Below are 72089 nucleotides of genomic sequence, written 5' to 3' on the forward strand. Positions count from 1 at the left end.
GGCTCCTGCCGGTTGTTGTACCATCGACGTGCAAGTCGATATTAACTATTACAACATGATCATCTCATACATCCAATATATCACATCACATTGTTTGCCATATCAGATCACAAGGATACCCTGCAAAAACAAATTGTTGTTGCATGTTTTACGTGGTGACCATGGGTATCTAGTAGGATCGCATCTTACTTACGCAAACACCACAACGGAGATATATGAATTGCTATTTAACCTCATCCAAGGACCTCCTCGGTCAAATCCGATTCAACTAAAGTTGGAGAAACCGACACTCGCCGGTCATCTTTGAGCAACGGAGTTACTCGTAGCGATGAAACCAGTCTCTCGTAAGCGTACGAGTAATGTCGGTCCGAGCCGCTTCGATCCAACAATACTGCGGAATCAAGAAAGACTAAGGAGGGCAGCAAAACGCACATCACCGCCCACAAAAACTTTTGTGTTCTACTCGAGATTACATCTACGCATGCAACTAGCTCATGATGCCATTGTTGGGGAACGTCCCATGGGAAACAAAATTTTCCTACGCGCACGAAGACCTATCATGGTGATGTCCATCTACGAGAGGGGATTTCAGATCTACTGTAATGCCCCAAGTGTGGAACCTTCCCTATTTGGAACCGGTTGCATGTGGGTCCACCCTGTCAGATATATGTTGATGTCACTTGTGTCCCTTGCATATCTTCCTTGCATGCATGCATGCTTAGCATAACATAACATGTCATCTCCTTGATCTTGTGATTTCATGTGACTCTTATTTTTAGTTTTCTTTGCACGAATGTATCCATGCCATACCATCTTTGCCATACCTTGATTCTATGACATACCTTATGATTGCATCTCATGATCATGGTGGCACATGTTCTTACTAGGAGTTAGTATTGTGGTGAGTTAATGCATGTGATCTTGATAGGTGTGAGGGTGTGGTTAGTAATATTTTGTGTTGATGCTCATGTGCTAATGGTGTGTGTAATGTAGGAGTGAGTGCTTGTCATTTTAAGCTTTTGCTATTTAAAATCCTTTTCCCTCCTATTATTCCATGTCAAAATTCCTTCTTCCCAAAAGTGATTCTAAAATGACTAGTGGTTAGAGTAAATTGTGATTATGAGGAGGTGCAATTTTGCTGATTTGTTCTTTGGTTTTTAGAGGTGCTAATAAACCCAAAACAGTAAATTAATTACTATTTTGCATTTATTTCAAATGGCTCCAAATATTGTTTTCCTATTTTATTCTATTAGGTCATATTTTTCCAAGACCAGGGGGAATTTTCTTTTATTTTTATCCCTACTAGGTGGCTGTGTATATTTCTTTTCTTTCAGGCCCTATTTTTATTAGAAACCAATCCCAGGGATTCTTTCTCTCTACCTAGAGCCAACTTGGGCCATAACCCTCTTCCCAGGCCCATACCCCTTCGCTGTGCAGCCCACTCGCCGTCCCTCTTCTTCCTCCCGACGTCGCTCTCGTACGACCAAGGCTCCACCTCCCGATCGCCCCCCCCCCCTCAATCCAGCGGCTCAAGCTCGCCTCCTGAGACCATAAAAGGAGCCCAGGTCCTCCTCCTCCACCCTAGGGTTCCCTCTCCTTCTCCCCAGCGCAGCCACCTTCCCCCTTCTCTCTTTCTTCCCCTGGTAAGTTCTGTAGAAGTAGCAGAGAGAGAGAGTGCAGCGCCGCCGCCGTCAACCCCGCGTTCCGTCGTCTCCGGCACCGGTGGCCATGTCCAGGGGCTCGGGGTGGTTCCCCGTGCTCCATTCCCGCCATCGCTGAGGTCGAGGAGCGACCTCAACGACGGCCAGGACCCCGTCATCGCCTCGGTCCAGGGGCCTTCTTCCTCTTCTTCTGTAGCAGCAGTTGTTCGCCCCTCCCTCTACGTCGTCTCGTCGCCGTGGGTTCCCTCCTTCCTTCCCCAAGGTGAGACGCCTTCCCCTTCCTTCGTCCTCCCTTCTCCCTCGTCGGCTCCAGCTAGACGAAGTCCTGTGCCGAGCTCGTGCATGCTTGTTGAGTGGAGAGGCGAGGCGTAGTGGTGTAGCAGGGCGTTTCTAGCAAGCCGCAACAGCAGGGTAGCGTCGGGTAGCCTAGCGGCGCAGTAGCCGCAGCAGCTCGACGTGCAGCCGACGCTCTGTGTCGCCGTGCTCCCAGGCGGGCGGTGCTGCCGTAGCAGAGAACACCGGTGCAGTTCCAGGCAGCCAAGGGGGAGCCTTTTCCCGTGCTCAGGGCGGGAATGGAACCCCTGAGGTTCCCGCGTCCCCCGCCGATAGCTCCCCCTGCCGGTGGTAGCCGGGAGTGGCGCCGCGAGCTCTCTCTGGTCCAGCCGCCGGCGGAGCTCTCCTCTGCAATGGAGAGTGCTTTTCTACTTTTCCTTCCTATCATAGCCAGTCATCGATCCGTAGTCTGATGGTAGTGTTGCACTGACATATGCTTGCGCATGTAGGAGGGCGTGGGTTCGAGTCCCCCCCTCTGCGCCTTTTGTTGTTTTGTTTTGATTTATTCGTATCAGTGGCCTGCAAGCAACTTACCTTGCCATTTTCTCTTCTCCTGTTAACAACAGTAGCAGCAGCACAGTGGATGTGTTGTGGGGTGTTGTATCAGGGGATTTGGGGTTCAAATCCCAGAGAAACCCCATATTTTTTCCCTTTTATGTCTTGCTGTTTTTTTTGTTTTTTTTCCTTGCTTTGTTTGCTACTCTAAGCCTAGATCAATGGGTTGCAGATGCTCTTATATATCTTTACTTCCCTGTTGTTTGATGGAGGGTGAGAGAGAGCATGTATGTAGGGCATTAATGTGTATGTGGTCTTGTAGTTCATGTTGTTGGTGTGTTTGCAAATAGGCATTTGTGCATAGAGGTTGTAAGTGGAGTTGATGGTGTAGGTATGCAGATGATGTTGTTGTGAGTGCACACCACTTGTGCTACCTACTAGAAGTGTTTGAGAGGTGATGCTACCAAGTTACTTGCTTAGTTTTTTTCCCCTCTTGTTGTTCTTAGGTTTAAGAGCGTGATGTTGTTGTGAATGAAGTGTAATATATGTGAGAGTGTGCACCATCACATGCCCATATGTGGGGGTGTGCATACTCTCTTGTTAGCTTAGAGTCCCATTGTGATGTGCTTGATACTAGTAATATTGTGATATGGGTGTGGGTGTTGTTGATGTGCATGACACAAACATGGGGTTCAAACCCCCATGTCACTTTGTCATTGTGCACATAAGATTCACCTATGTATTTGTCATCTTAAAAGCATACCTTATGGAGTTGCATTTACATTTTGTTGAAAGTTTGGGCTTTGTTTCCATGGTATAGATGGAGCCCAAGGGCATGGATCTTTGTGTTTTAGTAGTAGGGGTTTGTGCTCAACACCATAGTGGTGTCAATCACCTCTTGGTGACATGTGTGTGCAAACTATGCCTAGACAAAGTGGGCATGTGGCTGGAAAATTCCAGATTTTTGAACTCTGAAAATTTCACTAAGTCTGGAATGCTGGAAACATTTTCTTCCCCTGTAGATGAGGATGTGCTGGTCATTCTGTTGGGAACTGGACTTAGTTCAGTGCTAGTATTTTGATTCTGGTATGTTTGTGAAACTTCCTGTCAATTTTCATGTCAGTTGGAGTCCAGTAGCTTGTGTTTTGATTGCTGTCAAAAAGCTTCAGAACAGAAACAGAAACTCACGTTCAGGAATTTTCACTAAGTCCCTGAGATCTGATGGTTTTGGCAAAGTTTGTGGCCTTGTATCTTCTAGAGTTTAATTCCTTTGGCTGTGATTCTTGCTGGGACTTTTAGTGTTCTTGGTTGGCAACAGCCACATATATTATTTGTCATATTTGAAGACCTGTAGCTATGTTGCATGTTGCTCACAAACAGCTAAGATGCAAAAACTGGCAGATTGCGTAGTTTTGCCATTTTGTTCAAAGTTTGTGCTTAATTGTTGTTGTGGTGTTCTACCTTGCTCCATTTCATTCATGTTGGGTTAATATATGTCTTGGCAACCTGGGAATACCAGATTTGTGCCAAATGTGTGTGAGGTGTTGAATCTTTCACGTAGAGCTTCATATCTTGTATCGTTGATTCCCGTTGATCCGTAGCTCCGTTCGCAAAGTTCTTTATATGGTTTTGCACCGTTTTTACGAGCTGCATCTGTTCATATCATTCCCATGCATGTCCAAATAGTTAGTGCAAAGTTCTGTCCAGAAAACTTGTTGTAGTTTATTTTGCTTGTGCTAGTGATAGAAATAGTGGTGCATGCTCAACTTTCATCTCATGCATCATGTGTTTGTTGCATTTTGTGGTGCTGCTGTTCATTGGCTGTTATTCTTATGTTGGGTAGCACCGGGAGCGGAGAACGAATACGTGGAGTCAGGAGAGTACGTGCAGGACGATCCAGAACCATTCCAAGCTGAGGATATCACAGGCAAGATGATATGACCTTGATCCCATCTCTAGACTTGTTATGTTAGTTTCGATTCCATGTCAAATTGCTCGCTGCCTACCACTGAAAATACATTGCCTCTTCATATGCCATGAGCCTAAACACCTTACTCTTTCCTAGCAAACTTGCATGGCTAGGTAGGCTTGCTCAGCTACTAATGTTAGCATTGTTAGTTGCAGGTGTTTTAAACTCATGTGATGACATGCGCTTGATATCATTATATTAATTTATGTTATTTAATTAATGTATCTATATACTTGGTAAATGACGGGAGGCCTAGCCTTTTGCCGGGTGTCTTGTTCCGTTATTGCCGCCTTAGTTACCGGTTACCGGTGTTTGATTCCATAATGATCGCTCCTAACACGTTCGGGGTTGTTATGGGGACCCCCTTGATAAATCGCGTAGTGTTAAGGCTTGTCCGGCAGGACCCAACATTGGTACTATTTGTTAATCACCTAATAATAAACTGCATAGGGAATAGCTACCCCGAGGAATTTAATCAACAACCCGGGCCAGTGCTCCTCATGAGTGTTGGTCCAAACGAGAGCAGCTTATTACGCTCCCCGGGGCAACTCGGTGTTTTGGCGTGGTAACCATCGCTCATCCGGCGTGTCCTGAGACTGAGATACGCGGCTCTTATCAGGGTCGTCGACACGTCGGGAGGTCCTGCTAGCCCTGTCTTACCTTAGCGGTATATCTTGCGTATAGGAATCCCGGTGAAGCTTTGGTTTTCCCCAGAGTCGAGGTTTTCCTTTAAGGAATCCGATGAGATCACGAGATTCGTGATAGAGGATGCCTTTGCGGCCTGTGTTCGTTTGTGATGGACTAGTTGGAGCACCCCTGCAGGGTTTAATCTTTCGGAAAGCCGTGCCCGCGGTTATGTGGCAACTTGGAATAATTTGTTAACATCCGGTATTAGAGAACTTAAACATAAACTAATAAAAATGCCAACTGTGTGCGTAACCGTGACTGTCCCTTCGAAGATCTCTCTTCGATCGGGAACACGGTGGGGTTATGAATGCCGTAGGTAGGTGTTCAGGATCACTTTCTGATCAAGTATTCTCGATCGTTAGCGTAGACCACTTTCACTTCCTTCTCGCGCAAGTTAGCCACTTATTCAATCATAGGTTGCAGCAGCCTGAAACACTTCACCCCTTCCTTACCCAATAACGTGACTAGATTTGGCACCAAGGTCTTAGATTGCTGAGTCCTCGTGGCTCACGGATTCCTCCGAAACTCCCAGCAGGTACAGGTACCCCAGAGACTGATGATCCCGACGGCACCCAGCTGGTGTGGCAGTACAACGAGGAGACAGATCGCCTTTACGTGAACTATCCAGAGGACCGAGTCGTGGTCGTGATCGTGGGCCTGCAGCGGGTAGCATAGCATTTTCCTTGTTTTGTAGTCCGTACCGGAACTACCTTGTTTGTATCTTCTTTGTACTCTGTATTATTAATAAGAAGACAGTTGAATCCCAGATTGTCTACTGTAATTATTATTATGTGCTATGTTTACTTGCTTGCGAAACACTTAGATGCACTTCTTTCCTATTCGGGGGCCTCGACACCCAGATCGGAAAGGACCGCATCTTGGTCGTTACATCTACGTACCCTTGTAGATCGCACAGCAGAAGCGTTAAGAAACGCGGTTGATGTAGTGGAACATCCTCACATCCCTCGATCCGCCCCGCGAACCGTCCCATGAACCGTCCCGCGATTCGTCCCACGATCCGCTCCGATCTAGTGCCGAACGGACGGCACCTCCGCGTTCTTGATCCAGCACACGTACAGCTCGACGATGATCTCGGCCTTCTTGATCCAGCAAGAGAGACGGAGAGGTAGATGAGTTCTCCGGCAGCGTGACGGCGCTCCGGAGGTTGGTGGTGATCTAATCTCAGCAGGGCTCTGCCCGAGCTCCGCAGAAACGCGATCTAGAGGAAAAACAGTGGAGGTATGTGGTCAGGCTGTCGTGGCAAAAGTTATCTCAAATCAGCCCTAAAACCCCACTATATATAGGAGGGAGGGAGGGGAGGAGGCAGCCTCAAAACCTAAAGGTTTGGCCGAAATTGGAGGTGGAGGAGTCCTACTCCAATCCTACTTGGAGTAGGATTCCACCTTCCCACTTGGAAACTCTTTCCACCTTGTGTTTTTTTCTTCTCAAACCTTATGGGCCTTAGTGGGAACTTATTCCAGCCCACTAGGGGCTGGTTTATCTATTCCCATAGCCCATGAGACCCCTTGGGGCGTGATACCCCTCCTGATGATCCCCGGCACCCCTCCCGGCACTCCCAATACACTACCGATGAGCCCGAAACTTTTCCGGTAATGCACGAAAACCTTCCGGTAACCAAATGAGGTCATCCTATATATCAATCTTCATTTCCGGACCATTCCGGAAACCCTCTGACGTCTGTGATCTCATCCGGGACTCCGAACAACATTAGGTAACCAACCATATAACTCTAATATGCATAAAACAACGTCGAACCTTAAGTGTGCAGACCCTGCGGGTTAGAAACCTATGTAGACATGACCCGAGACACTCCTCGGTCAATATCCAATAGCGGGACCTGGATGCCCATATTGGATCCTACATATTCTACGAAGATCTTATCGTTTGAACCTCAGTGCCAAGGATTCATATAATCCCATATGTCATTCCCTTTGTCCTTCGGTATGTTACTTGCCTGAGATTCGATCGTCAGTATCCGCATACCTATTTCAATCTCGTTTACCGGCAAGTCTCTTTACTCGTTCCGTAATACAAGATCCCGCAACTTACACTAAGTCACATTGCTTGCAAGGCTTGAGTGTGATGTTGTATTACCGAGTGGGCCCCGAGATACCTCTCCGTCATACGGAGTGACAAATCCCAGTCTTGATCCATACTAACTCAACAAACACCTTCGGAGATACCTGTAGAGCATCTTTATAGTCACCCAGTTACGTTGCGACGTTTGATACACACAAAGCATTCCTCCGGTGTCTGTGAGTTATATGATCTCATGGTCATAGGAACAAATACTTGACACGCAGAAAACAGTAGCAACAAAATGACACGATCAACATGCTACGTCTATTAGTTTGGGTCTAGTCCATCACATGATTCTCCTAATGATGTGATCCCGTTATCAAGTGACAACACTTTCCTATGGTCAGGAAACCTTGACCATCTTTGATCAACGAGCTAGTCAACTAGAGGCTTACTAGGGACAGTGTTTTGTCTATGTATCCACACATGCACTGTGTTTCCAATCAATACAATTATAGCATGGATAATAAACGATTATCATGAACAAAGAAATATAATAATAACTAATTTATCATTGCCTCTAGGGCATATTTCCAACATAATGATACATCAACAAATTTGTATAGTAATAACAAAGGTGGGACAAACTTTGTTATGCACTTAAATTTGTATAAGCTTGAGCAATGAAAGAAATATAAATTCACGAGATTATGTAAAGTAAACTTTCTAAAGATAGAGATGCAAAAAGGCGTTGATCTACAAGAGCAAGATGTGACGAAGGCATCTAAGATTCTATCTTCTAACCTTTACCTTCAGAGGGGACAAAAAAATTCTCCCAGAGTGAACTGAGATTTGTTCCAACAAATGTCCTGTTGTTTGTAAGTTAACACTGATGTTAGATAGAGGTGTTGTACTGAAAACATCACATACTGGAAACTATAGGGTAGTTATACGGATAGGATAAGAAAGACCAAGCAAACCTATAATCTGTGTGTCTCAAATGAAGTGAGATACAATACTCCTGATTTGATTCATCACTGCGGTGCAAGGCATGCCCTCCATACTGAAAAAATTTCAGGGTGACCAAGAGTATGAATGCTAGTACATGGATATGCAATTAAGGGGATAAAGGAATTAAGGGGATAAAGGAAGACCGATAAAAACAACATAGTAGAAGTCTTAACGACATGTTTTATCTGTAAATGGAACACTAAAAAGAAATATATTGCAATCACACAAGTTCAGATGTAAAAGGAACACTAAGCAAGTTCATAAATAAAACATGTGGCTAACTCAGGTTGACCATTGGGGAAGGAAAATAAAAGTAAAGATCCAAATTTATGCCATCTGAATGACCTGCAACTTCCTTTTCAAAACAGTCAACGGCGTGGCATCATCCCATCTGATTGGAGTTTAGATTAAACACTAGGTACCTTGGATTGGACAGCGGTCGGTATGTCGTCGACGATCCTGTCCCTCTTGTAGCTGCTCTCGTACTGGAGCAGCGGGTGCGCCTTCACCTGGGAGCTGATGTCGCTGCCCAGCCGGTTCCTGTTCATGTACCTAACGAGCTCCGTCATCTTGTCGCGGAAGCGCTTGATCCTGGACCCCTTGATGATGAGCGCCGTCATGTTCCCGATGAGGTAGGCGCCGAGCAGCATGCTGAAGGAGACGTACACCATGATGAACACCATCTCCCTCGCGCTGTCGCGTGCTGCCGCCGCTGCACTTTGTCGCCCCGCGCGCCACCGACTCCAGCCTCGCCGCCCCGCCGCATGGTGCGCTGCGCCCCGCCGCCAGATCCGGCTCGGCTCGCCATGGATCCGGCCGCCCCACGCGCCCCTCGGTATCGCCTCCACCTTTGACCACCGCCGCGACGCTCGCCGACGACGGAGCCGCCGTCGACGGACCGACCTCCTCATTAGCCAGATCGGGACCGGACCGTGAGCCGCCGTCGACGGACCGACCTCGTCCTCAGCCAGATCGGGACCAGACCGTGAGCCGCCGTCGACGGACCGGCCTCCTCCTCAGCCAGATCGGGACCGGACCATCCAGATCCACCCTCATCCCTGGACCGGTGGAGGACAGGGGATTTTTTGAAAAACGAAACGTTTTTTTCACTTAATCAGGAACTGTGGGTTGATTCCTAAAAAACGGAGGGACTTTTTTTACAAAAACGGCACGACGGACGACGGAAGCAGTAGCTGCCTTATTATTAAGGAGAGATGAACTCACGTACATCAAACTTGGCATGGTCAAACTGCCCCTCACCTCTCCTTTAGTCCATCTCGCTTCATCCAACAGAAGAGGGAAAGTAACAACAAGCGAGCTAGCACCTGTTCTGAAGGATGAAGTGATGTTGATTAGTTGATTTGATTAAGTGGATTTAGTGCATCGCTCAAATACACCCATGTGCCATGCACTATTTATGTGCTCGTTGTTGCTTCCATCGTTGCGGCCGCTCCTGATGCCGGCGGTCGCCGTTCATTAGCTGCGTCATCAGGTTGCATCCGTCGACCGACTGCTACGTCGTTAGGGTTAGTGGGAACGATCGGTATTCTCCTCCTAGGCCATGGATTAGCGACCTACGCGTGCGACACTATCCTGGCCTTCCAGCCTGCTGGCTCGGCAAGGCCTCGTTGCTGATGTGCTATTGATTTGGGCCCCGTGCCACCTGAAGGCCCTATGCGGACGCACCGGCTGCACACCCGTGTGCCCGGGCCTAGGACTCCTATGTTGGAAATATGCCCTAGAGGCAATAATAAATTACTTATTATTATATTTCTTTGTTCATGATAAATCGTTTATTATCCATGCTATAACTGTATTGATTGGAAACACAATACATGTGTGGATACATAGACAAAACAATATCCCTAGTAAGCCTCTAAATGACTAGCTCGTTGATCAAAGATGGTCAAGGTTTCCTGACCATAGGCAAGTGTTGTCACTTGATAACGGGATCACATCATTAGGAGAATCATGTGATGGACTAGACCCAAACTAATGAACGTAGCATGTTGATCGTGTCATTTTGTTGCTACTGTTTTTGTGCGTGTCAAGTATTTATTCATGTGGCCATGAGATCATATAACTCACTGGCACCGGAGGAATGCCTTGTGTGTATCAAATGTCACAACGTAACTGGGTGACTATAAAGATGCTCTACAGATATCTCCGAAGGTGTCCGTTGAGTTAGTGTGGATCAAGACTAGGATTTGTTACTCCGTGTGACGGAGAGGTATCTCGGGGCCCACTCGGTAATACAACATCACACACAAGCCTTGCAAGCAATGTGACTTAGTGTATGTCACGGGATCTTGTATTACGGAACGAGTAAAGAGACTTGTCGGTAAACGAGATTGAAATAGGTATGCGGATACCGACGATCGAATCTCGGGCAAGTAACATACCGAAGGACAAAGGGAATGACATACGAGATTATATGAATCCTTGACACTGAGGTTCAACCGATAAGATCTTCGGAGAATATGTAGGATCCAATATGGGGATCCAGGTCCCGCTATTAGATATTGGTCGAGGAGTCCCTCGGGTCATGTCTACATAGTTCTCGAACCCGCAGGGTCTGCACACTTAAGGTTCGGCGATGTTTTATGCGTATTTAAGTTATATGGTTGGTTACCGAATGTTGTTCGGAGTCCCGGACGAGATCACGGACGTCAAGAGGGTTTCCGAAATGGTCCGGAGACGAAGATTGATATATAGGTTTGTCTCATTTGGTTACCGGAAGGTTTTAGGGCATTACCGGGAATGTACCAGGAATGACGAATGGGTTCCGGAGTTCTACCGGGAGGGGCCAGCCCACCCGGAAAGAAGCCCAAAGGCTTTGTGGGGGCACACCAGCCCTTAGTGGGCTGGTGGGCAAGCCCAAGAGGGCCCTTGCACAGGAGACAAGGAAAAACCAAAGAGAAAAAAAAGGAAGTGGGAAAGTGGAGAAGGACTCCACCTTCCAATCCTAGTTGGACTAGGATTGGAAGGGGAGGAATTCCCCCCTTGCTTCGGACGACCCCTTGGGGCTCTCTTGAGCCTCAAGGCAAGGTCCCTCCCCTCCCTCCTATATATACTGAGGTATTGGGCCTGATTTGAGACAACTTTGCCACGGCAGCCCGACCACATACCTCCACGTTTTTTTCCTCTAGATCGTATTTCTGCGGAGCTCGGGCGGAGCCCTGCTGAGATAGATAACCACCAACATCCGGAGCGCCGTCACGCTGCCGGAGAACTCATCTACCTCTCCGTCTCTCTTCCTGGATCAAGAAGGCCGAGATCATCGTCGAGATGTACGTGTGTTGAACGCGGAGGTGCCGTCCGTTTGGCACTAGATCGGAGCGAATCGTGGGACGGATCGCGGGACGGTTCGCGGGGCAGATCGAGGGACGTGAGGACGTTCCACTACATCAACCGCGTTTCTTAATGCTTCCTGCTATGCGATCTACAAGGGTACGTAGATCGGAAATCCCCTCTCGTAGATGGACATCACCATGATAGGTCTTCGTGCGCGTATGAAATTTTTTGTTTCCCATGCGACGTTCCCCAACAGTGGCATCATGAGCTAGGTTCATGCGTAGATGTCATCTCGAGTAGAACACAAAAGTTTTTTGTGGGCGGTGATGTGCAATTTGCTGCCCTCCTTAGTCTTTTCTTGATTCCGCGGTATTGTTGGATCGAAGCGGCTCGGACCGACATTACTCGTACGCTTACGAGAGACTGGTTTCATCGCTATGAGCAACCCCGTTGCTCAAAGATGACTGGCGAGTGTTGGTTTCTCCAACTTTAGTTGAATCGGATTTGACCGAGGAGGTCCTTGGAGAGAGGTTAAATAGCAATTCATACATCTTCGTTGTGGTGTTTGCGTAAGTAAGATGCGATCCTACTAGATACCCATGACAACCACGTAAAACATGCAACAACAATTAGAGGACGTCTACCTTGTTTTTGCAGGGTATGCTTGTGATGTGATATGGCCAACGACGTGATGTGATATATTCGATGTATGGGATGATCATGTTGTAATAGTTAATATCGACTTGCACGTCGATGCTACGGCAACCGGCATGAGCCATAGGGTTGTCTTTAAACTAACGTTTGTGTTTGAAGATGCGTTTACTATATTGCTAGGACGTAGCTTTAGTAGTAATAGCATAGCATACACGACAACCTCGATGGCGTCACGATGATGGAGATCATGATGATGGGGATCATGGTATGGCGCCGGTGACAAGAAGATCATGTCGGTGCTTTGGTGATGGAGATCAAAGGAGCACTTGATGATGGCCATATCATATCACTTATGAATTGCATGTGATGTTAATCCTTTATGCACCTTATCTTGCTTAGAATGACGGTAGAATTATGAGGTGATATCTCACTAAAATTTCAAGACGAAATTGTGTTCTCCCCGACTGTGCACCGTTGCGACAGTTCGTCGTTTCGAGACACCACGTGATGATCGGGTGTGATAGACTCAACGTTCACATACAACGGGTGCAAAACAGTTGCACACGCGGAACACTCGGGTCAAACTTGACGAGCCTAGCATGTGTAGACATGGCCTCGGAACACAAGAGACCGAAAGGTCGAGCATGAATCGTATAGTTGATATGATTAGCATAGAGATGCTTACCGCTGAAACTATTCTCGACTCACGTGATGATCGGACTTGAGATAGTGGATTTGGATCATGTACCACTCAAATGACTAGAGAGATGTACTTTTTGAGTGGGAGTTCTTAAGTAATACGATTAATTGAACTGATTATCATGAACATAGTCTAATGGTCTTCGCGAATTACGATGTAGGTTGCGCTATAGCTCTACTGTTTTTTCCTAGAGAAAATTTAGTTGAAAGTTGATAGTAGCAACTTTGCGGACTGAGTCCGCAAAACTGAGGATTGTCCTCATTGCTGCGCAGAAGGCTTATGTCCTTAATGCACTGCTCAGTGTACTGCACCTCAAGCGTCGTCTGTGGATGTTGCGAACATCTGCCATACACGTTTTTTGATGACTACATGATAGTTCAGTGCATAATACTTAATAGCTTAGAAGCAAGGCGCCGAAGACGTTTTTGAAACGTCGCGGAACATATGAGATGTTCTAAGAGATGAAACTGAGATTTCATGCTCGTGCCCTTGTTGAGAGGTATGAGACCTCCGACAAGATCCTTTGTCTACAAAGTAAAAGAGAAAAGCTCAAATCGTTGAGCATGTTCTCAGATTGTCTGAGTACAACAATCGCTTGAATCAAGTTGGAGTTAATCTTCCAGATAAGATAGTGATGGTTCTCCAAAGTCACTGCCACTAAGCTGCTAGAGCTTCGTGATGAACTATAACATATCAAGGATAGATATGATGATCCTTGAGCGATTCGCAATGCTTGACACTGCAAAAGTAGAAATCAAGAAGGAGCATCAATTGTTGATGGTTAGTAAAACCACTAGTTTCAAGAACGACAAGGGCTAGAAGGGATACTTCATGAAACGACAAACCAGTTGCTGCTCTAATGAAGAAACCCAAGATTGAACCCAAACCCGAGACTAAGTGCTTCTGTTCTGAAGGGAACGGTCACTGAGGTGAAGCTACCCTAGATACTTGGTAGATAAGAAGGTTGGCAAAGTCGACAGAAGTATATTTGATATACATGATATTGATGTGTACTTTACTAGTACTCCTAGTAGCACGAGGGTATTGAATACCGGTTCGGTTACTAAGTGATTAGTAACTCGAAATGAAAGCTACGGAATAAACGGAGACTAGCTAAAGGCGAGGTGACGATACATGTTGGAAGTGCTTCCAAGGTTGATGTGATCAAACGCCGCACGCTCCCTCTACCATCGGGATTGGTGTTAAACCTAAATAATTGTTATTTGGTGCTTGCGTTAAGCATGAACATGATTGGATCGTGTTTATTGCAATACGATTATTCATTTAAAGAGAATAATGGTTACTCTATTTTCTTGAATAATCACCTTCAATGGTTTATTGAATCTCGATCGTAGTGTTACACATGTTCATGATATTGGTGCCAAAAGATACAAGGTAATGATGATAGTACCACTTACTTGTGGCACTGCCGCTTGAGTCATGTTGCTATAAATTGCATGAAGAGGCTCCATGCTGATGGATCTTTATACTCACTTGTTTTTTAATCACTTGTGACATGCAAATCATACCACATGAGCAAGGCCTTGTTTTCATTGAGATGAAACAAGATAGTAACTTGTTGGAAGTAATACATTTTGATGTATGCAGTCCGATGGGTGCTGAGGCACGCAGTGGATATCATTATGTTCTTACTTCAATGACGATTTGAGTAGATACATGAGTATTTACTTAATGAATCACAAATTCTGAAATATTGAAAAAGTTCAATTCTGTTTCAGAGTGAAGTTCATCGTAACAAGAGGATAAACTGTCTACGATATGATCGCAGAGATGAATATCTGAGTTGCGAGTTTTGGTACACAGTTAAAACAATGTGGAAGTTGTTTCACAATTCATGCCACCAGGAACACCATAGTGTGATGGTGTGTCCGAACGTCATAGCCGCGACCTATTTGATATGGTGCATACTATGATGTCTCTTATGGAGTTACCACTATCATTTATGGGTTATGCATTAGAGACAACCGCATTCACTTTAAATAGGGCACCGCATAATTCCGTTGAGATGGCACAGTATAGACTGGGGTTTAGAGAAATCTAAGATGTCGTTTCTTGAAGTTTGGGGCTGCGACGCTTATGTGAAAAAGTTTCAGTCTGATAAGCTCGAACCCAAAGCGGATGAATGCATCTTCATAGGATATCCAAAACAGTTGGAGGCATCTCCTATCTCAGATCCAGAAGCAAAGTGTTTGTTTCTAGAAAACGGGTCCTTTCTCGAGGAAAGGTTTCTCTCGAAATAATTGAGTGGGAGGGTAGTAGAACTTGATGAGGTTATTGAACCATCACTTCAACCAGTGTGTAGCAGGGCGCAGGAAGTTGTTCCTGTGGCGCCTACACCAATTGAAGTGGAAGCTGATGATGGTGATCATTAAGCATTGGATCAAGACTACAAACCTCGTAGGTCGACAAGGTCGCATACTACTACAGAGTGGTATGGTAACCGTGTATTGGAGGTCATGTTGTTGAACAACAATGAACCTATGAGTTATGGAGAAGCAATGGTGGGCCCGGATTCTGACAAATGGCTGGAGGCCATGAAATCCGAGAGAGAATCCATATGTGAGAACAAAGTATAGACTTTGGAAGAACTACTTGATGGTCGTAGGACTATTAAGTAAAGATGGATCTTTATAAGGAAGACAGACGATAGTGGTGCATCGTCACCATTAAGAAAAGCTCGACTTGTCGCAAGGATGTTTTCCGACAAGTTCAAGAAGTTGACTGTGATGAGACTTTCTCACTCATAGCGATGCAAAAGATCTGTTGGAATTATGTTATCAGTTGCTGCATTACTTATGAAATATTGCACATAGGATGTCAAAACATTGTTTTCCTCGACGGAAAGGTTGTATGTGATACAACCGGAAAGTTTTGTCAATCCTAAGGATGTTAACAAGTATGCAAGCTCCAGCGATCCTTCTATGGACTGGTGCAAGCATCTCGGAGTTGGAATATATGCTTTGATGAGTTGATCAAAGCTTTTGGGTTTATACAAGGTTTATGAGAAACTTGTATTTCCAAAGAAGTGAGTGGGAGCACTATAGAATTTCTGATAAGTATATGTGGTTGACATATTGTTGATCAGAAGTAATGTAGAATTTCTGTGAAGCATAAAAGGTTGTTTGAAAGGAGTTTTTCAAAGGAATACCTGGATTGAGCTACTTGAACGTTGAGCATCAAGATCTATGGAGATAGATCGAAACGCTTAATAGAAGTTTCAACAAGATGCATGCCTTGACAAGTTTTTGAAGGAGTTCAAAATAGATCAGCAAAGAAGGAGTTCTTGACTGTGTTGTAAGGTGTGAATTTGAGTAAGACTCAAAACCCGACCACGACAGAATAAAGAGAATAGACGAAGGTCGTCTTTTATGCCTTAGCCGTAGACTCTAAAGTATGCCATGCTGAGTACCGCACCTGATGTGTGCCTTGCAGCAAGTATGTTAAGAGATACAGAGAGTGATCCAGGATTGAATCACTGATCAGCGGTCAAAGTTATCCTTAGTAACTAAATGGACTAAGGAATTTTTCTCGATTATGGAGGTGGTTAAAGAGTTCGTCATAAAGGGTTACGGCGATGCAAGCTTTGACACTTATCCGAATAACTATGAGTAGTAAAAAGGATTCGTATAGTAGAGTAGATACTTGGAGTATTTCCAAATAGCACGTAGTAGCAGCATCTATAAGATGACATAAAGATTTGTAAAGAACACACGGATCTGAAATTTTCAGAACCGTTGACTAAAACCTCTCTCACGAGCAAGACGTGATCAGACCCGAGAACTATATGGGTGTTGGATTCATTGAAATCACATGGTGATGTGAACTAGATTTTTGACTCTAGCGCAAGTGGGAGACTGTTGGAAATATTCCCTAGAGGCAATAATAAATTAGTTATTATTATATTTCTTTGTTCATGATAAATCGTTTATTATCCATGGTACAACTGTATTGATTGGAAACACAATACATGGGTGGATACATAGACAAAACAATATCCCTAGTAAGCCTCTAAATGACTAGCTCGTTGATCAAAGATGGTCAAGGTTTCCTCACCAAAGGCAAGTGTTGTCACTTGATAACGGGATCACATCATTAGGAGAATCATGTGATGGACTAGACCCAAACTAATGAACGTAGCATGTTGATCGTGTCATTTTGTTGCTACTGTTTTTCTGCGTGTCAAGTATTTATTCCTGTGACCATGAGATCATATAACTCACTAGCACCGGAGGAATTCCTTGTGTGTATCAAACGTCACAACGTAACTGGGTGACTATAAAGATGCTCTACAGATATCTCCGAAGGTGTCCGTTGAGTTAGTATGGATCAAGACTAGGATTTGTCACTCCGTGTGACGGAGAAGTATCTCGGGGCCCACTCGGTAATACAACACCACACACAAGCCTTGCAAGCAATGTGACTTAGTGTATGTCACGGGATCTTGTATTACGAAACGAGTAAAGAGACTTGCCGGTAAACGAGATTGAAATAGGTATGCGGATACCGACGATCGAATCTCGGGCAAGTAACATACCGAAGGACAAAGGGAATGACATACGGGATTATATGAATCCTTGACACTGAGGTTCAAACGATAAGATCTTCGGAGAATATGTAGGATCCAATATGGACATCCAGGTCCCGCTATCGGATATTGACCGAGGAGTCCCTCGGGTCATGTCTACATAGTTCTCGAACTCGCAGGGCCTGCACACTTAAGGTTCGGCGATGTTTTATGCGTATTTGAGTTATATGGTTGGTTACCGAATGTTGTTCGGAGTCCCGGATGAGATCACGGACGTCACGAGGGTTTACGGAATGGTCCGGAGACGAAGATTGATATATAGGTTTGTCTCATTTGGTTACCGGAAGGTTTCGGGCATTACCGGGAATGTACCGGGAATGACGAATGGGTTCCGGAGTTCTACCGGGATGGGCCAGCCCACCCGGGAAGAATCCCAAAGGCTTTGTGGGGGCACACCAGCCCTTAGTGGGCTGGTGGGCAAGCCTAAGAGGGCCCTTGCGCAGGAGACAAGGAAAAACCAAAGAGAAAAAAAAGGAAAGTGGGAAAGTGGAGAAGGACTCCACCTTCCAATCCTAGTTGGACTAGGATTGGAAGGGGAGGACTCCCCCCTTGCTTTTATTGGGGAACGTCGCATGGGAAACAAAAAATTTCCTACGCGCACGAAGACCTATCATGGTGATGTCCATCTACGAGAGGGGATGTGTGATCTACGTACCCTTGTAGACCGTACAGCAGAAGCGTTAGTGAACGCGGTTGATGTAGTGGAACGTCCTCACGTCCCTCGATCCGCCCCGCGAACGTCCCGCGATCAGTCCCACGATCTAGTGCCGAACGGACGGCACCTCCGCGTTCAGCACATGTACAGCTCGACGATGATCTCGGCCTTCTTCATCCAGCAAGAGAGACGGAGAGGTAGAAGAGTTCTCCGGCAGCGTGACGGCGCTCCGGAGGTTGGTGATGATCTTGTCTCAGCAGGGCTCCGCCCGAGCTCCGCAGAAACGCGATCTAGAGGAAAAACCGTGGAGGTATGTGGTCGGGCTGCCGTGGAAAAGTCGTCTCAAATCAGCCCTAAAACCTCCGTATATATAGGGGGAAGAGGGGGAGCCTTGCCTTGGGGCTCAAGGAGCCCCAAGGGGGTCGGCCGAGCCAAGGGGGGAAGGCCTCCCCCCCCCCAAACCGAGTCCAACTTGGTTTGGTGGGTGGAGTCCTTCTTCCCTTTCCCACCTCCTCCTTTTTTTTCTTTTCTCTTTGATTTTCTTCCTATGGCGCATAGGGCCTTCTTGGGCTGTCCCACCAGCCCACTAAGGGCTGGTGTGCCACCCCCAAGGCCTATGGGCTTCCCCGGAGTGGGTTACCCCCCCCCCCCGGTGAACTCCCAGAACCCATTCGTCATTCCCGGTACATTCCCGGTAACTCCGAAAACCTTCCGGTAATCAAATGAGGTCATCCTATATATCAATCTTCATTTCCGGACCATTCCGGAAACCCTCGTGACGTCCGTGATCTCATCCGGGACTCCGAACAACATTCGGTAACCAACCATATAACTCAAATACGCATAAAATAACGTCGAACCTTAAGTGTGCAGACCCTACGGGTTTGAGAACTATGTAGACATGACCCGAGAGACTCCTCGGTCAATATCCAATAGCGGGACCTGGATGCCCATATTGGATCCTACATATTCTACGAAGATCTTATCGTTTGAACCTCAGTGCCAAGGATTCATATAATCCCGTATGTCATTCCCTTTGTCCTTCGGTATGTTACTTGCCCGAGATTCGATCGTCAGTATCCGCATACCTATTTCAATCTCGTTTACCGGCAAGTCTCTTTACTCGTTCCGTAATACAAGATCCCGCAACTTACACTAAGTCACATTGCTTGCAAGGCTCGTGTGTGATGTTGTATTACCGAGTGGGCCCCGAGATACCTCTCCGTCACACGGAGTGACAAATCCCAGTCTTGATCCATACTAACTCAACGAACACCTTCGGAGATACCTGTAGAGCATCTTTATAGTCACCCAGTTACGTTGCGACATTTGATACACACAAAGTATTCCTCTGGTGTTAGTGAGTTATATGATCTCATGGTCATAGGAACAAATACTTGACACGCAGAAAAACAGTAGCAACAAAATGACACGATCAACATGCTATGTCTATTAGTTTGGGTCTAGTCCATCACGTGATTCTCCTAATGACGTGATCCAGTTATCAAGCAACAACACCTTGTTCATAATCAGAAGACACTGACTATCTTTGATCAACTGGCTAGCCAACTAGATGCTTGCTAGGGACAGTGTTTTGTCTATGTATCCACACATGTAAATGAGTCTTCATTCAATACAATTATAGGATGGATAATAAACGATTAGCTTGATACAAGAATTATAATAATAACTATATTTATTATTGCCTCTAGGGCATAATTCCATCAGTATCCCACTTGCACTAGAGTCAATAATCTAGCCCTCACATCATCATGGGAATTACATTGTAATAAATCTAACACCCATACAGTTCTGGTGTTGATTATGCTTTGCCCGTGGAAGAGGTTCAGTCAGCGGGTCTGCTACATTCAGATCCGTATGCACTTTGCATATATTTATGTCCTCCCCTTAGACGCAGTCGCGGATGAGGTTGAAGCGTCGTTTGATGTGTCTGTACTTCTTGTGAAACCGTGGTTCCTTTGCTAAGGCGATGGCACCCGTGTTGTCACGGAACAAGGTTATTGGATTCAGTGCGCTTGGCACCACTCCAAGATCCGTCATGAATTGCTTCATCTAGACACCCTCCTTAGCTGCCTCCGAGGCAGCCATGTACTCCGCTTCACATGTAGAATCTGCTATGACGCTTTGCTTGGAACTGCACCAGCTTACCGCACCCCCATTAAGAATAAATACGTATCCGGTTTGCGACTTAGAGTCGTCCGGATCTGTGTCAAAGCTTGCATCGACGTAACCTTTTACGGCGAGCTCTTCGTCACCTCCATACACGAGAAACATCTCCTTAGTCCTTTTCAGGTACTTCAGGATATTCTTGACCGCCGTCCAGTGATCCACTCCTGGATTACTCTGGAACCTACCTGCCATACTTATGGCCAGGCTAACGTCCGGTCTAGTGCACAGCATTGCATACATGATAGAACCTATGGCTGAAGCATAGGGGACGGTGCGCATATGCTCTCTATCCTCATCAGTTGCTGGGCACTGAGTCTTATCAATCTCGTACCTTGTAAACCTGGCAAGAACCCTTTCTTGGACTGTTCCATTTTGAACCTCTTCAAAACTTTATCAAGGTATGTGCTTTGTGAAAGTCCTATCAGGCGTTTTGATCTATCCCTGTAGATCTTAATGCCTAGAATGTAAGCAGTTTCTCCTAGGTCCTTCATAGAGAAACTTTTATTCAAGTAATCCTTTATGCTCTCCAAAAACTCTACGTTGTTACCAATCAGCAATATGTCATCCACATATAATATTAGAAACGCCACAGAGCTCCCACTCACTTTCTTGTAAATATAAGATTCTCCAACCACTTGTATAAACCCAAATGCTTTGATCACCTCATCAAAGCGTTTGTTCCAACTCCGAGATGCTTGCACCAGTCCATAAATGGATTGCTGGAGCTTGCTCACCTTGTTAGCATTCTTAGGATCGACAAAACCTTAAGGTTGCATCGTATACAATTCTTCCTTAAGGAAACCGTTAAGGAACGCCGTTTTGACATCCATCTGCCAGATTTCATAATCGAAAAATGCAGCTATTGCTAACATGATTCTGACGGACTTAAGCATCGCTACGGGTGAGAATGTCTCATCGTAGTCAACTCCTTGAACTTGTGAAAAACCCTTTGCCACAAGTTGTCATTTATAAACGGTCACATTGCCGTCAGCGTCTGTCTTCCTCTTAAAGATCCATTTGTTTTGAATAGCCTTGCGGCCCTCAGGCAGTACTTCCAAAGTCCACACTTTGTTCTCATACATGGATCCTATCTCGGACTTCATGGCTTCTAGCCATTTGTTGGAATCTGGGCCCACCATTGCTTCTTCATAATTTGCAGGTTCATTGTTGTCCAACAACATGATTGATAAAACGGGATTACCGTACCACTCTGGAGCAGCACGTGGTCTCGTCGACCTGCGTGGTTCGACAGAAACTTGAACCGGAGTTTCATGATCATTATCATTAACTTCCTCCTCAACCGGCGTCGCAACGACAGAGGTTTCCCCTTGCCCTGCGCCACCATCCAGAGGGATGAGAGGTTCGACAACCTCGTCAAGTTCTATCTTCCTCCCACTCAATTCTCTCGAGAGAAACTCCTTCTCGAGAAAAGCTCCGTTTTTAGCAACAAACACTTTGCCCTCGGATTTGAGATAGAAGGTGTACCCAACTGTCTCTTTTGTGTAACCTATGAAGACGCACTTTTCCGCTTTGGGTTCCAGCTTTTCAGGCTGAAGCTTTTTGACATAAGCATCACATCCCCAAACTTTAAGAAACGACAACTTTGGCCTTTTGCCATACCACAGTTCGTATGGTGTCGTCTTAACGGATTTTGATGGTGCCCTATTTAAAGTGAATGCAGTTGTTTCTAATGCATAACCCCAAAACGATAACGGCAAATCGGTAAGAGACATCATAGATCGCACCATCTCTAATAAAGTACGATTACGACGTTCGGACACACCATTACGCTGTGGTGTTCCAGGCGGTGTCAACTGTGAAACAATTCCACATTGTCTTAAGTGAGCACCAAACTCGAAACTCAGATATTCACCCCCACGATCAGACCGTAGGAACTTGATCTTCTTGTTACGATGATTTTCAACTTTACTTTGAAATTGCTTGAACTTTTCAAATGTTTCAGACTTGTGCTTCATTAAGTAGACATAACCATATCTACTCAAATCGTCAGTGAAGGTGAGAAAATAACGATATCCGCCGCGTGCCTCTACGCTCATCGGACCACACACATCGGTATGTATGATTTCCAACAAGTCACTTGCACGCTCCATTGTTCCGGAGAACGGAGTTTTAGTCATTTTGCCCATGAGGCATGGTTCGCACGTGTCAAGTGAATCAAAGTCAAGTGACTCCAAAAGTCCATCGGCATGGAGTTTCTTCATGCGCTTTACACCAATGTGACCTAAGCGGCAGTGCCACAAAAATATGACGCTATCATTGTTAACTCTAACTCTTTTGGTCTCAATGTTATGTATGTGTGTATCGCTATCAAGATTCAATATGAACAATCCTCTCTCATTGGGTGCATGACCATAAAAGATGTTACTCATAGAAATAGAACAACCATTATTCTCTGACTTAAAAGAGTAACCGTCTCGCAATAAACAAGATCCAGATATAATGTTCATGCTCAACGCAGGCACTAAATAACAATGATTCAAGTTCATAACTAATCCTGATGGTAACTGAAGTGAAACTGTGCCGACGGCGATTGCATCAACCTTGGAACCATTTCCTACGCGCATCGTCACTTCATCTTTTGCCAGCCTTCATCTATTCCGCAGTTCCTGTTTCGAGTTGCAAATATGAGCAACAGAACCGGTATCGAATACCCAAGCACTACTACGAGAGCCGGTTAAGTACACATCAATAACATGTATATCAAATATACCTGATTTTTCTTTGGCCGCCTTCTTATCTGCCAGATACTTGGGGCAATTGCGCTTCGAGTGATCCATACCCTTGCAATAGTAACACTCTGTTTTAGGCTTAGGTCCAGCTTTGGGTTTCTTCGTCGGATTGGCAACAGGCTTGCCGCTCTTCTTTGAATTACCCTTCTTGCCTTTGCCGTTTCTCTTGAAACTAGTGGTCTTATTCACCATCAACACTTGATGCTCTTTATGGAGTTCAGACTCTGCGACTTTCAGCATCGCAAACAACTCGCCCGGAGACTTGTTCATCCCTTGCATGTTGTAGTTCAACACAAAGCCTTTATAGCTTGGCGGCAGTGATTGAAGGATTCTGTCAGTGATAGCCTCTTGCGGGAGTTCAATCGCCAGCTCAGCTAGACGGTTTGAGTACCCAGACATTTTGAGCACATGTTCACTGACAGACGAGTTCTCCTCCATCTTGCAAGCATAGAATTTATCGGAGGTCTCATACCTCTCGATCCGGGCGTTCTTCTGAAAGATAAACTTCAACTCCTGGAACATCTCAAATGCTCCATGACGCTCAAAGCGACGTTGAAGTCCCGGTTCTAAGCCATACAAAACTGCACATTGAACTATTGAGTAGTCCTCCTTACGTGCTAACCAAGCGTTCTTAACATCTTGATCAGCCGTAGCGGGTGGTTCATCTCCTAGTGCAGCATTAAGGACATAATCCTTCTTCCCAGCTTGTAAGATTAGCTTAAGATTACGAGCCCAGTCTACAAAGTTGCTTCCATCATCTTTCAAATTAGCTTTCTCTAGGAACGTATTAAAATTCAGGGTGACTGTCGCGTGAGCCATGATATACAACACAAATATATTCAAAGTGGACTTAGACTATGTTCAAGACAATTAGAGTTTAACTTAACCAAATTATTCGCTAAACTCCCATTCAAAAAGTACATCTCTCTAGTCATTTGAGTGGTTCATGATCCACTTACACTAGCTCAAGTCCGATCATCACGTGAGTGGAGCATAGTTTCATTGGTAAGCATCCCCATGCTAATCATATCATCTATATGATTCATGATCGACCTTTCGGTCTCATGTGTTCCGAGGCCATGTCTGCACATGCTAGGCTCGTCAAGCTTAACCCGAGTGTTCCGCGTGCGCAACTGTTTTGCACCCGTTGTATGTGAACGTTGAGTCTATCACACCCGATCATCACGTGGTGTCTCGAAACGACGAACTGTAGCAACGGTGCACAGTCGGGGAGAACACAATTTCGTCTTGAAATTTTAGTGAGAGATCACCTCATAATGCTACCGTCGTTCTAAGCAAAATAAGGTGCATAAAAGGATTAACATCACATGCAATTCATAAGTGACATGATATGGCCATCATCACGTGCTCCTTGATCTCCATCACCAAAGCACCGGCACGATCTTCTTGTCACCGGCGCCGCACCATGATCTCCATCAACGTGTCGCCATCGGGGTTGTCGTGCTACTCATGCTATTACTACTAAAGCTACATCCTAGCAAAATAGTAAACGCATCTGCAAGCACAAACGTTAGTTTAAAGACAACCCTATGGCTCCTGTCGGTTGCCGTACCATCAACGTGCAAGTCGATATTATCTATTACAACATGATCATCTCATACATCCAATATATCACATCACATCGTTGGCCATATCACATCACAAGCATACCCTGCAAAAACAAGTTAGACGTCCTCTAATTTTGTTGTTGCATGTTTTACGTGGTGACCATGGGTATCTAGTAGGATCGCATCGTACTTACGCAAACACCACAACGGAGATATATGAGTTGCTATTTAACCTCATCCAAGGACCTCCTCGGTCAAATCCGATTCAACTAAAGTTGGAGAAACTGACACTTGCCAGTCATCTTTGAGCAACGGGGTTACCCGTAGCGATGAAACCAGTCTCTCGTAAGCGTACGAGTAATGTCGGTCCAAGCCGCTTAAATCCAACAATACCGCGGAATCAAGAAAAGACTAAGGAGGGCAGCAAAACGCACATCATCGCCCACAAAAACTTTTTTGTTCTACTCGAGAAGACATCTACGCATGAACCTAGCTCATGATGCCATTGTTGGGGAACGTCGCATGGGAAACAAAAAATTTCCTACGCGCACGAAGACCTATCATGGTGATGTCCATCTACGAGAGGGGATGTGTGATCTACGTACCCTTGTAGACCGTACAGCAGAAGCGTTAGTGAACGCGGTTGATGTAGTGGAACGTCCTCACGTCCCTCGATCCACCCCGCGAACCGTCCCGCGATCAGTCCCACGATCTAGTGCCGAACGGACGGCACCTCCGCGTTCAGCACACGTACAGCTCGACGATGATCTCGGCCTTCTTGATCCAGCAAGAGAGACAGAGAGGTAGAAGAGTTCTCCGGCAGCGTGACGGTGCTCCGGAGGTTGGTGATGATCTTGTCTCAGCAGGGCTCCGCCCGAGCTCCGCAGAAACGCGATCTAGAGGAAAAACCGTGGAGGTATGTGGTCGGGCTGCCGTGGAAAAGTCGTCTCAAATCAGCCCTAAAACCTCCGTATATATAGGGGGAAGAGGGGGAGCCTTGCCTTGGGGCTCAAGGAGCCCCAAGGGGGTCGGCCGAGCCAAGGGGGGAAGGTCTCCCCCCCCAAACCGAGTCCAACTTGGTTTGGTGGGTGGAGTCCTTCTTCCCTTTCCCACCTCCTCCTTTTTTTTCTTTTCTCTTTGATTTTCTTCCTATGGTGCATAGGGCCTTCTTGGGCTGTCCCACCAGCCCACTAAGGGCTGGTGTGCCACCCCCAAGGCCTATGGGCTTCCCCGGAGTGGGTTGCCCCCCCGGTGAACTCCCAGAACCCATTCGTCATTCCCGATACATTCCCGGTAACTCCAAAAACCTTCGAGTAATCAAATGAGGTCATCCTATATATCAATCTTCGTTTCCGGGCCATTCCGGAAACCCTCGTGACTTCCGTGATCTCATCCGGGACTCCGAACAACATTCGGTAACCAACCATATAACTCAAATACGCATAAAACAACGTCGAACCTTAAGTGTGCAGACCCTGCGGGTTCGAGAACTATGTAGACATGACCCGAGAGACTCCTCGGTCAATATCCAATAGCGGGACCTGGATGCCCATATTGGATCCTACATATTCTACGAAGATCTTATCGTTTGAACCTCAGTGCCAAGGATTCATATAATCTCGTATGTCATTCCCTTTGTCCTTCGGTATGTTACTTGCCCGAGATTCGATCGTCAGTATCCGCATACCTATTTCAATATCGTTTACCGGCAAGTCTCTTTACTCGTTTCGTAATACAAGATCCCGCAACTTACACTAAGTCACATTGCTTGCAACGCTTGTGTGTGATGTTGTATTACCGAGTGGGCCCCGAGATACCTCTCCGTCACACGGAGTGACAAATCCCAGTCTTGATCCATGCTAACTCAACGGACACCTTCGGAGATACCTGTAGAGCATCTTTATAGTCACCCAGTTACGTTGCGACGTTTGATACACACAAAGTATTCCTCCGGTGTTAGTGAGTTATATGATCTCATGGTCATAGGAACAAATACTTGACACGCAGAAAAACAGTAGCAATAAAATGACATGATCAACATGCTACGTCTATTAGTTTGGGTCTAGTCCATCACGTGATTCTCCTAATGACGTGATCCAGTTATCAAGTAACAACACCTTGTTCATAATCAAAAGACACTGACTATCTTTGATCAACTGGCTAGCCAACTAGAGGCTTGCTAGGGACAGTGTTTTGTCTATGTATTCACACATCTAAATGAGTCTTCATTCAATACAATTATAGCATGGATAATAAACGATTATCTTGATACAGGAATTATAATAACAACTATATTTATTATTGCCTCTAGGGCATAATTCCAACAGCTTCGGCCGACCCCTTGGGGCTCTATTGAGCCTCAAGGTAAGGTCCCTCCCCTCCCTTCTATATATACTAAGGTACTGGGGCTGATTTGAGACAACTTTGCCACGTCAGCCTGACCACATACCTCCATGGGTTTTCCTCTAGATCGTATTTCTGCGGAGCTCAGGCGGAGCCGTGCTGAGATAGATCACCACCAACCTTCGGAGTGCCGTCACGCTGCCGGAGAACTCATCTATCTCTCCGTCTCTCTTGCTGGATCAAGAAGGCCGAGATCATCGTCGAGCTGTACGTGTGCTGAACGCGGAGGTGCCGTCCGTTCGGCACTAGATCGGAGCGGATCGTGGGACGGATCGCGGGACGGTTCGTGGGGCGGTTCGCGGGGCGGATCGAGGGACGTGAGGACGTTCCACTACGTCAACCGCGTTTCTTAACGCTTCCTGCTGTGCGATCTACAAGGGTACGTAGATCGGAGATACCCTCTCGTAGATGGACATCACCATGATAGGTCTTCGTGCGTGTAGGAAATTTTTTGTTTCCCATGCGACGTTCCCCAACATCCTACACAACGAGGCTATAATTGGTTTTTTTTAGGATGGCTATAACTGATTTTGTGGGGTAACCAAACACACACATAGTTTAGTTTTCCGAAAGTTCATGAGGGCAAACCATCAGTTTACATGTTATCCAGGATGCCACTTCAATGCACCCATAGTTAGAGTATCTCTAGCATACCTCGTAAAAATGCAAATTGTAAAACTGATATACGAGTCGAAAAATGCATTTTAAGGATCCATTTTAGCTACGGTCGAACATAAACTATAAAACTGGGATAAAGAGCTCCTTCCTCCGGTTCAGCGGCCGCCACCCCTTACTCCAGCGGGTCGTGCCCGCCACGCTGGCCGCGTCCAACCCCGTTGGTGGCTCGCCGTCGCCTGTCGACCGCGCCCCATCGCCCGTCGGCCATACCCTGTCGCCCGTCGGACGTGCCCCATCCCCGTCGCCCGTCGGACGTGCCCCATCCCCGTCGACCGCACTAGCCGCGCCTAGCCTCGCCGGTCACGCCTTGTCGCCGGACGGCACTGTCCTGCTCTTGTTGTCAGCCGCGCCGATCGAGTCGTGCCCCTTTGTCAGTCATGCTGGGAGGATTCCGGCAGCCAGGCTGAGGTCATGGGAAGCCACGGCGAGGTTGGGCTTGTCCAATTCAAATCGTCAGCGATCGATTGCGGCGTCCAGCGGCCTTTTCCGGCGTGCGGTGATGAATTCCGGCAAGTTTAGGGCGGATTCCAGCAAACTCCGCGGAGGCGTGTTTGCTCCAACGAGGTTTGACCGGTATACGCCCCCCTAGGATTGGCCTTCCAACCTTCAAAAATAAGGTTTCGGGTGTGGCTTTTCCATGCCCCTTAAAAATTTACGGGTTGGACCACCTTTATGATATTTGTTCTGCACATTTTTTGCGACCAAAACTGTAAAACGCAAAAAAATACGAATTTGACCACTTTATACGGACCTGCTAGAGATGCTCTTATACCTTACAATTTTGTTAGGAAAATGTTCTAAATCATTCGACTGAATTTGCCAATTCGTCATCCGCCTTTGACGCTTGCCACACGTCCTCATTGGCCCATGCACCGCTCTAGCAGCAATCCCAAAGCATCCCTTCTCATCTCGCTCGTAGCTCACCCCGGCAGCCAAGCCCAAATCACGAGCACTTGTCGATGTGACCGGTGCTAGAATACAACTCTCACCATGCAGTAGAGACACCGAGGCTCCGATGCAATGTTTCGTCGGCAGCACCCTGACGCACCGGTGTGATGACTCTTTTGCAGCAGACAGGTTGTGGCGGGCCTTGTAGCACCGGTTGGCCGTGGATCTTGCTGGGGCGACCGCGCTCATGGTGCTGCAAAAGCGGCGTCCGATGCGACGTGTTCGTGGTGCTACACCGACGTCCGACGCACCATGCTTCGTTCGCGATGCTGTAGTGAAGCGTGTCGGGGCTGCAATGGAGCGTTGTAGGAGGCTGCAATGGAGCGCCACACATGGTCATTGATCTTCGTCTGGGCTGCAATGAAGCGACGCCGGGGCTGCATTGAAGCTCGCCGGAGATGCAATGAAGTGTGCACGGGTCGTTGAAACTCGTTGAGGTTCCAATGGAGCACTGTCGGGGATTGCAATTGAGCGTCGTCAGGCGCTACCGAGGCTGCAATGAAGGGCCGCCTGGCACCGCCGGTGCTTCGCCGTGTGGTGCTTCGATGAAAGTTGCTGCACTGAAGTTTTTTTTGCCGTGGTCAGTGTTACCTTTTTTTTGCAGAACCCTGATAGCTCCCGGTGATGCGATGTAGTGGTCACCGGCGGCTCTGATTGGGTTGCTTTGACTGAGAATCAACACTCCATCGATGGGCGCTGGTTCTCTGACGAGTAAGCACTACTAGCTAGAGGCTGTTGCAAGCGGGAGGAGAGAAGAATAGTATGCGTGAGAGGAGGAAGATGCAGGTCGCTGCATCACTGATAACATGCAACCGAACAACTAGTTAGGCAGATCAACCGGCTAATTTGTAGCAGCCTTCATTTTTTTAACATGCTTACTTAATGTTGAATCTCGACGCCGCATTTTCCTAAAAGAAATATCAGAAAATAGAAACATCATGAAGAACCAAAAAAAAAAAGGAAAAACTTTTATGTTGGTCACCTGGGCTGGCATGAGGCCTATGGTGGGAAGGAAAACAGAAGCCTGGCCCGGCCCGGCCCGTGCGTGTTAATGGGCAATGGGGCTTTCTTCTTCCGTCCATCCATTCGACCGAGGAGCAAAACGAAGGAACACTCTTTCCCCTCCGTCCGTCCCCTCCTAAAACCCTAGCAGCCCAGGCGGCGGCCTCCTCCCCTCCCTCCACCACCGCGCCACCCGAACCCCCGCGCCTCTCGCCGTCCGGAATGGGGCGCGGCGAGGAAGAAGACAAGGCCGTCCTCTCCCCCGGCGTGGAGGATGACACCGCCGACCTCTCCGCCGACGACTCGCCGTGGAGCGACAGCGCCTTGTCCGAGGGCGAGGACGACGACGAGGTGCGCCTCCGCTCCCCGTCCCCCCTATCGATTTTCTTCTCATTATTAGTATCCGGATTGGCGCTGATTGGCTGTCCTGGCTGCCGCCGCAGGCATCGCTGTCGTTCGAGGACAGCGGCGAGGGCTCCGACGCCGACTCCGACTCCGACGGCCTTGAGGAGGAGGATGATGCCGCGGCGGAGGAGAGCGACTCCTCCGAGGACGAGGTGACTTACCTGCTCCGCGGCCATTTGAGCTGCGTTACCCGGGGATGGACGGGCTCGAAGGCTATTATCATCATCAAATTGGCATTCTTGTGCTGCAGGTTGCGCCGCGGAACACCGTCGGGGACGTGCCGCTTAATACGTGGTACAAGGACGAGGAGCACATCGGGTACGACATCGAAGGGAGGAAGATCAAGAAGCGGGACAGGGATGGCAGAATCGAGAGGTTCCTCAGCAGCCAAGATAACAAGGATGACTGGTACGAGGCTCCAACTCGATTGTCGGCTATATATGGGGTCGCGTACCCAACTGACTATGCGCCCAATGAGAACTTCAGGATGTGATTAGTTATCCGTATGATGCAACTTGCAGCTAAGAAAACAGGAGCTGAACAAACGGCCATATTTCGTGACGCAGCTTCAGTATAAGTGCCTTTTATCATCTCACTCCAGTCTGTCATACTCCAAAACTAGCTATCCTATGCCCAGCTCTGATTTTAGAGTTTGCATACTCAACTGATATGAGAAAGCCTTGCCTAGTATCCCTGCAGTCTTGCATGATATGGAGTCAAATTGGTTTTCATCCCTTACATTCATTCATATATTGTCTGATGCTAACTTAGGCGGGTCTGGGTTACCTTACTGATTAAATGCCCCATCCTCACTTCCTGCTGTTGCCAAGTATAGGAGAAATATTTGGGATTATTATAATGGCGAGGAGGTGAAGATTACCAAGGAAGAAGCGAAGATAATTAGTAGACTGATGAAGGGGAAGACTCCACACGCCAATGTTGATCCATATCCAGTAAGTTTAACTGCCAAAATCACCGAACATTTATTTGAAGCGTTCATTTTGTAACAAGTACTTTGTAAAAAAAACGACCCAGTTGGTCTGCTTAGTGGTTATTATTTGCTACAGTCACTATGCTTGTACATCTGTATGATGAACATTTAGAAGCGAAGTCCATGTTAACATTTACAAGCATCATGCATAACACTGATTCTTTACGAATGTAATTTGTACTGACCTGTATAGGTAATAATTTAACCTGTAGTTGAAATGTCAGTGGGGATTATGTACATGCATGCAAATTAAAGCTATTCTTTACAGTTCATGGTTTCTTTCATTTTCTCTACATAATGTTCAACACAGACCGAGTAAACTTCTCATGGCACTTTGCTTACTGATTTGAATATGCTGATCATTGAAGTTATTTCTTTTACAATTTATGGTTTCCTTCCATTTTCTACACATGTAACTATTATGCTCAACATCGGCTGAGTAAACTTTTCTCGTAGGATTATGTTGACTGGTTTGAATATGCTGATAAAGGCCATCCACTTTCTAACGCTCCTGAGCCAAAGAGGCGATTTGTGCCCTCAAAGTGGGAGCAAAAGAAGGTATATCTCCAGTTTCCTTATCTTTTATTTTATGCTAGTGCTTTTGATAAAATCTACATGCTCTTTAATTTCTAATAAGATAGAACTAACTGTCTGGATGTCTTGTTAATCTGTTTGTTCGAGATCTGAAGTATCTTGCTTAAGAAAAGAAATACCCTATTGAAATATGTTTTATACAGAATGGTCTAAGAAGTTTGTGAGACAGTGGACTGATGATTGTTGGCAGGCCATGGGTGCCTGCTTTAATAACCCAGTTCATGATTGTGAGGTGTTTCTAGCTTTTATATTTTTGCTGTCTGCCTGCGAGTGTTTACTGTTTAGATTTTAGATTGCGCTTTTCTAATTTATAGCATGTTGCAGCAAGGGATTGATAATGTTAGTTTAACTTCCACTGTTGTTCGGTTGCCTAGATTTTTGTGGGCAACCACTGAATAAGACCATGTGATATTAGTACTCCATAAACAGACTTAGTAGCCATATGGCTAATTTTTAGGTACCATCTGAAACTGCTTTGGATTCTTGTTGTATATGCTTTCTTGTTGGCAAGAATTTTAGATTATATGCTGTTAATACGGATCAAATAACCTCAATTTCCAGAGGATTTATTTGTTAGTTTCTTTCTGAAACTGCTTTGGAATTGCATTTGTGCTATCACGTTTCTTGCCTGCCATTTATAACTAATAATTAGTTGGCATCGCTATTTACTATATCTTTTACCTCATTGTTTTTCTTTATGGCAGGTTGTTAAACTTGTTAGAGCCATTCGTAAAGGATGGATCAAGTTTGACAAGCCAAAGGATGAACCAAACTATTATCTCTTGTGGGGAGATGACACTGATACAGCAGACAATAAGCGGCAAGGCTTGAGCTACATTCCTGCACCTAAACCAAATTTGCCAGGTACCATGCTATCATTTTGCAAGTCCTGTCATGCTTATTTGAAAAGCTATCCAGCAATCTATTTGACCTGATGACCTCCCATTCTGTTGGAATGATGTGAAACAGTTTTGCACTGGGCATTTCTGTTCCTTAGTTGATGTTCTATTCATTCTGTATGTTGCTATTAATTTTTTCTATTCAGGTCATGAGGAGTCGTATAATCCTTCTGTTGAATATATTCCCACACAAGAGGAGATAGATAAATACCAGCTTATGTATGAGGAGGACCGGCCAAAATTCATCCCACGACGGTATAATTTTTTATTGTCATTATGATTTTTCTTATGCATGGTCTGATTCGTCTGAGGAAATTTAGTTATGTGGCCCCTTTATTTTGTGTCGAGTATGCAGATTCGAATCTCTTAGAAGTGTGCCTGCCTACGAGAAGGCACTTAGGGAAGGATTTGATCGGTGCCTAGATCTTTATCTATGTCCTAGAACTCGCAAGAAGCGTGTAAGTCAAGGATCTATCTTCTTTTCATAACTATATATAAGGGCCTTTATTGCCTGGATTCTAGTTCATCATTAAACATCGTGATCTTCTTTTCAATTCATGATGATTATTTGACAATACCACAGATAAACATTGATCCTGAGTCACTCAGGCCAAAGTTACCTAGTAAAAAGGATCTGAGGCCATATCCACGAACTTGTTACCTTGAGTTCAAGGGCCATGGTGGTCCAGTGACGTCGCTGTCAGTTGAAACAACAGGCCAGTGGATAGCATCAGGTATAGACTGTAGATATTTATTTTCTATGTTCTTCCTGAATATATATGATAATGTTCTGATAGTTCAAATGGTAATGAACTCAATGTTATTAGTCAATTTGCTTTGAACTCCGATGTTTGGTCAGACCATTTCATAGAAGACACTTGGCACTTTCAATGTAACTAACTTTATTAGTATGCATGATATACAGAAGTACTCCCTCCGTCCGGAATTACTTGTCACCAAAATGGAAAGAAATGGATGTATCTAGAATTAAAATATGTCTAGATGCATCCATTTCTATGACAAGTAATTCCGGACGGAGGGAGTAGTAAATGACAGTGCTGTAAAACATAACTGTTGTGCCAAATATCATTGATTTAATCGCATGATTCCATAAGAGGGTCTTATGTTTGTACAATGATGAGGAATTGGACAAGATAAATCCGTGAACAGGCTCTTTTGCTCCATGAAATGATCTGATCAACTTGAGCATGGCACTGTCTTATATTACAGTTCTTCTTTGCTGAAGGTTCATCTGATGGAACAATTCGTGTTTGGGAGGTTGAAACTGGTCGCTGTCTTAAGGTTTTCAATGTTGGTGCTGATGTCCATCATATTTCGTGGAATCCTTCACCTGAGAGGCCCATTCTGGCTGCTATTGTGTATGCCTTCGCTATTCACAAGTATACTTCATTTTTTGGCGTTACACTTTTTCATCATTCATCTTATTTTGTGCAGTGGCCGTGATCTTCTACTTCTTAACGCTGAGGTGGGGGATGAGGAAACTCAAGTGAGGACAAAACAGCTCCTCCATGTCGAGGAACAGACCCCTGAAGATGATGGTAATAGTAGTTGTCACTCAAACAATTCTTCCACCTACCTTATTCACTGTGTTCTTAACTATTTAATTATATTGCAGGTGATAAGAAACCAGCTGTGAGGTGGGTGAAGAATGAGAAATTCGACGGAATCACATTGATTCATCATAGGGTATAATACCTGAGGGTTACTTATCATTCTCCTAAATGCGTAGGTTATTGTTCGCATGCTTACATCTGTTCTATTGTTCAGGCTGCATCAACTGTGGAGTGGCATTCAAAGGGAGACTATTTCACGACAGTTGTGCCAACTGATATCCTGTTTGCTTTGTTTAATTTATAAGTGATGCTTGAACACAATAACCAATATGTTTAAATCTTGGAGCTGCCATGCAACATTCTAACTATATCAAGATAATCATTTGCGATGGTTCTATAGTGTGTGCTGCAGTAAAATTGGCTTTTCTTTCTTTGTTTCAGGGCTATGTGCTTTTCTTTCTTTATTGGGTGTCACTCTTTCAATTCATAGTTACTGTAGATATGCATCCCCGCCAACATATAGTGTGTACACAGATTCTTCACATTTTGAATATCTATTCTTCTGTTTGTCTTCCTTAATTCCTCTGTACGTGAATCAAGGGCTGTGCTGTTGCATCAGCTCTCCAAGAAGCATTCTCACCATCCTTTCCGTAAATTGCCGGGACTCCCTGTTGCAGCCGTATTCCATCCAACTCAAAAGATGTTCTTTGTTGCCACTAAGAAGTTTGTTCAGGTTTATGATCTCCAAAAGGCAGAGGTAGTCAAAAAGCTGGAGTCAGGTCTCCGGGAAATTTCCTCTATCTCCATCCATCCTGGTGGTACGTATAAAATCAACTTGATTACTAATTTACCAGTTGATAAATCTTGAGTTGCTTCATATTGCCTTGCTATTCAAAGCGCTGTGAACCAGTTGTTAAATTAATGGTAGTGCGACACTGTTTGTTGAATTGCCTTATTAATGGCATTGCAATTCTTTCGTGCAGGTGATAATGTTATTGTGGGAAGTAAAGATGGCAAATTATGTTGGTTTGACACTGATCTATCTACAAGACCATACAAGATGTTAAAGTACGACTTCTGTAAATTGCTAGTGTTAGCGTTTTAGGCAGTTGGTTGCTACTCCCCCCGTCCTGAATTACTTCTTTTAGTGTTAGGTACATCCGTATCTAGAAAAATCTAAGACAAGTAATTTGGGATGGAAGTAATATTATTTTAGCTTTTCTTTGTTCAAATTTGGTTTGGCCAACTTAACACTTTCTATGTACTTCCTCGGTTCCATAAGTCTTATTGTGGTTTCAGTTGAAAATTTGAACTAAAACCACAACAGGAATTATGGAACGGAGGGAGTACCAATTAGTAAGTACTTTAATAACAATGCACAGTATGGGCCACATGCTTTTCTATCTGATATGGCCACCTATTTTAATCAAGAAACAGTACATGCCACATGCTTTGCTATCTGATGCGGCCACAGATGATTCCTTTATGGTAGCCTTCAAAGTCATGCCGACCTTTTCCTTCTCGACATCACCGCTATGCGCAAGTGTTTATGATTTACACTGCTTAGTCTAGTTTTTTTTGAATGGTTTGTACTGTAAAAAAATTCATGTTTTTTCCGTTTCTAGTTACTGCCTTGTTTTAAAAAAAAAACCATTAGATACAATTGTTTTTTTGGATAGTACCCACTAGTTATATTTATACTGTTCTGTATGAGTTTATGTTTTGTATTTTATTTATTTCAGGAACCACAAGAAGGATATAACCAGTGTTACTTTCCACCGGAGATACCCTCTTTTTGCCTCGTCATCGGAGGATTGTACAGCTCATGTGTTCCATGGGATGGTTTATGCTGATCTCAACCAGAACCCACTTATTGTACCATTGGAGATTCTTCGTGGCCATTTGAGTTCAGATAGAAGAGGTATTTTGTCATACAACATGTGGTTTCTATGATTTGCATTATTTTACATCTTTTGTTGATTCTTATTTGCACTCATAGACATTTTGATCAAAGTAGATATATGACAGTAGTTAAACTCTGTTTACATTATTATGTTTTTCACTCAAAGGATGCAAGTCATATACTTCGTGTTGAACCTTGCATTCTGGAGTTCTCGAATCCATATGATGCGAGTTTGAACTGAAGCATACATGTGCTTGTGCTGATATGCGATGTTCTCCTATTTGATTACTTCTTACAAAGTACAATAAATTGCTTATAGCTGTACCTGCTTTATTGGTGCTTGGATTTATTTATTTATTGAGAACCAGGGATAGACTAGCGTAATATTGAGCCTGTAATGTTGTTTTAGCACATCTCTTGTTAAATTGAATTTAGTCCATAGGGAAGAAAGTTAGTTTGAGTCCATTGAACCAAGCACTCTAGATATAGAGATCTCCTAGGTATATGGGCCCACAAGGATGCATTGGCAAATTCAAGATTTGGGCAGGATCAAATTTGTATGCGTAGAAGAAAATATGTATTTATATTATGTTTCCTGTTACTGAAAGTACAATATTTCGCATAACCTGTTAACCACACATTATGCGAATATTGCAAGGCAAGTATCTGAACTATAGGTTTATGGTTTTGTTGCTGTGCAGGAGTTTTGGATTGCAAATTCCACCCGAGACAACCGTGGTTGTTCACCGCCGGCGCCGACTCGGTGATTCGGCTTTACTGTGACTGATGACGATGCTTTCAAGGAGCATGTGATTTAGGCGGCAATTTCGACTGGTAGATTTTCATGATGATTTTGTTCTGCCGTTCTGTCAAGAGTCACAGACCGGAGCCAGGAAGGATCACGTATCGTGCTATCACAGTTTTGTTTGGAGAGATTGTTGTATCTTCTTATTTCTCGTCATTATGTATAACAATTAGATGAGGTGCAGCGCCGTGGCAAGATCAGCCGTGTAATGACAGCAGGGACTGAAAAGAGAAGTTACTGGTAATTTTGAGCCGTCAGGATGTTGCAACTTATGTTTGGTGTGGTTTATTCTTGCTGAGTTACATGGTCTCCCAGGCCAATGCAGCTGTGCATCAACATAGCTGCTGCTGCCGCCAGCCTCATTGCCTAGAGGCTGAGCCGTCGTGGTGTTCGCCTCTGTTGAAGGCCTTTGAAGGCGCTCTTTAGATTCACCTGAAGAGAGAGAGAGAGATGCAGGCTTGCGTGGTTCCAAGCAAGTCGCAATCGCAATGAATGTTATTTTTGGGTGCAATCGCAGCAGGGTAAAACTTTTTTGGTTGCTTTGACATCAAATTATTCTAATTTGCAGGGATGGGCGCAGGTTGAACGATGCTGAATTGTGGCTACCCGATTCTGATTTCCAAGGGCACTGTGCACAACTCCATTTTCTGCTTTAGAAAACTATCGCCCCCCTCGCACCTGGTAAACTAATTTCAACAGATGTGCTTTAGAAATGGTTATTTCTTGGTCGACATAGGATTAGAATAAGTCCTTCATGGAATCAAGGCAAAAGTGAGAATATCTTAAAAAGTGCATGCTTTATATTTTTTTTTTCTTTAGCGCATGGTATCAATAAATCCCTAAGCATGTGTCAGGATCGCACATCTCACATCTGCCCCCAAATGTTGTATGGGTATGGGTAAAAATGCATTCAGATCATGGTGGATATCTGACCTGGTGTAGCAGCTAGGTGTTGTAATAGGCAGGGAGCAGGACACGGCGGCAAAGCAATGTTTTTGCCGTTAGGGGTTAGCTGGTGAGAAAATGGCCTTCTCCCGTCGTTCAGCTAAGCAAGTACTCCCTCTGTTTTATAATATAAGTCTTTTTAGAGATTTTACTAGAGGATTACATAGAGATGTATATAGACATACTTTAGAATGTAGATTCACTCATTTTGTTTCGTATGTAGTTCCTTAATGAAATCGCTTAAAAAACTTATATTTAGAAACGGAGGGAGTAACTTTCAAGAAATGTCGACCCGATGGACAAGAACCGGACCTCACGTCTAAGTAAGAAAAGGAAATACGCATGGTGCAGTGCTGAAGAAGCTACTTCTATATATGTACACATACGTGCGGTGTTAGCACTGCTGCACTGGACTACTGTTTTTTTTTTCTTTCTAAAAATGACCCGGCTCTACTATAAAAGCACAAGTACAAACAAACCATATAAACGTAATAAAAAAAACTGGATCCAGTTCAGCGTGTATACGTAGTATACATATTTCAACCTCCTGCTCCCTCGTAAGATCATCTACGGCCAGACTTAATAAATATAATTGCATAAAAAAAGACTTAATAAATATGATTTTTTACACGGAGGCGTCCAGCCGGACTTAATAAATGCTTCCTTGTAAGGCCCTGTTTAGTTTCAATAAGTCGGGTGACTTAAAATCAGTGATTTATAAGTCATGTCTGTTTGGTTGTCATCTGACTTATAAGTCACCTTTCTATGTAAAAAGGGTGACTTATAAGTTTTAAGTTGGGGTGGAGCAACTTATTACTTATAAGTTGAGGTGACTTATAAGTTGAGTCTGTTTGGCAAAATAAGTTCATTTTTGTACTTTTCAACTTATAAGTTGATGACTTATTTGGAACCAAACAGGGTCTAAGATCATTTACAACCGGACTTAATAAATATGATTTTTTACACGGACGCGTCCAACCGGACTTAACAAATATGATTCTTTACACAGGCGCGTCCAACCGTACTTAACAAATATGATCCTTTATATGGCACGTCCGATCAGTGATCGGATGTATCCGTTTTGAGGCTCTACTTTTTCATTCGCGCATCTGCACTTCTGACATTTTTTCTTATATGTCCGGTCACTTGCACATGATTGATGAAGAAGAAAAAAGAGAAAAAGAAAATAATAATAATAAAAAAATGTGGTCCGGGGTAGGGCCGTGTCCTACGTGGCAGACTGACCGGGTGTGCCGGACACGTCCGCGAGCCCTTATATCGTCCTCGTATTTAAGATGGATATGAGGGGTGCCGGTCAGTCCGATTGTTTGAGACATGTATGAAGGATCAGTTGGATTGCGTTTTTGTGACCGGTCACTCATGAGACAACCTGTCCGGACGTTTACGACGGATACGAGAGATCCGGTTGTAGATCCTCTAATATAGATATATCTCAAACACGATATACTCACTGTATACCTAAATACTTATAGTTAGGAAGAACTAGGTACTAAAGGAGTATATTATAGTAGATCGCTGAGCTGAAACAATCCTCCGCACTAGGTACTTCCTCTATTTTTCTGTATAAGATCATTATCAAAATTATAATTTGCAGATATACAAGCCACTAACACTAATCAATATAATATTAATAGTGTTTGCCTCGTAATATTAACAAAGAAGGACATTAATTAACCTTGCATGCATACAAGAGTGAGATCATTAATTTGATGTGCATGAAAGAAAAAGTATATATTAATTTACACGGCAAATAAGGAGACAAGCTGACTTATAATATTGACTTAGTAGATATTAACTTGGTGGCTGCTACCCATCAACTGCTGATCTCGGAGAAAGACAAGCCGCCTCGCAAGCCGGCCGATTAGGCGATTTTGACGTTTCGATCACAAGCTCGTGTAAACATAGCTCGTCTTCCTCATCCTGGATCTTACTCTCATTTCACAAGTTTGCACTGATCGGAGCGGTGTAGGACCCCCCCATCGGACATGCGACGCTTCAACGCAGCAACCCATGACACCACAAATGCTTCGTTGAAGCGCCGGTGAGGTTACGTCACAACACCGACAACCCGGCGACGCTGCATAACAACACCGGCAACCCCCAACGATGTTGCATAGAAACACTGACGACGATGCATAGCAACACCGGCAATTCCGGTGATGCTGCATCGCAGCAACGACGTACCCGGCGACGCTGCATAGCAACACCGGTGCCCCCCAACGACGTTGCATAGAAACCCCGACGCTGATGCATAGTAACGCCGACAACTCCGATGATGCATAGTAACGCCGACAACTCCGACGATGCTGCATTGCGGCATCGGCGTACCTGGTGACGCTGCACAGAAACACCGACGACCTCCATGACGCTGCATAGCAACACCGGCGACCCCGCGACGCTCCATCCTAGCATCGGTGGCCCCGACGACACCGCATAGCCACACCGACGAGCCCCTCCCCGCAGCACCCGCAGCTCACTTGAAGTAGAGGCAGTGGCATCGTTGCACATCGGCGCTCGTCGGCAGGCAGCCTGCCCTCGCAGGCGGCAACAACGATTGCCGTGACGGGATGAGTCGGAGCATCACGGGCTGCTACACCCGCCGGAAAACATGCATGGCCTCCGATTGCAGCATGCACGGGCGCGACGAGCGTGCGCCTTGCTACACCGTCGTCATGTGCAGCACCAGCAGCCATCACAACACCAACAACATGTTCGCTAGACGCATGGAGAGAGGGCATGGGTAGAGGGACGACCCTCGAGAGAGAAGAGAGCAAGGAGGGAGCGGGGAGAGAGAAAGAGGAGAGTCGGTCGCTCGATCGAGAGGAAGACAATTGCTCGGCCGAGGAAGGGGATAAGGTTCCCTAGATGGACGATGCGTAGGGCACAAGTGACGCGTGTCGATCCCTCGGGGCGGCTTATAAATCATGAAAATCAACAACATGTTCGCTAGACGGGTGGAGAGAGGGCATGGGTAGAGGGACGGCCCTCGAGAGAGAAGAGAGCAAGGAGGGAGCGGGGAGAGAGAAAGAGGAGAGTCGGTCGATCGATCGAGAGGAAGACAATTGCTCGGCCGAGGAAGGGGATAAGGTTCGCTAGATGGACGGTGCGTAGGGCACAGGTGACGCGTGTCGATCCCTCGGGGTGGCTTATAAATCATGAAAATCAACAACATGTTCTCTAGACGGGTGGAGAAAGGGCATGGGTAGAGGGACGGCCCTCGAGAGAGAAGAGAGCAAGGAGGGAGCGGGGAGAGAGAAAGAGGAGAGTCGGTCGCTCGATCGAGAGTAAGACAATTGCTCGGCCGAGGAAGGGGATAAGGTTCGCTAGATGGACGGTGCGTAGGGCACATGTGACGCGTGTCGATCCCTCGGGGCGGCTTATAAATCATGAAAATCAACAACATGTTCGCTAGACGGGTGGAGAGAGGGCATGGCTAGAGGGAAGGCCCTCGAGAGAGAAGAGAGCAAGGAGGGAGCGGGGAGAGAGAAAGAGGAGAGTCGGTCGCTCGATCGAGAGGAAGACAATTGCTCGGCCGAGGAAGGGGATAAGGTTCACTAGATGGACGGTGCGTAGGGCACAAGTGTCGCGTGTCGATCCCTCGGGGCGGCTTATAAATCATGAAAATCAACAACATGTTCGCTAGACGGGTGGAGAGAGGGCATGGGTAGAGGGACGCCCTCGAGAGAGAAGAGAGCAAGGAGGGAGCGGGGAGAGAGAAAGAGGAGAGTCGGTCGCTCGATCGAGAGGAAGACAATTGCTCGGCCGAGGAAGGGGATAAGGTTCGCTAGATGGACGGTGCGTAGGGCACAGGTGACGCGTGTCGATCCCTCGGGGCGGCTTATAAATCATGAAAATAAACAACATGTTCGCTAGACGGGTGGAGAGAGGGCATGGGTAGAGGGACGGCTCTCGAGAGAGAAGAGAGCAAGGAGGGAGCGGGGAGAGAGAAAGAGGCGAGTTGGTCGCTCGATCGAGAGGAAGACAATTGCTCGACCGAGGAAGGGGATAAGGTTCGCTAGATGGACGGTGCGTAGGGCACAGGTGACGCGTGTCGATCCCTCGGGGTGGCTTATAAATCATGAAAATCAACAACATGTTCGCTAGACGGGTGGAGAGAGGGCATGGGTAGAGGGACGGCCCTCGAGAGAGAAGAGAGCAAGGAGGGAGCGGGGAGAGAGAAAGAGGAGAGTCGGTCGCTGGATCGAGCGGAAGACAATTGCTCGGCTGAGGAAGGGGATAAGGTTCGCTAGATGGACGGTGCGTAGGGCACAGGTGACGCGTGTCGGTCCCTCGGGGCGGCTTATAAATCATGAAAATCAACAACATGTTCGCTGGACGGGTGGAGAGAGGGCATGGGTAGAGGGACGACCCTCGAGAGAGAAGAGAGCAAGGAGGGAGCGGGGAGAGAGAAAGAGGAGAGTCGGTCGCTCGATCGAGAGGAAGACAATTGCTCGGCCGAGGAAGGGATAAGGTTCGCTAGATGGATGGTACGTAGGGCACAGGTGACGCGTGTCTATCCCTCGGGGCGTCTTATAAATCATGAAAATCAACAACATGTTCGCTAGACGGGTGGAGAGAGGGCATGGGTAGAGGGACGGCCCTCGAGAGAGAAGAGAGCAAGGAGGGAGCGGGGAGAGAGAAAGAAGAGAGTCGGTCGCTCGATCGAGAGGAAGACAATTGCTCGGCCGAGGAAGGGGATAAGGTTAGCTAGATGGACGGTGTGTAGGGCACAGGTGACGTGTGTCGATCCCTCGGGGCGGCTTAGAAATCATGAAAATCAACAACATGTTCCCTAGACGGGTGGAGAGAGGGCATGGGTAGAGGGACGGCCCTCGAGAGAGAAGAGAGCAAGGAGGGAGCGGGGAGAGAGAAAGAGGAGAGTCGGTCGCTCGATTGAGAGGAAGACAATTGCTCGGCCGAGGAAGGTGATAAGGTTCGCTAGATGGACGGTGCGTAGGGCACAGGTGACGCGTGTCGATCCCTCGGGGCGGCCTATAAATCATGAAAATCAACAACATGTTCGCTAGACGGGTGGAGAGAGGGCATGGGTAGAGGGACGGCCCTCGAGAGAGAAGAGAGCAAGGAGGGAGCGGGGAGAGAGAAAGAGGAGAGTCGGTCGCTCCATCGAGAGGAAGACAATTGCTCGGCCGAGGAAGGGGATAAGGTTCGCTAGATGGACGGTGGGTAGGGCACAGGTGACGCGTGTCGATCCCTCGGGGCGGCTTATAAATCATGAAAATCAGCAACATGTTCGCTTGACGGGTGGAGAGAGGGCATGGGTAGAGGGACGGCCCTCGAGAGATAAGAGAGCAAGGAGGGAGTGGGGAGAGAGAAAGAGGAGAGTCGGTCGCTCGATCGAGAGGAAGACAATTGCTCGACCGAGGAAGGGGATAAGGTTCGCTAGATGGACGGTGCGTTGGGCACAGGTGACGCGTGTCGATCCCTCGGGGCGGCCTATAAATCATGAAAATCAACAACATGTTCGCTAGACGGGTGGAGAGAGGGCATGGGTAGAGGGACGGCCCTCGAGAGAGAAGAGAGCAAGGAGGGAGCGGGGAGAGAGAAAGAGGAGAGTCGGTCGCTCGATCGAGAGGAAGACAATTGCTCGGCCGAGGAAGGGGATAAGGTTCGCTAGATGGACGGTGCGTAGGGCACAGGTGACGCGTGTCGGTCCCTCGGGGCGGCTTATAAATCATGAAAATCAACAACATGTTCGCTAGACGGGTGGAGAGAGGGCATGGGTAGAGGGACGACCCTCGAGAGAGAAGAGAGCAAGGAGGGAACGGGGAGAGAGAAAGAGGAGAGTCGGTCGCTGGATCGACAGGAAGACAATCGCTCGGCCGAGGAAGGGGATAAGGTTCGCTAGATGGACGGTGCGTAGGGCACAGGTGACGCGTGTCGATCCCTCGGGGTGGCTTATAAATCATGAAAATCAACAACATGTTCGCTAGACGGGTGGAGAGAGGGCATGGGTAGAGGGACGGCCCTCGAGAGAGAAGAGAGCAAGGAGGGAGCGGGGAGAGAGAAAGAGGAGAGTCGGTCGCTCGATCGAGAGGAAGACAATTGCTCGGCCGAGGAAGGGGATAAGGTTCGCTAGATGGGCGGTGCGTAGGGCACAAGTGACGTGTGTCGATCCCTCGGGGCGGCTTATAAATCATGAAAATCAACAACATGTTCGCTAGACGGGTGGAGAGAGGGCATAGGTAGAGGGACGGCCCTCGAGAGAGAAGAGAGCAAGGAGGGAGCGGGGAGAGAGAAAGAGGAGAGTCGGTCGCTCGATCGAGAGGAAGACAATTGCTCGGCCGAGGAAGGGGATAAGGTTCGCTAGATGGACGGTGCGTAGGGCACAGGTGACGCGTGTCGATCCCTCGGGGCGGCTTATAAATCATGAAAATCAACAACATGGTCGCTAGACGGGTGGAGAGATGGCATGGGTAGAGGGACGGCCCTCGAGAGTGAAGAGAGCAAGGAGGGAGTGGAGAGAGAGAAAGAGGAGAGTCGGTCACTCGATCGAGAGGAAGACAATTGCTCGGCCGAGGAAGGGGATAAGGTTCGCTAGATGGACGGTGCGTAGGGCACAGGTGACGCGTGTTGATCCCTCGGGGCGGCTTATAAATCATGAAAATCAACAACATGTTCGCTAGACGGGTGGAGAGAGGGCATGGGTAGAGGGACGACCCTCGAGAGAGAAGAGAGCAAGGAGGGAGCGGGGAGAGAGAAAGAGGAGAGTCGGTCGCTCGATCGAGAGGAAGACAATTACTCGGCCGAGGAAGGGGATAAGGTTCGCTAGATGGACGGTGCATAGGGCACAGGTGACGCGTCTCGATCCCTCGGGGCGGCTTATAAATCATGAAAATCAACAACATGTTCACTAGACGGGTGGAGAGAGGGCATGGGTAGAGGGACGGCCCTCGAGAGAGAAGAGAGCAAGGAGGGAGCGGGGAGAGAGAAAGAGGAGAGTCGGTGAAAAGACCTCGATGACGCCTAGAGGGGGGGGGGCTGAATAGGCTATTTAAAAATTTCTTCGGATTTGGCTTGAACCTAATGCGGAAATAAACTAAGAGGGTACTTGTGAAGCACAAATCCTAAATGCACTAGGCACTGCAACGTGTATCAACAACACGATCTATCAAGATGGACACAATACAGTTACTAACAAGCACAAGTAAGTTACACAAACTTACTTGAGCTATATCACACGACAAGTAGGTGAATGACACAAGATACTAGATCACACTATATCACACGATATATCAAAAGCTGCAAGTGTGAACGTGTGGATATAGAGGGTATGCTTGAATGATTAATCTTGTACAAGAAATAGCCAACACAATATAATAAGCACAACCAATATGCAATGTATGTATGCTCAAGTAACACAAGTAAACCACAAGTAAGGAGTTAGGGGTAAGGATAACCAAGGTCACTGAGACGAAGATGTATCCCGATGTTCACTTCCTTGGAGGGAAGCTAGTCACCGTTAGAGAGGTGGATGTTGCCACGAAGGCACACCAATGCCACGAAGGCTCACCCTATTCTCCCTTTGAGATAACACCACGAAGGCGTTTCTCAACCACTAGTGGTAAGCCTTTGAGGTGGCTTCCAAACCCTCACAAACTTTTCCGGCGGAAATCACACATATTGATTCCTCTCCGAAGAACTCCTACCGCCTAGGAGTTTCCAACCTCCAAGAGTAACAAGATCACGGGGAATGCTCAAAACTTGCTCAAATCTCAATTAGCTTGGGTTGAGAGGAGGAGAGGGAGACGATCTATCTTTTGATTGGAACAACTCTCAAAGGGGCTCACAAATGCTCTTGGGATCTAAGATTTGGTGTGAGCAAATGTGTGTGAGGTAGAAATGTGTTCTTATGAGGATAAGGCTATGTTGGGCTGCCCTCTCACGAAGTGGGAGGGGGGTATTTATAGTGGGGAGAGAAAAACAGCCGTTGGGGACGCTTTAAGTCACACAGGGTCCAGACTTCCGACAGTTTCCGGAAGTCCGGGCGTCCGCGAGGGGTCGGACGTCCGACAGGGGTCGGTCGTCCGAGGCCTGTAGATATCACTGAAAATACTGTGAATTGAATAGCGACCGGACGTCCGGAGAAGACCGGAAATCCGAGTTATTCGACTCAACTTCTTCTGGTGGGAGGTTCCGGATTTCCGAAAGGGGACGGACGTCCGGGCCTCGGACGTCCGGAGGGAGCCGGTTATAGAGCTTATGTTCTTCTGGTGCAAGGCTCCGGATTTCCGAAGCTGGTCGGACGTCCGGCGCTCGGATGTCCGGAGGGAGCTGGAAATCCGAGTTATAGAACTCAAGTTTCTCTGGTGCATAGTTCCGGATTTCCGGAGCTGGCCGGACGTCCGGGCCTCGGACGCCCGGAGGAGTCCGGATGTCCGGGCCTCGGACGTCCGGAGGAGGCCGGATGTCCGAGGCACTGGTCCTGTTTTCTGATAATAGCAGAGCAGTGGAGATGTCGTAAGAGCAGAACAGTGGATATCTAGTTTGAGCAAGTTCATCACAAAACCTGTGATCCCCTCTTAATAGTGCGGGATCCCTAAAGACTCAAGAATTATAAAAGGGGTACCGATGATCCGTACTTGAGTGTATACTTTTATTCACTGATCATCACTCCGCACCACTAACGTCAAATGAACTGATACCTTTGAGTTAGCCCTTTCACTTGAGCTTGATGTTGTTGTCCTTCTTGGCTCAAGTTGAAAGCAAGACATGATGAAGTCTTCAAGCAGCTCTCCCATACACAATGTGAAAAGCCTAGCTTATGTATTCATCTTCATTTGACCACCATGTGAACATCCACAAGAATCAAGCATGTAGTGCTCAGGAATGCTTATCTTGATCTTGTCCTGGTTAGCACATGAGCTTGTCCTTATCAACACATGATCATTAACAATACTTTTAATGATATATTCGTGCTGATCCACTTGAACTTGCACACCACAATCTTGATGACGATCACCACTTGACGTCATCCTTCATGAGTTGTATGAGATCTTCCTTTTGACGCAAGCCCATGGAAGCACACCTAACCCCCACATAGGAGTCTCACAAAGACCATGGGTTAGTACACAAACACGTAATGGACAATGCTTACCATACCATGGGATCACATGATCCCTCTCGGTACATCTTATACGCTTTGTATGTTGATCATCTTGATTTACTCTTTGTCTGAGATCTGGATCAACCTAGTGTCTCTATGACCATTCTTTTGATAATACCTTGAATACCATCTTGGTCATCATATAAACTCCTTGAACCCAACAGATGGACTTCAAGAAGTGCCTATGGACAAATCCTATAAATATAACTTAAGGCAACCATTAGTCCATAGGAATTGTCATCAATTACCAAAAGCACATATGGAGATATATGCTCTAACAGTCGGCCGCTCGATCGAGAGGAAGACAATTGCTCGGCCGAGGAAGGGGATAAGGTTCGCTAGATGGACGGTGCGTAGGGCACAGGTGACGCGTGTCGATCCCTCGGAGCACCTTATAAAACATGAAAATGAACAACATGTTCGCTAGACGGGTGGAGAGAGGGCATGGGTAGAGGGACAACCCTCGAGAGAGAAGAGAGCAAGGAGGGAGCGGGGAGAGAGAAAGAGGAGAGTTGGCCGCTCAATCGAGAGGGACACGATTGCTTGGTTGAGGAAGGCGGTGTGTAGGGTCGAGGTGACGCGTGTCAATCCCTCGGAGCACCTTATAAAACATGAAAATCAGTCGGGCAATTTGAACAGTTGTTTCATTAATTTTTGTTTTGACACATGTAATATGAGTTTGTAGGCTTTGTATATAAAATGGAGAATGTAGTATATATAATCTCAGTACTTATTACTTAACGATTAACCAATCGCCAGGTACTAGTATTTGGCACGCTAGGCGCATGCAGGCGCTGCCGCAAGAATGTACTCCGCCGGCCGGCCGTCGTGGTGCTCACTGCTCAGAGCCTGAGCGACAAGTCCATCTCGACCGTGCCCTCCCCGCCGGCCGTCGTGGTGCTGCTGCGTATGCCAGCCCAGCCGCCCAAGCCGAAGCCCATGACCATGCTCGTCGCGGGTGAAGGTGAAGCAGCGTAGGCCCAGAGGTCCCCGCCGCCGTGGAGCCAGCTGCGGGCGACGAAAGGGGAGGGAGGAGTGGTGGCGGCGGCGGCGGCATTGTTGGCCGCGTAGGCGTCGCGGCTGTGCTTGGCGAGGGTGCGCTCGAGCTTGTGGGCGTTCTGGTGGCCGCCGAGCGCCTGCGAGGTGAAGAACTTGCGCTGGCAGTAGTTGCAGGAGAAGGCCTCCCGCGCGTAGCTGTGCCGGCGCTCGCTCTCCACGGCGGCTGCAGCGGCAGAGGGGGACGCCTGGCGCCGGACGTCGCGCTGGTGCGTCGCGGTGTCGAGGCAGAGGTCGAGGCAGAGGCCGTGCAGCAGCAGCAGCTGGTGGTGCGGCGCCTCGCCTTCCATGGTGGATGGACGGAGCCGAGCCGGCACGTCGAAGATGGTGCGCGCGGGCGGGAGCGTGTGGACTAAGGAGGAGGAATGAGGAACCAGTGGCGCGCGGCGGTGTGAAGTCTCTGAACCATTGCGCCGGTATATAAAGAGCAGCCAGCCCGCCGGATCTTAGGTTCGACAGGATGTGTGTCCTCCCAGTCGCAAATATCTCCTGGCGCGGTCCGCGGCCTGCCGACCGTCGAGCGTAAGAGCAACTCAAGGCGCCCGACCCATTTCGTCTTTATAACTGTTTGGGTCGAAACACACATAAAAGTCGGTCCAACACGTAAATTTAGATAAATTTGTAGACGTTTATTCTTCTCTGAGCGATCCATCTGAGCGATCCATTATCGGATCAAATTTGATCAACGCGGATATAAAATGAACGCCCGCGATGCCCACGTACTCATCATTATGGCCCCACATTTTCACCTTCATTTCCTTCCTTTTTCTGAAGTACTCCCGCCCGCTCGCGCTCTTGGCCGTTTGCCATGGACAACACGTCGACCCTTGCCGCCACTGTCACCGCCAAGGGCAAGCCCCGTGCCGCCCGCAAGACGCCAACACCGACCAAAAAGAAGTTGCGCCCGAGGAGCGACGCATACAGTCGGGTAAAAGGAAGGAGCGGAGGCACGCGCAAGCTCGAAGATGACTCTGCTGCTGCGATGGCCATCGCCGCACTGCAAGAGAAACCCAATGCCAGAGTCGTCGCGGCGACGAGGGAGGCACTGATCTACCTTGGGTTAAACCCTAGTCAGCACAGGCTAAGCAACGCCACCGCCGTGGCCACAGCTAGCACGAGCTCGTCAGCCTTTCTTCGCGTGGCACTGCTAGCGTCGCCGCACACGTCTACTACGCCTCAGGTTGCCGGTTTCCATCCCTACACGCAAGCCTCTTGTTTCTCCGGGGAATGCTCGCCGGAGGTAAGCGTGGTAGCACCGACCACCCCCGCGCCCATGGCCATCAACCTCAACGCCACGACTGTGGCCAGTGGATCATCCTCTGGGGCTTGCGGAAACGCTCGCGGGAGCCCCCAGCCGGCATGCTTCTGGGCGCCTGCAACCTGTTCAAGAGAATGCCGACCACAGACGACGACATGACCAACCGTTTCATCATCGAGAACATCATCTTCGAAGGTGTTGCGGGTGCCGCTCCCTTCGATCCCGAGGAGACCCAAAGCCAAGATGGCCGAATCCCCTTTATGGCCGACACGTTTGACCATGGTGGCATGGACGACCCGTTTGTGCAAGGACAAGATGGCATTGGCAGCACCTTCCCCGTCGACCACGAGTTCCCGAAGGACTACGGCCTAGAAGAAGATGAAGTGGACATCGATGGAGCGCCTTTGTTCAAAGACGAATTTCCCAACCAAGCCAATGTAAACAAAAAGCGGAAAAGCAAGCGGATGAAGGCATACACAAAGGATGAGGACAAGCTCCTTTGTGAATGTTGGAGACATTGGAAAATACCCCAAGATCGGTGCTGAGCAAAAGGCATCGATCTTTTGGCTATGTGTTCATCGTGAATTTCGGATCGCAAAAAAATCCGCCGTACCAAATGGAGAGCAAGCGCATGTGGGTGTCCATCTCCAAGCGTTGGAGGATGATACAACAAGAGTGCAACAAGTTTTGTGCCACCCTTAAGCTGCCCGACATGAAAGACATGGTATGCATGCCTCCATCTTTGTTTTCATTGTGGTTGCATGTACACTTGCCTATATGCTTGCATGTCCATTATTTGCCCATATGCTTGCATGCTATTCATTTGTAGGCATTTGTAGCTTTGGGGGCAATCAAGGCCCAACATGACAAGTCCTCCAAACTCGTCCATTGTTGGATGGTCATCATCAGGGATGAGAAGTTCATGACGCAGGAGGGAAGGCAGCCGTCGAGGAGCATGGTGAGGGAGAGACAAAGCGGCCACAGGGGAAGACCAACTCTAAGAAAGAGGACACGTGATAACCCACAAGTATAGGGGATCGAAACAGTTTTTGAGGGTAGAGTATTCAACCCAAATTTGTTGGTTTGACACAAGGGGAGCCAAAGAATATTCTCAAGTATTAACAGTTGAGTTGTAAATTCAACCACACCTGAAAGACTTAGTATTTACAGCAAGGTTTCAGTAACAAAGTAGTGTGATAGTAACGATAGCAGCGGTAACAGTAGCAGTAGTGACAGCAGTAGCGGTAAAGTAACTTAGCAAGGACCAGTAGGAAAAGCTCGTAGGCATTGGATCGGTGATGGATAATTATATCGGATGACATTCATCATGTAACAGTTATAACATAGGGTGATATGTAACTAGCTCCAGTTCGTCAATGTAATGTAGGCATGCATTCCGTATTTAGTCATACGTGCTTATGGAAAAGAACTTGCATGACATCTTTTGTCCATCCCTCCCGTGACAGCGGGGTCCTAATGGAAACTAAGGGATATTAAGGTCTCCATTTAATAGAGAACTGGAACAAAGCATTAACACATAATGAATACATGAACTCCTCATACTATGGTCATCTCCGGGAGTGGTTCCGGCTATTGTCACTCCGGGGTTGCCGGGTCATAACACATAGTAGGTGACTACAACTTGCAAGATAGGATCAAGAACACACATATATTGATGAAAACATAATAGGTTCAGATATGAACTCATGTCACTCGGGCCCTAGTGACAAGCATTAAGCATAGCAAAGTAGTAGCAACATCAATCTTAGAACATAGTAGATACTAGGGATCAAACCCCATCAAAACTAACTCGATTACATGATAGATCTCATCCAACCCATCACCGTCGAGCAAGCCTACGATGAGATTACTCATGAATGATGAAGAGCATCATGGAATTGGCGATGAAGGATGGTTGGTGATGACGACGGCGTTAATTTCCCCTCTCCGGAGCCCAGAACGGACTCCAGATCTGCCCTCCCGAGGAAGAACAGGTGATGGCGGCGGCTGTGTATCGTGAAACGCGATAAACTCTTCTCTCCTAATTTTTTCTGGGCGAGAGAGAATATATAGAGCTGGAGTTGGAGGCTGCGGAGCCACGAGGGCCTCACAAGCCTGCCAGGCACGACCTAGGGGGGGCGCCTCCTGGGCTTGTGGGATCCTGGCTCCGTGTCTCTAGGTAATTCTTGCGCCAGTTTTTTTTATATATTCCATAAAAAATCCTCGTAAGTTTCCAGGTCATTCCGAAAACTTTTATTTCTGCGCAAAACAACACCATGGCAATTCTGCTGAAAACCGCGTTAGTCTGGGTTAGTTCCATTTAAATCATGCAAATTAGAGTCCAAAACAAAGGCAAAAGAGTTTGGAAAAGTAGATACGATGGAGACGTATCAACAAGCGTGATGCGGCGTTGATTGCCTTGCATGCCACCTTGGAGGGCATGATGACCAAGAAGATCACAAGGGAGGAGAAGCACCGTAGACAAAGAAGAGCAAACGAAGGCCTTTATGTAGATCGAAAGGAGGAGGCTTGAGCTCGATACGGAGAAGCAAGCAAAGAAGCTGAACAGATGAAGACGGAGAAACAAATGAAGATGCTCGAGATTGAGGCCACCAATGCAAAGAACAAGGCAAAAAAAAAAGTGACACTCGCTAGCATGATGACGGGGGTGGAGATCTTGAAGGTGAACTTGAGCAAGGTGTCCCCAAGAAAGAGGCCTTCGTTCAAGAATATGCAGACCGACATACTCAAGTTTGATGACGAGTGATCTATGGTGGCGTAGGGCGCCATACTTTTTTTTTGTATACTAGCAAGTGTGTCGCCATGACCACTGCTAGAGATAGCGGCGTGGTTGAACTTCCGCTCCTTTTCGTGTGTGCTGGCATGTGTGCTGGCCGCTGGTAAGTGCGTCAACATAAACTGTGTGGTGTTTTTTTAAGGCTGGCATGTATGCCGGACGTGAACTCTGGGCGATTGCATGGCCGTTGGCATGATCTACGGCCATGGGCCTTTTTAATACTATTTACGGACTATATTTGGGTCTCAGGCGAAGGACCCATATCCGACCCAAACACAGAAAGGGGCGGACGAGTCGATCCAAACGGATAAAAAACAGACAAAGGGCACGTTCATTTGGATTGATGTGTTATAGTTTATCTAAGATCATCATCTCCTCAACTCAAATCTTTTTCAAACATTCGAGGACACACCAGGTCAATAACCCAACATAGAAGAGTTTGGCCAAAATACTATATGATGCTTAGGCCAATCCACCGCGCGACTCCATCTTGTCCGGGTGCGTCCGTTTGGGGTAGAACAGACGAATAGCGCGGCCCAACGCGCGGACCCAAACGGACAAATGTCCGGATTTCGACCCATCCCGGGCCAAACTTGCGCCGAGTTTGGGGGAAACAGACATCGCGTGGACGCGCTTGCCGCACGCCCTTGTCCGTCCATGGCCCGCGTGTCGGGGACACAAGTATTCCCAGAAATTGCAACGCCTCCACCCCCTCTCCCGCCCCGCCCCGCCGACGGCGCCGCCGCTATTCTCTGGCCACCTCAGCCCCCGGTCGTCCATAGAAAACCACGTATCGACATGGCCGCCACCACGCCCGCGCTTTCGCCGTAGTTTAGGCGTCGATCGGAGGAGGTTTGGCCATCGCCGTCGTAGTCGGCGGCAGAGTGGATACGACCGCAGGCGATGTACCACGGCGGCCACGACAGCTTCCAACGAGTGCTCCAGAGCGGCCAATAGCCGGCCGCCAACCACCCCTGCATCGAGGTGATCATCGTGGCCTCTTTGCCACCACGACCGCAAGGTGTTCGACACTTTGCCCGCAAAGGTATGGACAGTGGTGATGAGTTTTTCTTCCACCACTTCATTTATTCATCGGACGGTTCGGCGTCGGATGATGAAGATCTTGTGGTGGCTGCAGTGGTGGTTCACAACCACATTCAACGACAGCTTCCTCGGTACAGGGGGTCACTCCGTAGTCGTGCTCCCAACCTGAACCGCAACAGGGAGAAAAGCCAGGCCCTGCTCTATGCCGATTACTTTGCGAGCACACCGCTCTTCAAGCCGGATAAATTCCGTCGCCGTTTTCGTATGGCAAGGCATGTGTTCAATCGTATCCGAGAGGGAGTGGTTGCTCACGACCCATACTTCGAGTGCAAGACAGATGCCCTTGACAAGCTAGGATTCTCCTTTTACCAGAAATGCACCACAACCATCCGCATGCTTGCATATGGAATTCCAGTCGATCTGGTGGATGAGTATGTGCATATGAGTGAGACAACATGTCTGATGTCAATGTACAAGTTCTGCCAGGCTGTGATCGAGGTGTTTGGCCCTGAGTACTTGAGGCAGCCAACTGCCGCTGATACAGAGATATTGTTGGCGATCAACGCAGCTAGAGGCTTTCCAGGCATGCTTGACAACATAGATTGTATGCACTGGGAGTGAAAGAACTGTCCATTTGCTTGGCAGGGCCAGTACAAGGGGCATGTCAATGCGTGCATTGTCATATTAGAAGCGGTGGCTTCGTAGGATCTTTGGATATGGCATTCTTTCTTCGGCATGGCAGGTTCTCACAATGATATCAACGTGCTGCAGCGTTCTCCAGTCTTCGCAAGGCTTGCAGAAGGCCACTCCCCACCTGTCAACTTTGAGATCAACGGCCACCAGTACAACAAGGGATACTATCTAGCTGATGGTATATATCCTTAGTGGTCAACTTTTGTGAAGACAATCTCGAATCCCCAAGATGAGAAGAGAAAGAAATTTTCCCAAATGAAAGAGAGTGCTAGAAAGGATGTGGAACGTGCTTTTGGTGTGCTTCAATCCCGATGGGGTATCGTTCGAAACCCTGCACTGTTATGGGATGAAAGGAAGCTTTGGGAGGTGGTGACTGCTTGTGTGATCATGCACAACATGATCGTCGAGGACGAGCGTGATGACAGTATCTTCGACCAAGGATTTGATTATCAAGGTGAAAATGTTGAGCCCCTGCACCAAGAACCGGCCACATTTCAACAATTTGTCCAGTTCCATCGTGAGCTGCGTGATTAGCACACTCATTTGAATCTTCAAAATGACTTGGTTGAGTACATGTGGGATCATATTGGCAACCAATAGATGTATTGGTTCATTTTATGTTCATTCAAGACAATTTCGATTTGGTTGTAAAACTATTTTATTTAGAGATAATTTTGATTTTGATACGAAAATATGGGCATTTTAGGCCCTAACGGACAGGATGGGGCAAAAGGATGCGGCCGCGCGCTGGGCGCACGGCCACCGCATCCGAGGACAGGCCCGGACACGACCCCATCGCCGTACCCAAACGGACAGAATCCGGGCAAATCGGACGTCCGATTGGGGTCGCGCGGTGGAGTTGGCCTTAGATGTTCGGTTGGATCATTTTGAGGGGGGAAGGGGGGGGGGGTATGAAACACAAAATACACATGTTCTTTTTTTGTAATCTAATCAGCCTCCAATTTTTTTCATTGCTTTGACCAAAGATTTGGGGGGGGGGGGGGGGGGGGGTTCACCGTAGCTCTGCTAGTGGCACCAGTAGCTGGCAATGGTAACAAACTATGGAATGAAGGGCATAGAGTATATTAGCTCCAGCTTAAATGAGCTCAATAAACAGTAGAATACATTTTTATTTTTGAGAAACAAATCAAAAAATTCTTATTTTTTGGAAAACATTGACAAATATTTGAAGTGCTTGCAAAAATTCATCCAGGAATAGCATTCAGGAATTCTTGACAAAAAAACAAAACCAATGCTCCAAAAAGCTATTTTCGAAAGCATCACAGAGTGTTGATGTTTTTTGCCATGACTTCCACGAACATCATTCCATGATGAAATTTCACAAGCACTGACAACAGTTGACAATGTTTGCTATTCAAAAAGTTCAGATTTTTTAATTTAATTATAAAAAACTATTTAATTTTACTGTTCATAATGAGCTCATTTGAGGTTGACTACTTTCCTGGAATGAACCCCTTTTCTGTCAAGAGGGGGCTAAAGATAGTTCAAGCAAAATACTTGTAACGTTTCTTTAGACCTTTTTCTGAGCTTATATCGGCTGTGGTTCCGGTTTTCTGCAGTCTCTGATTTTAGTAGAACGAATACCGCACAACTAGCATGCTACGTGCAAGGGGTGTTTTTTAGGAACTTTGTGTGTAACAAAAAGAAGCTAAAGAGACTTCCGACAAAAGGCACCATGCTACGTACATTGATCCGATCGGTTCAAACACCACAAAATTTCTACTAGATGCTTGAGCTCCCGAGCATCTTGTATGCCAAAAAAAATCAGATTGTTTGGAATTTTATTGCTATTTATTTTTAAATTTAATGTTCATCATGTGCATGTGAGACTGCGCTAAGACTCGGATTTCCGCGCCTCCTTCTCTATTCATGCCTTGTAATGGGGAGTATCATATACTATTATCATGCATATGATACTAGTCTATGTTAGTATCATATGTTAGTATCATATGTTAGTATCATAGAATAATTAATTTATTTACATGCAAGACACAAAGTAACACAACATTTAATATGATACGGTATCATGACATGATACTCAACTCTCTCTTTCTTCATTTAATTCTATGCCACATCATCAAAGTTGTCTAGTTGGCATGAATGATACTAGTATGATACTTCTATCACGACCAGGCTAACCCGAACATACCCCCAGAAATTTTAAGACACCTTTCGCAATCTAACGGATTCAAGTCAATGTGTACACTATAGCCTTTTGCAAAAAAAAAAGTGCACATTGTAGCCACGTAGGTTTATGGGTCTTACATAAAGGAATTAGGCCGGCGATGCTAACAAACTATGGAATGAACCCCTTTTCCGTCAAGAGGGAGCTAAAGATATTTCAAAGGGAAGACTCCTAATGTTTGCTAAGGCCTAGTTTGATCGAGCTTAGAGCATCTACAACTAGACTCCTTAAACCCTTCTCAAACGTCTGGACAAGCGGTTCGCTTACTGCCCGGTCATAAAAAATCGATCCAGTCAGACATCTTAAAGCTTCATTTCCAGCCCAAATATGGGGCGGATATGGGGGAGCCCGGGCACGCCCGCCTGGCCTGGCCTCGCGCTAGCCCGCATCTACCCCACATATATTCATCTCCGTCCACTCGTCGGATCAAACCCTAGCCAGTTCACTCAACTCCCCTCCACTCCCATCCATCACCGAAGTTCACATCCGGCATGGCTGGCAGCGGATCTGAGTTCTTCACCTCCAGATCCGTCGACCACGAGCTCGTTCCACGCGGCCCTGAGGAGGAGATATCCGTCCGGCTTGCGCTCCATTGCTTCTGCATAACCTGTGCTTGGATCCGGCGTTGCTGCCTCACTGGAGGCGGTGCGGTCCGTCTGGCGTCCGAACGTCGTGGCGGAAGCGCAACCCCTTCGTTGGCACGTCGAGCATGAAGCATGGCTGACCTCGGACGATGTCATGGCGCGGCATGCCCGTCGGGCGAGGAAGCGGTCCCGGGATGCGGCAGAGGCCCTCGCAATGAAGGATGTTTGGAGAGGCGGAATCACATTCTTCGGCGCCCCGTAGGGTGCATCACTACGCTCAACGCAACGGTCCGGGTTACTGACTCTACCTAGTCGTCGACCCTACGGACACTATGAGGGACGCAACCAACCGCCGGACATAGGCACGACGGAGCCGGACGAGCTCGGATTAGTATTAGGTTTATGTTACATGTAATAGTACGAATTTGATGTTTCTAATTTAAGATATCCGGATTAGAACACATTATTTAAGACGTGACCGGTTAGTGTCCGCGAACGCGCTCGGACGCATCCGCGGGCATTTGAGGGGCCGAAAGGGTTCGGCTGTAGATGCTCTTATATCTTAACAAATACTGCACAACTAGGACATTACATGCAAGGGGTCTTCTTTTAGGAACTTTGTGTGTAAGAAGAAGCTAAAGAGAGTTCCGACAAAAGGCGCGATGCTATGTACATTGATCCGATCGAAGAGAGTTCCAACAAAACGCCCATGCTAGGCAGTACATGCATGAGATCTTTTTCTTTTAGGAACTATGTGTATAAGAAGAAACGAAAGAGAATTTCAACAAAAGGAGCCATGCTACACAGTACGTAGATGGGTTCTTTTTAAGAACCGTGTATAAGAAGAAGCTGAAGAGAGTTCCAACAGAAGGCGCCATGCTATGCAGCACTTACATGAGTTCATTTTAAGAACGGTGTATAAGAAGAAGCTAAATAGAGTTCCAACTGAAGGCGCCATGCACATGAAAGCCCCGGCTTCACAATTGATCTTCGTCAAGGGAAAAATCCGACGAGGCCAAACTTCTAAGAACATATACATGGACGAAAACATACGCTTCGTCGAAAGGAAGTTGGAAGGTAGAATATAGATGCCATGATGCACACATAATGCCAGCAGATATGTACACTAGAAAGTATCTTAATCTTTCGATAAACTCATAGGCGGAGATATGCCCAAGGACCTAGGGCCTAAGTTCAGGTCCTGGAGTAGAGATCCTTTGTTGTTTAGACTGTTTGGCACTGGTCATTATGTTTAGTGTTCTTGGCCTGGATGGCTGGCCAAGGCTCAACCCAATCCAGGCTCCGCCCATGGAAGAACTCCCATCCTAAGGCCTTGTTTGGTTCATTAAAATTTAAGGGGTTTGAAGGGGATTAAAAGGGATTAAATCCCCTACAAATCAAAGTTCACCTTAATCCACTCCAATCCACTTCAATCCCTTTGTGAGAGGGATTAACCAAACAAGCCCTAAGGAAACAAACTACCCCTTTTCATCCATATTAATTGTTGTTGATTTAGTACAACTTAATACCGATGAAGTACTTCAACCGGTTATAGTTGCCCATCAATTAGTGAGTAGGTTGATTCACAAAAAATAAAATAAAATAGTGAGTAGGTTAGTTACGCGCTTGCCCCAAGTTACTTAGCTATGGTCGTCTATAGATGTGTGGCCATATATAGATACTCCATTCCTTCTTAAATGTAAGTTTTTTTAGATATTTTATTAGGGAACTACGCATGGAGAAAAATGAGTGAATATACACTTTAAAATATGTCTATATACATTCGTATGTAGTTCTCTAGTAAAACCTTTAAAAGACTTATATTTAGAAACGAAGGGAGTAGACGGGTTTTAATTTCAGATCTCATATGCATACGGATGGGTACAGCGATGGAATTGGACACTTGCTCCGAACCGATGAGTTGAGTGTGCCACATCGGTTTTCTCTTCCTGTGCAAATTTGTGTTAGTCACATGCTAGACAGGCTAGCTAGATTAACTAGGACTAGGATTGCTCAGCAGGAGGTTGCTGAGGAGCTGATTCTAGAGCATGTATGTCCCGCCAAAGCACACTATACACACCATTGTCTTGGATGTGATAGTTGCTTGTCATGCATGATCACACTCATCATATGTACTTCAGTGACCAACTATGCATCTGTCAGTCAATCTCGGCTGAAAATTCGACGCTGATTCATGACCGTCCATCTACGATGCGTACTTGTACGGTGACAGGAATAGTTATCTGCCATCCATGCGCTATGGTGAGTTGGGTGGGATCAGTAAACGTCTCTAGTCCATCAGTGGTACTATCTGTGAGTCACTAGTCGATCAATGGTAGTTAGAAGACAGCTGGCTAAGCAGTGACACGGCAGCAAAGCAATGTCTTTGCCGACGCCATTACGGGTTAACTGGCTAACTAGCTGGGATCAAGGTGATGTCTTGCAGCTGAGCAGGCAAGCAACTTCCAAGAAATAGCTGGAAAAAACCGGACCTCAAATCAAAGTAAACGGGGAAGACGAGCCCAAGTAGAAAACAATAATGGACATAAATGGACATGAACACTCATTTCTCTCTTCATATATACTTTCTCCATCCCAAAATAAGTGTATTAAGCTTAGTACAATTTTATACTAGAGCCAGTACAAAGTTAAGACATTTATTTTGGAACAAAGAAAGTACATTCACTATATTGTGCGAGTAATATATGGTTAGGACAACTAACGTAAAACGGCGTTGTTCACTTTGAGCGACATACAAGGAGCGTATGTACGAGAAAGATTATCCACCTATCTTCACCATCACCGGTCTGCTTCGTCTCATATGGCCTTAGGAACGTAGAGGCATCGTGGATCTTGGCCCTTACCGACGGGAGTTCTCATGCTTCATTTAGGTGTCTTTGTAGTTTGTTCAGAGCTTGTGTTCTACTCAAGAGACGAGGTGACAACGACTCTCTAAAGATGAAATAAGGTTTTCCCTGCCAAGCCCATGTCCCGCCAAAGGGACTTGCGTTGCTGGAGAGCGTGTGAAGGTGTGTCTTCGATGGATCTCATGTGATTCGTGTTTGTCTTTGGTGGGTCCGCATGGTTCATACACGCATGCATTGCTAATGTGTACATATGCATATATGCTGCGTCTACGATCGATCCGACTAACATAGGATCTTACATAAGGTGAGATCAATAAGTTCATCTTTTAAAACAAAATATGTTTAAATATTCTCAAATCAGTTATAGACACACATCAATATTTAATGCACGACCTTAAAATCTTCCAGCTCCTAATTTGACCTACACCAATAGAAGACAAAAAAGAAAAAGAAAAATCAAATGTGCATAGTGTCATACAAAGTTGAATGTGAATGGTGACAACTTTGGGTAGGTGAATATTATTTTGACACCATTCACATTTGATTTTGTCCTTTTTGAATCTTTGACTGTACATCGAATTTTGAGCTGATTTCTTCGGAGTGCTAGACTCACCCCTAGATATGTTGTCAATAATTTCAGATTTTTTTGAACTAAATAAATATATTTGTGATTGATCTCGTTGATCTCACCTAACCTGAGATCCTATACTAGTCTTTCTCCCTCGCTCGTCAGCGCTCACGTACGCGAAATCACTGAACATCTCATCAGGGGTGGCCTGCCAACCAAGAGCTAGCTAGCAGGGGCCTCACACTATGTACGCCCTGTCATTTCTGCATATCTCAGGTGTCCATCAACGGTTGGTGTCATCGATCGATCTGCGTCCTGCCAGCTTAATTCGTGCCTGTCCATGTGTTATCGATCAATCGACTGACTGTTATATAAGGTGAAGGTATAATACACACGATAGATGAGGGTATAATACAGAAGTGTGTAAATTTTCAAAACAAAATACGTTGAAATGAGGGCTGTGAAAAAAGACAAATCTGAAACCTTTTAACACATGTTACTATTCATCATTTCAGACCATGAATTTGTCTTTTTTATATAAATCGCGTTTCAAAGTATTTTGACCTGAAATTTTACATGCACACGAATCACATCCTTGTTTGGTTGTATATTTTTTTTTCAGATTTTTTGAAACTAATGTTTTTGAATTTTGAATTATTCAAATATTTCGGCCTCCATGGCTCCTGGGAGCCAAAACGCCATTCTCCAATTATGTCGAATATTGCTTTTGGCTCCCGAGCTCACTGGAGGCCTTTAAATTCAAACTTCAAATTCAGTGAATATTCGTATTTTAATATTTCAAAAAATTCTAAAAAATACATAGATAGATGAAGGTATAATACACAAGTATGTAAATTTTCAAAACAAAATACGTTGAAATGAGTGTTATGCAAAAAACACAAATCTGAAACCTTTTAACACATTCATCATTTCAAACCATGAATTTGTCTTTTTTATACAGATCGCGTTTTAAAGTATTTTGAACTGAAATTTTACATGCACACGAATCACATCCTTGTTTAGCTGTATATTTTTTTTTCAAATTTTTTGGAACTAAAGATTTCAATTTTTTCAAATATTTCGGCCTCCATGGCTCCCGGGAGCCAAAACGCCATTCTCCAATTATGTCGAATATTGCTTTTGGCTCCCGAGCTCACTGGAGGCCTTTAAATTCAAACTTCAAATTCAGTGAAAATTCGTATCTTAATATTTCAAAAAATTCTAAAAAAATACATAGATAGATGAAGGTATAATACACAAGTGTGTAAATTTTCAGAACAAAATACGTTGAAATGAGGGCTGTGCAAAAAATAAAAACAAATCTGAAACCTTTTAACACATATTACTATTAATCATTTCAGACCATGAATTTGTTTTTTTTATACATACCGCGTTTCAAAGTATTTTGACCTGAAACTTTACACGCACACGAATCACATCCTTGTTTAGTTGTATATTTTTTCAGTTTTTTTGGAACTAAAGTTTTCGAATTTTGGATTATTCAAATATTTCGGCCTCCATGGCTCCCGGAAGCCTAAACGCCATTCTCCAATTATGTCGAATATTGCTTTTGGCTCCCGAGCTCACTGGAGGCCTTTAAATTCAAACTTCAAATTCAATGAAAATTTGTATTTTAATATTTCAAAAAATTCTAAAAAATACATAGATAGATGAAGGTATAATACACAAGTATGTAAATTTTCAAAACAAAATACGTTGAAATGAGGGTTGTGCAAAAAAGACAAATCTGAAACCTTTTAACACATGTTACTATTCATCATTTCAAACCATTAATTTGTCTTTTTTATACAGATCGCGTTTTAAAGTATTTTGAACTGAAATTTTACATGCACACGAATCACATCCTTGTTTAGCTGTATATTTTTTTTTCAAATTTTTTGGAACTAAAGTTTTCAAATTTTGAATTATTCAAATAATTCGGCCTCCATGGCTCCCGGGAGCCAAAACGCCATTCTCCAATTATGTCGAATATTGCTTTTGGCTCCCGAGCTCACTGGAGGCCTTTAAATTCAAACTTCAAATTCAGTGAAAATTCGTATTTTAATATTTCAAAAAATTCTAAAAAAATACATAGATAGATGAAGGTATAATACACAAGTGTGTAAATTTTCAGAACAAAATACGTTGAAATGAGGGCTGTGCAAAAAAAAAAAAAACAAATCTGAAACCTTTTAACACATATTACTATTCATCATTTCAGACCATGAATTTGTCTTTTTTATACAGATCGCGTTTCAAAGTATTTTGACCTGAAACTTTACACGCACACGAATCACATCCTTGTTTAGTTGTATATATTTTTTCAGTTTTTTTGGAACTAAAGTTTTCGAATTTTGAATTATTCAAATATTTCGGCCTCCATGGCTCCCGGGAGCCTAAACGCCATTCTCCAATTATGTCGAATATTGCTTTTGGCTCCCGAGCTCACTGGAGGCCTTTAAATTCAATCTTCAAATTCAGTGAAAATTCGTATTTTAATATTTTAAAAAATTCTAAAAAAAATACATAGATAGATGAAGGTATAATACACAAGTGTGTAAATTTTCAGAACAAAATACGTTGAAATGAGGGCTGTGCAAAAAAGACAAATCTGAAACCTTTTAATACATGTTACTATTCATCATTTCAGACCTTGAATTTGTCTTGTTTATACAGATCGCCTTTCAAAGCATTTTGACCTGAAATTTTACACGCACACAAATCACATCCTTGTTTAGTTGTATATTTTTTTCAGATTTTTTGGAACTAAAGTTTTCGAATTTTGAATTATTCAAATATTTCGACCTCCATGGCTCCGGAAGCCAAAACTCCATTCTCCAATTATGTTTTAGAACATAAAGCGTTATGCGTTAATATACTTTTTAGCTAGATCAGGGGAGCAAGTTACACCATGCACGTCACCATTCGGCCTACTCGGCTACTGACAAATGCCAGAATGTGATGTGCAAATTAATTTCTGAAAATTTAAGTAAAATATTTTTAACATAGAAAGTTCACATGCTCACTAGATAGGGCAAACACGCAGAGGCATCAACGGTCCTCGCACTCACCCTTGACGTCGAGGGTCACGTAGCCTCCCCCATCCCTTTGTCCAGGGACGGAGCCAAAATTTAAGCATGATTAGGAGTTAACTATGGCCATTAGTATTAAATGATAGAATATGGAAACGTGTTCAGGGTTGTATGAAGAAGTGTCTCTCAGCTAGTGGAAGGGGGTACTTATAAAATATGTTGCACAATCCATACACACTTTGTTAGAGCATATATCTCCATATGTGGTTTTGGTAATTGATGACAATTCCTATGGACTAATGGTTGCCTTAAGTTATATTTATATGATTTGTCCATAGGCACTTCTTGAAGTCCATCTGTTGGGTTCAAGGAGTTTATATGATGACCAAGATGGTATTCAAGGTATTATCCAAAGAATGGACATAGAGACACTAGGTTGATCAAGATCTCAGATAAAGAGCAAATCAAGATGATCAACATACAAAGCGTATAAGATGTACCGAGAGGGATCAAGTGATCCCATGATATGGTAAGCATTGTCCATTACGTGTTTGTGTACTAACCCATGGTCTTTGTGAGAGTCCTATGTGGGGGTTAGGTGTGCTTCTATGGGTTTGCGTCAAAAGGAAGATCTCATACAACCCATGAAGGAAGACGTCAAGTGGTGATCGTCATCAACATTGTGGTGTGCAAGTTCAAGTGGATCAACACGAATATATCACTGAAACTATCGTTAATGATCATGTGTTGATAAGGACAAGCTCATGTGCTAACAAGGACAAGATCAAGATAAGCATTCCTGAGCACTACATGCTTGATTCTTGTGGATGTTCACATGGTGGACAAATGAAGATGAATACATAAGCTAGGCTTTCCACATTGTGTATGGGAGAACTGCTTGAAGACTTCATCATGTCTTGCTTTCAACTTGAGCCAAGAAGGAACAACAACATCAAGCTCAAGTAAAAGGGCTAACTCAAAGGTATCAGTTCCTTTGACGTTAGTTGTGCGGAGTGATGATCAGCGAATAAAAGTATAAACTCAAGTATGGATCATCAGTACCCCTTCTATGATTCTTGAGTCTTTAGGGATCCCGCACTATTAAGAGGGGATCACACGTCTCAGACCACATCTCCGCTGCTCTGCTGTTATCTGAAAACAGAACCAGTAACTCGGACTTCCGGCTCCCTCCGGACGTCCGAGGCCCGGATATCCAACCAGCTTCGGAATTCCGGAACTATGCACCAGAGAAACTTGAGCGATATAACTCGGACTTTCGGCTCCCTTCGGACGTCCGAGGGCCGGTCAAGGGTCGGACGACCGACAAGCTTCGAAAATCCGGAGCCCTGCACCAGAAGAAATTGATCCCTATAACTCGGATTTCCGGCTCCCTCCGGACATCCGAGGGCCGGTCGACCGACCAGCTTCGGAAATCCGGAGCCCTGCACGAGAAGAACATGAGCTCTATAACTCGGATTTCCGGCTCCCTTCGGACGTCCGAGGGCCGGACGTCCGTCCCCTTTCGGAAATCCGAAACCTCCCACCAGAAGAAGTTGAGTCGAGTAACTCGGATTTCCGGCCTTCTCCGGACATCCGGTACCTGTTCAACTCACAGTGTTTCCAGACATATCTACAACTCTCGGACGATCAACCCATGTCGGCCGTCCGACCCCTCGCGGACGTCCGGACTTCCGGAAACTGTCGGTCGTCCGGACCCTGTGTGACTTAAAGTGTCCCCAACGGCTGTTTTTCTCTTCCCACTATAAATACCCCCTCCCACTTCGTGAGAGGTTGCCCAACACAGCCTTATCCTCATAAGAACACATTTCTACCTCACACACATTTGCTCACACCAAATCTTAGATCCCAAGAGCATTTGTGAGCCCCTTTGAGAGTTGTTCCAATCAAAAGATAGATCGTCTCCCTCTCCTCCTCTCAACCCAAGCTATTTGAGATTTGAGCAAGTTTTGAGCATTCCCCATGATCTTGTTACTCTTGGAGGTTGGGGACTCCTAGGCGGTAGGAGTTCTTCAGAGAGGAATCAATCTGTGTGATTTCCCCCGGAAAAGTTTGTGAGGGTTTGGAAGCCACCTCAAAGGCTTACCACTAGTGGTTGAGAAACGCCTTCGTGGTGTTATCTCAAAGGGAGAATAGGGTGAGCCTTCGTGGCGTTGGTGTGCCTTCGTGGCAACATCCACCTCTCTAACGGTGACTAGCTTCCCTCCAAGGAAGTGAACATCGGGATACATCTTCGTCTCAGTGACCTTGGTTATCCTTACCCCTAACTCCTTACTTGTGGTTTACTTGTGTTACTTGAGCATACATACATTGCATATTGGTTGTGCTCATTATATTGTGTTGGCTATTTCTTGTACAAGATTAATCATTCAAGCATACCCTCTATATCCACACGTTCACACTTGCAGCTTTTGATATATCGTGTGATATAGTGTGATCTAGTATCTTGTGTCGTTCACCTACTTGTCGTGTGATATAGCTCAAGTAAGTTTGTGTAACTTACTTGTGCTTGTTAGTAACTGTATTGTGTCCATCTTGGTAGATCGTGTTGTTGATACACGTTGCAGTGCCTAGTGCATTTAGGATTTGTGCTTGACAAGTACCCTCTTAGTTTATTTCCGCATTAGGTTCAAGCCAAATCCGAAGAAGTTTTTAAATAGCCTATTCACCCCCCCTCTAGGCGTCATCCATATCCGATTGCTTGCACACCTCAGCATCTTCGATCTCACAAGGTAATGACATGGTGAGTGAAGAAATATATGTTGATGAAAATGTCATAGCCTCTATGGACATGAGCATATCTAGCACCACACATAGTGTAAATTATTGTGCTGGTAGGTCATGCGTTTCACCTAAAGATCCCTCGACAAATGTCTATGGTGATATGCCTGCTCTCCCGTGTCCTCTTGATCAAAATATCTTGTTTCTCCCTAGTTTTTCTATGACTAATCATTTAGGGGAAATCAAGAAATATGAAGTACTTTTGACTAATGAAGAATCTGATTCACCAAAAGAATCATCATCAACTCCTCCAGTTCACATGTGCCTCATGGCAAGAGGTAATAATGAGGTATCATCTTCCCTGTGCAATAACGATGATATTTGCGATGAGGATGATGATGATGACTTGACTGAAAATATCTATGTGATCAGTAAAATTCTTCATAAAGCTAAAAATAACGCTCTTCAAAGGTTCCAAGATGTTCTTGCTTACTTTGAAAATTGTAATGATTCCTTAATCATGAACAAGCTAAAAGTGAACAACTTGAACATGAACTTGAGAAGAGTCATCAAGCATGTAGAGACTTAAGATCTTCAAAAGGAGAGATTGAAGTTACTCATGATAAACTTAAAAGGGATTTTGAGGTCCTTCTCCTTGAATGCAAGAATGTCAAGGGAGAGCTCGTCAAAACCTCTAAGATCTATGAGGAGCTTCAATCTACTCATGAGAAGTCTCTAATTGCTACTTACTCCTCTCATATTGTTGATGATACTTGTACATCTAACCCTATCTCTTTTGAAGTATCAATATTGAAGGAGAATGTTGAGCTACGTGCTCAACTTGATTTACTAACTAGCAATTATGGGAAGTTGGAAGAAAACCATGTAATGCTCACAAGCTCTCATGCCGATCTTCTAACATCCCATAATGTGCAAAAGTTAGCTCATGAGGCTATCATCACCAAGGTAACATCAAGTGAGCCTCATGCGGACAATGGCACTACTTCTAGTCAAAGTACTATATTTCCATGTGCTAGTCCTCGTAATTCGTCTACTCATAATGTTGCTACCTCGTGTGATGAATTACTTTCCTTGCCTTGTTGCTCTAACATTGAAGCTTACACTTCCTCTAGTACTTGCATTGATACTAACCGTGCAGAGGAAATCGAAGAGCTCAAGGCCCAAGTCACTTCTTTGAAGAAAGACTTGAAAAGTGTCATGAAGGGATGTCCACACTCAACAACGTCCTGTGTGAGCAAACATCTCCGAATGACAAAAGTGATGTTGGAGTAAACTCAAACAAGAACAAGAGGGGCCTAGAACAAGTCAAGAATTCGGCCAAAATCATTTGCTTCAAGTGCAAAGTTGAAGGGCACCATGTTAGATCTTGCCCTCTGAAGACGAAGTCTCAAAGTCACAAGCAACAAGGGAAGCGGCCACAAACTCAATCACATATTTAGCTACAAGTTGAAGGAAGGCCTCTTCCCAATAAGACCCAAGCCAACACTCCCCGAGGTGAGAAATCAACTGGGAAGAAAGCAAAGGGTAGATGTTGCTACTTATGTCGTGAGAAGGGTCACGTCGCTTCGTCTTGCACAAGAGGTAACTTATCCAACCCAATCACTATTGGTGATATCTATTCCCTTGGGAAGGATAAGGTTGGCAATGTGTTTGCCAAGTTTGTTGGTACCCAAAATGGTGTCAAGAAAAGAACCATTTGGGTTGCCAAGCCTATTGTGATTAACCTCTTAGGACCCAACGTAGTTGGGGACCAACAAGCTCAAACTTGATCAATAGGTGACTATGGAGGACATTAGATACTTGGATACATAATGAAGAATGAAGGGGTCTTCATCATTCATATTGTCTCAAGCCAAGTCATTTGGATTATCGAGTTTCTATCTTATATCCAATGTGCCTCCTTACGGTAACTTATACTTAAACTGTTTACATTGTTAGGTGCTTGCCCCTTTGCATGTTGTGGTTTTGTACCTTGCATGCGTTTGTATATGTTGTGCTTCCAACTTGCTTATCTTGAGTAATCGAGTATGTGTATGTTGGTTTGCATATCATGTACATGTGAGTCTTGTATTGAGCCTTTTCCATCTTGTTTGTATTTTTGTTGGCTCTTGTGAGAGACTAATGGATTATCCCATTGTGGGGGAGTGATGTGCTTTCCACACCTCACAATCCTATAAATGTGTATACATGGAGAATACCACTTAGTTTTGATATTTCAAGATTATCTAGTTTCTATGTGGTGTGTCTTACTCATGAGAAATTCAAATTCTATATGGTCCATTAATTATCTCTTGTTGGTTTCAATTTGCCACTTGTTAATATTGTTGGTTTATCACATAATGGGGGAGTAATATGCTATGTGCATATTACAAACCTAGAAAATGTGTACATTTGAGGTGTTGCCACTTAGTGTTGATATTGTAAATTATCTTGTTCCTAGGTGGCATGTTAGCTCTACAAGTGTCATTTGCTTGCGTATTATGGGTAAAGATGATCTTGATATATTTGCGATCTACCAATGAGTATCACTTCCAAAATACTTCTTGTCCTGACAATTGGTATTCCCATCATGTGATAGGAATTGCTAATCGTCTTTACATTGGATTTTGTGTTTCGTTTGTTTTCCTTGCCTCTTATGGATCTATTTTAACATGTCTAGTGTTTTTATAGATATAGAGAACGTGATGATCCCATCGTGTGCATTTTAGATTTAAATGCAAATTCTATATAATGCACGTCCCTTGGGGGAGCTATCCTATTTTCTTTAGAACACTCTCTTTATTCACCCATCATAAAATCTTTTAATCCCCATCAAGTGTGTGTTGATTTGAGGCAAGTCTTGCTCTTTATGATGCTTTGTGCCATCATGAAAATTTGTAGAGGGCTTGGTTTGTTGGAACTTAGCTCTCTTTTGGAAATTAGATACCTCGTGTTTGTTTTCCTTCAATTGGTTTCTTGTTTCCTTTTATTTGGCATGTGTCAATGGATATCTCATTCCGTGAGGTATCTTTTAGTTGATATCCTTCAAATGATATTTATTTTTTTGTTTAGGATCTTTTTATCACTGGATACCTTGTCTTTTGGTGACTTATCAACTTTGTGTTGAGTTGATTCTTGAGAGTCTTGAGCATGCATATCTACTATATACAACTTCTTTTGCTTGCTTTCCTTCTTTGACCCAATATATAAGGGAAACTCCACCTTGTCATAAATTGGCTAAAGTGTGCATGAAATTCAAATTCATATCTATATGCACATATGTATGTGGAGTTTGTCCTATGTATTGCTGGTTGCCTAACTCTTTGGTCCCAATGAGTTTGGGCACCATTTTGTTTGTTTTGCTATTCGAGGAACAACTGGAGATGCATTGGATGCTCGGTTCACCTATAAGGAAGGTGTTGAGACCATGTGATTATTGGAGCCAAGTTAGGATGATCAAAGAACAACTATCTACTACATCAATCCAATGTTGTCTCGGTAACAAGTATCCACTTCATGCATTCTTTTCTTGCAAAGGCCCCAACCTGTCTTTTCTTTTCCAGGTTGCATCATGGCATGAATCTCTTGATTCGTTCTTGAAGTACTTGTTTGCTTTCTCAAAGCATCCGAACGATGATGTCTTACTACTAGTTGGGATGTCTTTGATGTTCGTATGTTGGAAGTTCATATTGTACAATAAGAAAATATTAGGCCATGTGCTATGCTTCCAAGCAAAAGATCTCATTGATATATTTATGACTTCCTTTTGGATATCTAGTTTGTTCCTTCTTGTAACCATTTCATGTGTACATCCTTCTTTGTGGATATATATCATCATGATTGTCTTCTACTTAGAATCTTTTTACACATTAGAGAAGTTACATCTCTAACTGATATCCTCTTTTCTTTCACGTCCATCGTTACATTTCCTTTTTCAGTTTTTGGTGGCTTCGTGAAAGGATTTGTTTTGAGTGCGTATCTTATTTTCCTACATCTTGATGCACTCTTTGGCCATGAAGATTATTTTTCCTCATGCTTGTCTTGATGAGGGTTTTGCCATTTCAATTAGTATCCCTCCTCTTGACAAGGTTCTTACTTCCTAGCTTCATAATGGGTTGTCACAAGCGTTGGTTCTTATTTTGTTTATTAGTAAGCTTGTGAACCCATTTTCTAGTATGTGTGTGTGGGAATGATATGTCTTGCACTTTGTATCTCATTTCATCAAGACTATGTTGATGAGTAATGCTCATCCTTATCTTAGTCTTCTCAAGTGCTTTGCCATGACTCACACACATTACTTTGGTTGAGCCTATTCTTAAGTTGCTTCTTTTACATGTTGCTCAACCATTTGTTTTGTGCAATTGATATGCTTATTGTCTCATCTATCTTCTTGCACTCGTTGTGTGTTTTTATTCATTTTGGGGGAGCAACGATCCTATTTTGTGCACCTGTATCAAACACAAAAATCTCATATTAGTGCACAAATCATGGCGAGCTTCTCTAGTTTTCGATAAAACACTCTGTTGCCTTTATCATAATATCTTTTATTCATGTGGTTCGAAGGACCATATGATTGTTTGTTCCATCTCGAATCTTTTGATTGCTTGCCTCTATTTTTGTATGTCTTTGTGGCATACGATCCTTTTATTTGCAATCTTTGGGTCCTCAATATAGTTTGTTTTCCTCCAACTACTTATCATTGTATTTGTGTATTTCTCTGCACTCATGTGCTGAGAAGTACACACTTTTTGGAGGACCACCTACTATATTGGCTTTCTAAACTTTTCGTCCATTTTGGCAATCGATGCCAATGGGGGAGAAGTTTAGAGAGTTTACTTTGGATATGTTTAGAGGGTTTTGGTTTTATTGCGTAAGCATTTACATCTTGCACGCATGCATTATTACCTTGTATGTGTGCGCTTGGTTATGCTTATTTCCTTATATAAACTCTCTTGAAGTGGTTGTCTTCAATTACCAAAATGGGGGAGATTGTTAGAGAATATATCTCCATATGTGGTTTTGGTAATTGATGACAATTCCTATGGGCTAATGGTTGCCTTAAGTTATATTTATAGGATTTGTCCATAGGCACTTCTTGAAGTCCATCTGTTGGGTTCAAGGAGTTTATATGATGACCAAGATGGTATTCAAGGTATTATCCAAAGAATGGTCATAGAGACACTAGGTTGATCAAGATCTCAGACAAAGAGTAAATCAAGATGATCAACACACAAAGCGTATAAGATGTACCGAGAGGGATCAAGTGATCCCATGGTATGGTAAGCATTGTCCATTACGTGTTTGTGTACTAACCCATGGTCTTTGTGAGAGTCCTATGTGGGGGTTAGGTGTGCTTCCATGGGTTTGCGTCAAAAGGAAGATCTCATACAACCCATGAAGGAAGACGTCAAGTGGTGATCGTCATCAACATTGTGGTGTGCAAGTTCAAGTGGATCAACACGAATATATCACTGAAACTATCGTTAATGATCATGTGTTCATAAGGACAAGCTCATGTGCTAACAAGGACAAGATCAAGATAAGCATTCCTGAGCACTACATGCTTGATTCTTGTGGATGTTCACATGGTGGACAAATGAAGATGAATACATAAGCTAGGCTTTCCACATTGTGTATGGGAGAGCTGCTTGAAGACTTCATCATGTCTTGCTTTCAACTTGAGCCAAGAAGGAACAACAACATCAAGCTCAAGTAAAAGGGCTAACTCAAAGGTATCAGTTCCTTTGACGTTAGTTATGCGGAGTGATGATCAGCGAATAAAAGTATACACTCAAGTATGGATCATCAGTACCCCTTTTATGATTCTTGAGTCTTTAGGGATCCCGCACTATTAAGAGGGGATCACATGTTTTGCGATGAACTTGCTCAAACTACATCTCCACTGTTCTGCTCACACCACATCTCCGCTGCTCTGCTGTTATCTGAAAACAGAACCAGTAACTCGGACTTCCGGCTCCCTCCGGACGTCCGAGGCCCGGATATCCGACCAGCTTCGGAATTCCGGAACTATGCACCAGAGAAACTTGAGCCATATAACTCGGACTTCCGGCTCCCTCCGGACGTCCGAGGGCCAGTCAAGGGTCGGACGACCGACAGGCTCCGGAAATCCGGAGCCTTGCACCAGAAGAAATTGAGCCCTATAAATCGGATTTCCGGCTCCCTCCGGACATCCGAGGGCCGGTCGACCGACCAGCTTCGGAAATCCGGAGCCCTGCACCAGAAGAACATGAGCTCTATAAATCGGATTTCCGGCTCCCTCCGGACGTCCGAGGGCCGGACGTCCATCCCCTTTCGGAAATCCGGAACCTCCCACCAGAAG

The 72089-nt window shown here is 45.4% G+C and overlaps 2 protein-coding genes across 2 annotated transcripts; one reads left to right on the top strand and one right to left on the bottom strand.

Annotated features, from left to right (window-relative positions):
- Positions 1 to 29730: 29730 nt before the first annotated feature.
- LOC123451972 (ribosome biogenesis protein BOP1 homolog) lies at positions 29731 to 37087 on the top strand. Its single transcript, XM_045128543.1, has 17 exons — positions 29731 to 29995; positions 30088 to 30201; positions 30300 to 30457; positions 30885 to 31002; positions 31497 to 31598; positions 32339 to 32498; positions 32680 to 32788; positions 32889 to 32991; positions 33117 to 33267; positions 33780 to 33912; positions 33989 to 34092; positions 34170 to 34240; positions 34322 to 34382; positions 34698 to 34925; positions 35091 to 35175; positions 35850 to 36028; positions 36712 to 37087. The coding sequence occupies exons 1-17, from the start codon at positions 29867 to 29869 to the stop codon at positions 36795 to 36797; spliced, it is 2091 nt and encodes a 696-aa protein (XP_044984478.1). The 5' UTR covers positions 29731 to 29866; the 3' UTR covers positions 36798 to 37087.
- Positions 37088 to 47633: 10546 nt separating this feature from the next.
- Positions 47634 to 48251, bottom strand: LOC123452446 (zinc finger protein 2-like). Its single transcript, XM_045129094.1, has one exon. The coding sequence runs from the start codon at positions 48249 to 48251 to the stop codon at positions 47748 to 47750; it is 504 nt and encodes a 167-aa protein (XP_044985029.1). The 3' UTR covers positions 47634 to 47747.
- Positions 48252 to 72089: the final 23838 nt, after the last annotated feature.

Source organism: Hordeum vulgare, chromosome 5H (assembly GCF_904849725.1).
Source record: "Hordeum vulgare subsp. vulgare chromosome 5H, MorexV3_pseudomolecules_assembly, whole genome shotgun sequence".
Taxonomy (NCBI): domain Eukaryota; kingdom Viridiplantae; phylum Streptophyta; class Magnoliopsida; order Poales; family Poaceae; genus Hordeum; species Hordeum vulgare.

Bases quoted from the DNA above. Each gene is read 5' to 3' on its own strand.
- LOC123451972 (XM_045128543.1), top strand. From the start codon at position 29,867: ATGGGGCGCGGCGAGGAAGAAGACAAGGCCGTCCTCTCCCCCGGCGTG. The intron at 30,202-30,299 runs GTGACTTACCTG...CTTGTGCTGCAG, and splicing joins GCGACTCCTCCGAGGACGAG to GTTGCGCCGCGGAACACCGT. The intron at 36,029-36,711 runs GTATTTTGTCAT...GTTGCTGTGCAG, and splicing joins TTTGAGTTCAGATAGAAGAG to GAGTTTTGGATTGCAAATTC.
- LOC123452446 (XM_045129094.1), bottom strand. From the start codon at position 48,251: ATGGAAGGCGAGGCGCCGCACCACCAGCTGCTGCTGCTGCACGGCCTC.